Source organism: Cornus florida, unplaced genomic scaffold, assembly GCF_030987335.1.
Source record: "Cornus florida cultivar Cherokee Brave unplaced genomic scaffold, ASM3098733v1 CherokeeBrave_3.0.0_Hap2_Chr02, whole genome shotgun sequence".
Classification (NCBI taxonomy): Eukaryota; Viridiplantae; Streptophyta; class Magnoliopsida; order Cornales; family Cornaceae; genus Cornus; species Cornus florida.
This window is the reverse complement of record NW_026775572.1, coordinates 7,937,772-8,000,049: the sequence shown is the minus strand read 5'-3', so window position 1 is coordinate 8,000,049 and position 62,278 is coordinate 7,937,772. Positions and strand designations below refer to the sequence as shown.

The 62,278-nt window shown below is 33.1% G+C and overlaps 8 protein-coding genes and 1 long non-coding RNA gene across 11 annotated transcripts; 3 read left to right on the top strand and 6 right to left on the bottom strand.

Annotated features, from left to right (window-relative positions):
- The first annotated feature begins 2,117 nt into the window (after nucleotides 1-2,117).
- Nucleotides 2,118-3,730, top strand: LOC132293439 (uncharacterized). The gene has a single exon (XM_059790924.1). The coding sequence runs from the start codon at nucleotides 2,406-2,408 to the stop codon at nucleotides 3,390-3,392; it is 987 nt and encodes a 328-aa protein (XP_059646907.1). The 5' UTR covers nucleotides 2,118-2,405; the 3' UTR covers nucleotides 3,393-3,730.
- A 1,571-nt stretch (nucleotides 3,731-5,301) lies between these two features.
- LOC132293438 (uncharacterized) lies at nucleotides 5,302-12,581 on the bottom strand. The gene is made up of 3 exons (XR_009477832.1): nucleotides 12,455-12,581; nucleotides 5,669-5,880; nucleotides 5,302-5,555 (listed from the first exon to the last, which is right to left on the bottom strand). It is a non-coding gene; the product is annotated as an uncharacterized LOC132293438 (long non-coding RNA).
- Nucleotides 12,582-22,555: 9,974 nt separating this feature from the next.
- On the top strand, nucleotides 22,556-23,652 carry LOC132285252 (uncharacterized). 3 transcript variants are annotated; one of them, XM_059787432.1, is made up of 3 exons: nucleotides 22,556-22,832; nucleotides 23,045-23,172; nucleotides 23,332-23,652. In XM_059787432.1, exons 1-3 carry the CDS (start codon nucleotides 22,739-22,741, stop codon nucleotides 23,350-23,352), a joined length of 243 nt encoding a protein of 80 aa, XP_059643415.1. In that variant the 5' UTR covers nucleotides 22,556-22,738; the 3' UTR covers nucleotides 23,353-23,652. The 3 variants fall into 3 exon arrangements, with proteins under 3 accessions (XP_059643415.1, XP_059643414.1, XP_059643407.1); XM_059787431.1 differs by having other exon boundaries at nucleotides 22,557-22,832; nucleotides 23,030-23,172; XM_059787424.1 differs by having other exon boundaries at nucleotides 22,561-22,832; nucleotides 23,000-23,172.
- A 2,510-nt stretch (nucleotides 23,653-26,162) lies between these two features.
- Nucleotides 26,163-29,376, top strand: LOC132293436 (cell number regulator 8-like). Its single transcript, XM_059790921.1, has 3 exons — nucleotides 26,163-26,681; nucleotides 27,479-27,681; nucleotides 28,930-29,376. Exons 1-3 carry the CDS (start codon nucleotides 26,393-26,395, stop codon nucleotides 29,170-29,172), a joined length of 735 nt encoding a protein of 244 aa, XP_059646904.1. The 5' UTR covers nucleotides 26,163-26,392; the 3' UTR covers nucleotides 29,173-29,376.
- A 358-nt stretch (nucleotides 29,377-29,734) lies between these two features.
- On the bottom strand, nucleotides 29,735-30,882 carry LOC132293437 (DNA-binding protein S1FA-like). The gene is made up of 2 exons (XM_059790922.1): nucleotides 30,734-30,882; nucleotides 29,735-30,141 (listed from the first exon to the last, which is right to left on the bottom strand). The coding sequence occupies exons 1-2, from the start codon at nucleotides 30,785-30,787 to the stop codon at nucleotides 29,944-29,946; spliced, it is 252 nt and encodes an 83-aa protein (XP_059646905.1). The 5' UTR covers nucleotides 30,788-30,882; the 3' UTR covers nucleotides 29,735-29,943.
- Nucleotides 30,883-33,929: 3,047 nt separating this feature from the next.
- On the bottom strand, nucleotides 33,930-36,499 carry LOC132293434 (L-type lectin-domain containing receptor kinase VIII.1). The gene has a single exon (XM_059790919.1). It carries the CDS (start codon nucleotides 36,371-36,373, stop codon nucleotides 34,325-34,327), a length of 2,049 nt encoding a protein of 682 aa, XP_059646902.1. The 5' UTR covers nucleotides 36,374-36,499; the 3' UTR covers nucleotides 33,930-34,324.
- A 919-nt stretch (nucleotides 36,500-37,418) lies between these two features.
- LOC132293435 (peroxidase 21) lies at nucleotides 37,419-39,385 on the bottom strand. Its single transcript, XM_059790920.1, has 5 exons — nucleotides 39,245-39,385; nucleotides 38,762-38,910; nucleotides 38,436-38,624; nucleotides 38,178-38,343; nucleotides 37,419-38,022 (listed from the first exon to the last, which is right to left on the bottom strand). The coding sequence occupies exons 1-5, from the start codon at nucleotides 39,318-39,320 to the stop codon at nucleotides 37,616-37,618; spliced, it is 987 nt and encodes a 328-aa protein (XP_059646903.1). The 5' UTR covers nucleotides 39,321-39,385; the 3' UTR covers nucleotides 37,419-37,615.
- Nucleotides 39,386-43,473: 4,088 nt separating this feature from the next.
- Nucleotides 43,474-44,558, bottom strand: LOC132293433 (uncharacterized). Its single transcript, XM_059790918.1, has 2 exons — nucleotides 44,287-44,558; nucleotides 43,474-44,171 (listed from the first exon to the last, which is right to left on the bottom strand). Exons 1-2 carry the CDS (start codon nucleotides 44,488-44,490, stop codon nucleotides 43,656-43,658), a joined length of 720 nt encoding a protein of 239 aa, XP_059646901.1. The 5' UTR covers nucleotides 44,491-44,558; the 3' UTR covers nucleotides 43,474-43,655.
- Nucleotides 44,559-45,099: 541 nt separating this feature from the next.
- LOC132293432 (MLO-like protein 3) lies at nucleotides 45,100-49,564 on the bottom strand. Its single transcript, XM_059790917.1, has 15 exons — nucleotides 49,293-49,564; nucleotides 49,138-49,195; nucleotides 48,708-49,015; nucleotides 48,445-48,561; nucleotides 48,220-48,280; nucleotides 47,379-47,467; nucleotides 47,184-47,258; nucleotides 46,952-47,043; nucleotides 46,579-46,628; nucleotides 46,455-46,495; nucleotides 46,167-46,340; nucleotides 46,028-46,063; nucleotides 45,880-45,947; nucleotides 45,721-45,781; nucleotides 45,100-45,631 (listed from the first exon to the last, which is right to left on the bottom strand). The coding sequence occupies exons 1-15, from the start codon at nucleotides 49,416-49,418 to the stop codon at nucleotides 45,308-45,310; spliced, it is 1,680 nt and encodes a 559-aa protein (XP_059646900.1). The 5' UTR covers nucleotides 49,419-49,564; the 3' UTR covers nucleotides 45,100-45,307.
- Between the last annotated feature and the right edge of the window lie 12,714 nt (nucleotides 49,565-62,278).

Genomic DNA, 62,278 nt, shown 5'->3' with positions numbered 1-62,278 from the left:
GCCAGCTAATAATGTCCATAACAAGGATTGGGGCCCACAAATTATGAAGTGGGTCACTGGATTGGATTCCTTTGTGGGCCAATATTGGGGACCATTATCACCTTAAAAATAAGAATACTTTCTTACTAGTATTTCAAGACAACCAACTGAACCAAGAAAGAAACTAAATCTATTTGGCGATGTTATATTTTGTGTTTAATTCTTGAAGCAAGTTTTATTTTCATGGACATTTTGCAATGAAGGTGTTGTTGATATATAGTTGAATTTTGAAGTATAAAACACGAATGTGAATTGTAAGGAAAGAAACTCAAGAAAAATGAGTTTCAATTTGAAGATCGATATAATTTTCAAATACAGTTTTGGATTTGAATTTAACTTTAAATCTCATGGTACCAAATAAAAACAGATTTGGGTCTAACAATTTTTACTTCATTTAAATCATCAATGCAACACTTATGCAATAATATTAAATGAGAATGCAATATTTATGTAGAGTAATTACATTATCAATTTAATAGTGTTATAGTGTAACTTGACATAAATATGTTGCATGAATGTTACATCTTGTTATATTAATATCGCATACTTGATATAGTATTGCAATATCGATCTAAAATATTCTGAATAATACTAGATTCTAAAGTGTACCAGAGGGGAAATTATTTGTTTCCCTGTTGAATTTAAAAAAGAAAAAAAAAACAAATTGAAGTGTCAATTGATGATGATTGGGGCTCAAAAACAATGATTTTGGACTGTGTAATAATTTATTATATAAGAAGGGTCAAGGTTATACCGATATTTTATTGTTGGTAAATTGCATTTAACCCTTCTTAACTTTAATTGTTTTGCATTAAACCACCCTTTACTATTATTATTATTTTTGTTTTGTCAAAAAACACTCCCTCAACTAACTTATATGTAGTGATATGATTTATTAAAATAAAATATTATTATTATTATTATTTTTTTGGTTCGTTGAAAATATAAAATATTATTTTTATTTATGCATGATATGAATTGGTTAATTGCACGAAGGGTGGTTTTTCTCCAATATTACATCATAAGACATATTAAGTGTCTTACTCAACAAGACACCCAGAGCTAAGTTAAGGGTAGTCATAGGCCTGGAAAAGGGCTAGTTATAGGCCTATATATATATATATATATATATATAGTACAGACTGAGCCATACAGGGGATCATCAAATGTCATTTTAATAGTACTACTATATCACTCAATCGGTTTGCTTGGAAGGTAGTAGTAATAGTTACACTGGTCTACCTCCATCAGAGAAAGTGGAGCACTTGAATGGTATCATAAATTGATGGAGTAATTATACATCAAAAGGATCAGTTTGGTTTGGTCTGATGTTTCACTTGAAAAACATAAAACTTCTCACGTTTCTCGTCATTTTTAGTTGACTGGACAAATTAACCCTTCCCCTGTACAAGTTACAACTCCATCCCTCCACTTCTAGTCCCTGTCTATACAACAAAAATGCAATATAACTAGGACCAAAATAATTGTCTCAAAAAAGAAAAACAATAGTTGACTGGATCCACTACAGATGTGAGTGATCCGATATGGGTAACATGTGTGAATGATTCGAACTCTTTGTCATATTATAATATTCATCAAATCATTTACGATGTACTTATATTTCATATTTTTAAAGTGGAATTGAAGATGAAAATTTTTGACGATATATTATTTCTGACGATCTTCATCACTTACATATATGCACGATCTATTGCATCTGATGACCGCCATCGCTTACGCGCATGTGTAGTGAGGACCACTAAATATACTATACCTCTTTGTTTTATTGCATCTCATCCAAACTAAAAATGATATATACATGCACATGTACATGTGTGGTGTGTGTTACTAGCATAACTTATAACTCCCATGTGTAGGACTGGAGGCTCTCTCTGCATTCCAATTGTGAAATTCACACGTGTAAAAAGAGCTGTTGATGCTTTCACATGGTAGTTGACACCAAAATAGGAATTTTTATTGATTTATTTTTTTGACAGGTACCTGTAATGAGTGTTGTGTATATATATATATATATATATATTATACACACACATAGGAAAGTGGGATAGCATACAAGAAAGTCTATAAAATATGTAAGGCCAACAAGAACCCGACAGCTTGGAAATTAATAAAAATATAAAACAGTCTGATTCACCATCCGTGCAAAGATAAAATAACAGCAAAACCAAAAACACAAAAAACAAAAACACATAAGTGAGAAAGCAATCTCTCCTCAGCCTCACTGCTCTCACACCAAGTGCAACACGAAACCAAAAGACACAAACATAGACGAGAGAAAATTGGAGAGAGATATAGCAAATATATATATACAGAGAGAGAGAGAAGGGGGAAGTGGAGAGAGAGAGATGAAGGTTTCTGCAAAACCCATTTCGAGTCCGAGAAGGGCAGAGAAGTTTCCACCGCCATTGATGAGGTTTCTGAGGAGCAATGTGGGAAGCAGAAGCAGAGGAAGGTCGCGTACGAGCCCAATGTTCGTGCGAAAGAAGAACAACAACGCAGTGATTGAAACCCAAGAACCATCTTCCCCAAAAGTCACTTGCATAGGCCAAGTCCGTGTCAGACGCTCCTCCAAACAAAAATCCGGTTCAAAGTCCGGCCGGACCAGAACTCCTCCGGCCAAACGCCGCCGTTGTTGGTGCGTTCGAAAGACCTCGTTTTGCCATTATTTCGTCCGAAAAATCAAACCCAGATCTTTTCGTCCCGATTGGAGCAAATGGGTCTTCATTTTCCGATTTGGGTATTGTAGAAAAACCAAAACTAAAGAAGATTTCTCTACAGTTAAATCAAACCAAGAAAGTAGATACAGAGGTAACACAGCTACTGATACAAGATACGAAGAAGACGAAGACGAAGACGGAGACGGAGACGGAGACGGAGAAGCACCAGATATTTTCGTTACTCATACACCGCCCAAGAACGCTTTGTTATTGACTAGATGTAGATCTGCTCCATACAGATCTTCATCGCTTGCGAGTCAATTTTGGGGCTCACCATTGTTGACGTCAGAAACAGTGGGTGATGAAGAAAAGAAGGCACCGGAACAGCAAGAAGACAGGGAGCAAGAGAGACCCACATCGGAAGATGAACCCGATTGCAGAGATTCGACAGCAGAATCGAGAACAGATCGAGAAAATGATGGAAATTTGGGAATTCTCGAAGAATTTGAAGGTTCAACAGAGGAAGAAACCAAAGAAAGTATTGATGTTCAAAGAAGTTCAACTTCAATTGGGCCTATGATGCTCACAAGGTGTAAATCAGAACCAGCCAGAACAGGGGAGAGGCTCAATCCAGAGCCCAATTCTTGGACACACACAAGGTCCAAATGTTTGTGATTGATTAATTGATTGAATTGATTATAATCTCTTCTCTTTAATTTTGTTTATATATATATATATATATATATATATATATATATAATTACTACTGCTTTTCTTCTTGTTTTAGATTTTAGGTTACTGAAGTGGAAATAGTTTCTGAAAGAGTTTTTAATGCTCAGTGTACTTTTCCACATCTGGGGATATGCGAGAGCATCTTCTCTTAGGCCAATATATATATATGTGTGTGTGTGTGTGTCTAAGATGGGTCGTACACTGGAAGATAGAAAATGAAAATGAAATTGTAATTGTATTTTCATGTGTTTTTGGTCTTAATTTAGTATTACTTTATTAAATGGATCTGTTATCGATGTTTTGTTTTTACTTTTTACTTTGTGGGATGTTTAGACCTTTTTATATTAGGGTTTTGATTAATTTAATCCCCTGTAGATACTCTGACCATCTTCAAGAGGTGACCCACTCGCTTCCTTTTTGTATATTGTTGAATCTCTTTGATGACTTGGATGGTAACATCTCTTTTATTGGCTATGTTGAATGGTTAGTTTCTTTTGTAAAGATATAAATAAAGTCTAATAGATGTCTTTTATAGTGACAATATCCTCCAAGTTAAATTTGTTTACATTACGGTAGGTTTAACTGTTAAAATTTTGAGGTATGGGCATTTTTTAAAGTTAAATTTGTTTACATTATGGTAGGTTTAACTGTTAAAATTTTGAGGTATGGGCATTTTTTAAAGTTAAATTTGTTTCCATTTTGGTATGTTTAACTGTTAAAAATTTGAGACAGTACTCCTAATTTGAATAATGAGTGTTGTGTGGTCGATATATGTGCTCTAAGAAAAAGAAAAGAAAAAAAATCAAATGAGAGTCGATTTGCAGCATCAAGGGCCATTCCTTTCGGCCCTTTTTCTTCTTTTTATTTATTTAAAAAAAGACAAAATTCATTTTGCTAATGTTTTAAGTCTAACTTTTAAGTTAGAGTAGCGTTGCTCAAATCTTAATTGACAGCTTAGTATTATTTCATTGAAGGCATTGCTACGAAGACAATTTCCTTCCTGTTATAATTTCATTCACATTAGGTAAGATGGGGTTAATGTCTCTTCAAAAGGTAAAAGATCGAGTTGGGAAAGTTAAAGATGACATTTCTAATACATGTAATACATAGAGGTTTTTAAGAGGATATATTTGAATGAAGTTCAGGTTCAAATTGGGTGTGGACTAATAACTGAATTTAGGAAGATATTCTACCATTTAACAAATATACTCTGCCTTTTGTATTTTTTAAGAAAATAATAAATAAACAAATATACTCTACCTTTTGTATTTTTTAAAGAAAATATCTCGCTCTGTTTGGTTGGAGGATAAAAAAATATATATAAGGTCCAGGTGATGGATGTATCCAATCCTTGGTTCTTAATTCAGCAAATGGCAGAATGATGAATGTGGTGACACTATTTTTCCTTTTGGTCGAATGGAAAAGAATGAGAATTTTTACATATTTTTTATCAATATACTTTTATTATACTTGTGAAATTCTAAATTTTAGAAGTGATTTTGTAAGTAATTAAATGCTAAAATTGATAATATAACTTTTTTTTCTTTCCCTTCTCTCTTCTGTCAGATTTTGTACAGAATAAAAACTTTCCAAAAACATGGATAAAGTGTATCATCCCTCCTAGCTTCTTTCATCTCTTCTCTTTCTTCCGATCAAACAAGAAAAAATTATTCTCTTCCATTTCTACGTTGGAACCGAACTTTGCCTCCCTTAAATTCCAATAGGCTTGTTACAGTATTTCTTTGTTTCAATGTACTGACTTTTTTATTTATTATTTATTTATTTACTATTATTATTATAACAATGAACATAAAAGGACCGTGTATGAGGAAATATAAGAAAGTATTCCATATTAATAAATGACGATATTCTAACGAACTTCTACGTCAGAAAGTTAACAATTCAAAATCAAATAAGTTCACATGGTTGGAATATACCCAAAATTCTGTTCTTATACTTCACCCCAGTAAATAATAGGAGTAACTTTTATTTAACCATACATTACTGATCATGAGCGCTTGCTTTTTACATCTCTACCGTTGCCTCTGGGGGCTATTTAAACCTCAAGGCAGCTATATTGCCTAATTTGTGGGATATCAGCTGTAACTGTTAAAAAAAAAAAAAAAGGACTTATCAGAAGAAAAAAAAAACTGTCAAAGAAAAAGATTATAGAGGATAAAATAAATAATAATAATAACATAGGATGAACTTGAACATACTTTTTGGTGATAGCACAGTTGGCTTTAGTGAATCTTCTTCGAGTTTCCTTTTTCACTTCGATTATTTCATCCTCTGATGAACTCTATAATTGTCAATTCCGAGAAAAGATAGAGAGAGACTAAGCAAATAGAAGTGACAAAAAAGGCCAGAAATGATTATTGTGCAACCAGCTTCAAGAAGTTTTGAGAATAGGCATTGCATGGATAAAACTCTGCAGTTAAAAATCAAATTTTAATAAGTATGTCATGGACAAAAACTACATGCCCTGTATTTGGACTTTTAAGGGTTTAAAATATGATAAAGTTCATTGAATTTCCTATGCATATGTGCCAATCAATTTGCAAGACAAGAGAGTGATGAATGTCAAAGTATTTGTCCATCATCAACCATTATACAACTACTATAAGGACCCTTAACAACTCATATCAAAATAAAGTTTGATTGACATCTCATCATGAAGCTATTTGGAACTTTATCTCCATTTATCAATAATGGCACAACGTTAAAAATAATTGGATAACTGATTAGAGATAACAACTGAGCATGAATCATGTCTGTTGTCCTGTCTCAAAATAAAAGCTCATATATTTCTCAATCAACTATGTTCCAACAATACAGTACAAGAACTTCACCAAATACAACTATAGTTTCATTAATATCTTGAAACTCTAGGAAATGTATGCGTAATGTTATTTCTTGCAATAAGGTGAAGTTGCAGAAAACTGACCTTGGTAAACAGATGCCATTTTCAGAGTAAATAGGCCAGGATGGAGCAGGAACCAAAACAATCCGGGGATAGACCACCAGATTATTTAGATTTACACAATGATCAGTGTGTCTCAGACCTTACTGGTTGCAAAGCTTTCATTGGATTAGAAAACTACACATGAATGGCATGAAATAAAAATTCACGACTAAGAAATATTGGAGTTCCATGGAACGGACTCTTATTGCAGCCATGATCCTGTCAAGCTGAACTTCACACAGGAAGATAGTGTTTTTGATGGTAAAACAAAGATTTATACTCAACCTATAAATCAGTACTGCGTTCTTCTTGACTAAGTGTTTAGCAGTATACTCAGCCATTAAAAAAACTTAAAGCTTTGTCATGCAGTTTGTCTCATTTAGGCAGAAATGCATTATAGAGATGTGCATTTGATACATCAACTTAACTCCAAAAGTATGAAAAGTTAATTAGAATTTTACGAACTTTTTGTCAAAAAAACAGCTTCTATGGGATTATCATGATGACGGACAAATGATATCATACATGACAAATCAAGTCAGTGGGCTGACATGAGGATAGTCACAGAACAGTTGAAACAACATACATGACCCACACCATGTTCCAAAACCTAATGTGCTAATCCTTTTCACTCATGGCATTAAGGTATGGAAATGAATCTAGAGTATTCAATCTAGCATCAACCCGCAACATTCAATATCTTACTCTTCGAGACTTTTCTGATATGATGTGAAATCTTCAATCACAAAGCACGTCTGACAATAAATCATAATGAATCCAAAAATCCAATCATATTAATAACATGATTTGCACACTTAAGGCCCCCCTTCTTCTTCTTCTTCTTCTTCTTTCTCTCTTTCTCTCTCGGTGGTGCTAAATCTAATCATAAATGTCATTGTCTTCTCTTTAAGTTCCTTTCAGCTCCATGTATTGCTGTTAAAATAATTTTCATCTCCCTTATTTAGCAAGCTCAGATACATTTTCTCCTCATCATTTGTACCTAATTAACAATAGCGATCATTGTCTGCAATGACGGACCCAGGAAATTATGTCAGGGGGGGGGTGGCCTTTTAGTAACAACTAGGATAACAAATTGCAAGTGGGTGCTATGTTTGTGGGTGTCGTGTATGTGAGAGAGAGACATGGATTGCCGGATGGAGGTAGGGGCTAGTCGATGATGGAAAGAACTGCCGAAGGCAGAAGGCCTAAAAGCTGAAGCTATATTGTCTGATATATCATATATACATTCGCACACGAGACAGAGATGAGAGAACCAAGTGTGAAAGAGATAAAATAATATTTTGGGAACAAATATAGTGGGGGGGGCATTTGTGAGATTTCAGGGGGGGCATGGTATAAAATTAAAAAAAAAAAATCAAGTATGTAATATGAAAAAAAAAAAAAAAAAATTTCCAGAGGGGGCATTCGCCCCTCGTGGGGACCCGTGGCTGATTGTCTGTTCTATGTTTAGCTTCCATCACAACTTTTAACTTTCTTATTGGCATCTTTGTATTTTTCAAAAGTTTTTCCATTTCTAGTTTTTATTTTATATTTTATTATTATTATTATTATTTTTTCACCAAAGTTTATAGCACTTCATATTTGTTTTTATGATGGTATGGACCTGTTCACTTCACCGTCAAGTATTCTCACATAATGACAAAGAAAAACAAGAGGGAAAGAGCAGGAAGAGAAGATAAAGGGGAGTATTCCAAGAATCAAAGGGAGATGAGAGAATAGTTGTGTGAGAGAGAGAGAGAGAGAGAAGAGTATTCCAAGGATGAGGACTCAATTAAATCATTCAATACCATCATATCATAAAAAGGCAAGTTAAACACCCGTAAATAATCTAGCTAAGAAGGTTAGTTGAGAGTAATTTACTGTTGAAAAATATATATGCTTCAAATGACATTTAAGATATAACAAATCTTATGCTAAGAAATGATTAATTAAATATGCAACTCGATATTTAATTAATATGCAACATAAAGTAATAAATTAATAAATAATAAATAAAGAACCTGGACCAAGGCTATTATTGAATACTATGTCCTTAAGACAATTTACGCCCCACATGGTGCTGATGGACTTTATGACACTTGTCTTCCAGGATACAACGATTTACATCCACCAGTAGCAACACTACAAACTCGTAAAAACATCGAACCTCCTCTATTTAAAAATGCATATATACTATATAAATGCATAATTGGGTGTAATCCAAACCAAATGGTTCGGACCAATTTTAATATGACTCGGTGAAATTGGATTAGGGTCTAAGTGGCTTGGACCACTTGACCTATGGTTTGAACCCACTTGGGTTGGGCTAAAGTCTAGAGAAGGAAAGAAGAAAAAAGAATTGAACTATTGAATTATGGCAGCCCAAAGGGGTACTAATAGATGTAAAAGTGCTTTTTCAGATTAGGTGCGTCTCTTCATCACTCGACACAACCATTTATATATGTCTGTTCATCACCAGACGCACCCACTCTAATAGGTTACAATGGTTCACATTGAATAGGTTATGTCTATTGGTTCTGAGTTACATTTTTTCATTCCACAATCAACCAGTGATCACACATGTTCAGTCCAACGCATCTGTTGATGACTGATCAAACAATTTTCATTCACAAATTCTAACAATCCCCCACATGAATGGAAATTGGTTGCTTAAATGCAAAAGATAATCATGCAGGCACTAGAGAAAGTATAGACGGAAAGTTACTGCACCAGGATAGGTAACTTTTGGCCTTGAACCTTCCTTAGTGTATTACTATTGGATTTATTGGCTAACTAGTGAACGTGATGTTTTGAACTGTTCAGCCGTTGATGTAAACTAGGACAATAGCAAACACACAGTTAGCCTTTATAGTTCCCATAGAAGCGGCCCCACTTGAAACTCATATAGGTGACTTCTTATTAAGAGTATCTTACCATACCCCACTTAAATTTTCAAAGTATAAGAGTCATTAAAAGTGTAGTTTATTCTAATCCCCAGTGTAGGTAGCATTGTCTCATCATATAAATGGGTAGAAGATTTATATCTTTCCAGTGTTTCTGGTGACTCATTTAGAGTTTCTGTTGTCCCTTTGAACTTAGATCTTGGGATCTCCAGTTAGCTAGGTTGGGTTTCCATTAAGATGACTCGTTAACTTTCGGCTTTTAACCACATTTCGCTCAATGATCTGTACAATTGCTCTCTAGTACAATCCTCTATTTTATATGTGGTCACAAGCTTGCGTTTAGAAATATTACACTCTGCAGAGATTTCTCCAGTTAAGAGCAACTGTATACTTTGTGCCATAAAATTGCTTATTGTTAACAATATCTTTTTCTTTAGTGACACATGTGTAGACTTATTTTGAAATGTCCTTTAATTTATGTCTATTGACTTTTCTGTTTGATTTATTCAAAGTTTCTAACTTTGATTCTTTAAAATAACATACGACTACACCTTTAATATTAAAGACATGTCTACTCTTGGATTTAAGTCTTTAATATCCCATATCCAGATTGCTTCACTGTTACACCTCCAATTTAATACCTCGATCTATGCAATATCTGACTTAGGGGGATTGAGACATAGGATTCAATACTAGCCTCGGTCCAGGTTCTTTATTTATTATTTATTACTTTATTTTGCATATTTAATTAAATATAGAGTTGCATATTTAATTAATCATTTTTTAGCATATTGTTAATTATTGCACGACATATTAGTATAAGATTTGTTATATCTTAAATGTCATTTGAAGTATATATATTTTCCAACATTTACTAGTTGGCAAGCGAAAGGAAGAAAATGACAAATAGGTTATGAGCGGCTTACAAGCATGTAGGTGATAAGTCAAGCGTCAAGCTGGCGCAAAAACTAAGCCCATTGAGATCATAAAAGTTTGAAACACTAATAAACACAAAGAGTCGAGCACCTAAATCAAAAGTCCAAAATAGAAGGGACTTCACAAAAGGTTCTAAGAGCTCAAAGCAAAGCCAAAAACAACCACATATGACACAACTCTAACAACCTGGTGCCAAAATTAAGCCCATGGGAAATCTGAGGAAGGGAGAGTCTCTCAGACTTTGTCAATTCCCCTTATCCCAATGATCAACATTACTATATTGAACAGTAAGAGTCTTATGACCCCCTAAAGCTGAAGTAAAACGCTAAATTAAGAAATAATTTAGTAAATAAGCAATCTGGAAGCTAAAGTGAGGCTTGTCAACAATGACAAAATTCATTATATCTGCAGGAGTTAGTTAGAATTTGACCAAAAAATTTCATTATACTCTTAGAAAAATTTGGAAACCTAAAGTTACCATCTTCTTCTTTAATCCATTGTTCAAATCATCCATCCATTGTTTCCTCATTAATGATTCCCCTTGGTTTATAATGGATCTAATTTGTCAATCCTACAAACTCGAGAACAGCGTTTAGAGGCTAGATCTTGTTCGCTTCCTTGGTAAAAAATTGTACCCATGAAAGAAAAGATTTAAGAAACTGCAGAATGCTTCCATGGTGTCCTTAATCAACAAAATGATAATGCATCAAGTTTATGTCCAATTCAATTATTGCTTAAAATGGTTCATCATTGAAAGAGGATGATCACTTGATATCTTTACAAAGTAAATGAAGGCTTCTATGTTTGCAGGAGACAATAAGGCCCCTGGATCTGATACATATAACTCCTCACTTCTTAGAATTCCTAGAATTGTTGCAGTAATAATATTACCAAGGCAGTTCTGGGAAATTGTTACCTTTGATCAATTATATGGCTTTGAAAAATGTTTCCAAAGGTCCTGATCTACTTACGTATCAGATTTCAAACTTCAGTCTTTCAAACCAGCTTGTTGTCACAATGCGGTATGTTAGTGCATCTCTATAGTTAATACTGGAAGGCTGGCAACCGGACAATGAGTGGCTTGACTGTAAGTATGAATTTATACAGAGCATAATTGCAAAACAAGATTTATCTAGCGGACCTCAAAACTTTTGGGACAACACTTCATTGAGTTGAGTTAAAGACTACTTACTTGTGGTCGTTAACGAGATGTATGAGGTTCAGGCAGCTTCAACAAGGGGAGGGAGTATCTTGTAATTAATTTCACAGGAGCCTACTTAGTGATAGTACACTTAGTGCCACTATGAAAATTACATAACCTTAGATGAGTGAGCTATGGAAGTTAATATCTGAATGACCTATGGCACAGAGAAATGAAACATCATTTATATTTTAAGCAAAGCTGAAGCATACAGATCTTCCTAGAAAGATTTTAGAGTGGATCATGAAGTGTTAACCTTGTCTAAATTCAATATCATCACTAATTGGAATGATATTTCCGTGCAGAGGGATAATTATTAAAGAAAGATGAACTCAATATAACAACTTTTTTGCATGTCTACAGTGACATTACATAATTACCATAACATACTGTCATTTCATAAGCAAATTGGCAACACCTCTTCAGTAAGATTTACCAAGTTGAAGCCACTAATTTTTTAGGAATAAATTTAGATAAAAATATTAACTATCAACCACCTTGAATTGGTCGCCGAACCAAAGTTCATGACTCAAGTTATAAGATTCAAGAAGAAACCAAATTTAAAAGCTCCAGCTTTCTTTCCAACATAACATATAGGGCCAACTCAATGCAATTCAAAAGCCAAAGATGAAAACTCAAAGCATGGCCAATTGATATAAAATACATTAATAATTTCTACTTAAAAATCATTATTCTTTACAATATTGCTAATTAAAATTTTTTTTGCATTCAACTTTTTCTTATATATCATTTTCAATAGATAATATAGCCAACTTATTTAATAATTATTGTAATAAAACGAAACAGAAATGTTATGAAACAATTGAATGAATGGAACCCACATCTTCAACATGTAGTTGTAGATCATGAAATACAATAAATTTCCCAAAAAAAAGAACACAGCATTGATGGGTGATAATATAATGTGATTGATTTAAAAAGGATAAAGAAAAATAATTGCAAATATCAAAAGGAAAAGGAAATGAAGGTAATACGATACCTTCATTGTCGATTTTCTTCACCTTTCTCGACCATGCCAGCGAAGAAGCCAAAGGGGGCGTTTTGACGTGTTGATTGGGTAGAAACGCTGTCGTATTAATGAAAAATGAAAACTGTGTTAGGAGAAATTTTACTCTTGCCAGGTTCAGAAAAAATAAAAATGTAGTGAGAAATAGAAGAAACAATTGATAGCCGTGTCATGAGGGTGGGGTCCACCCCCGCAGAGCTCGCTGTCGGTTGTTCAACGATATATATATACATATTTATTTTTTTAAGACAAAAACCAAATATAAGGAGTGATGATGAGGCATTAGATTAATTTTATGTATGTAAGGATTCATCTTATCAACATATTATGAATATTAATGTTATTATAATAATATTATGTCAGCCTCATTCACATGAACTAATCAAATTTGTCCCGACATCCTGACTTTAAACCATTATCCTAAAAGAATTATTCTACATATACCTATTACTTCTTCTGAGAATCGGTTAGCAACTCTGCCTGCCATGATTAAATGAAGACTATCCCACCAAATACGGGGTGCTAATTTGATAAAGATGTGGTTCAGCCCGCTGACAAAGATGGAACACAAGTTTTAACCTAATTACTCAAAGTCGCCTGTGTAGGCTCCATTATATAAAGGTCCCTTGGAGTGGTCGGGAACAACTGATTTGCAGAAGAAATAAATTAAGTTTAAAATATAGTGCAATTACTATTATAAATAACATAGCATTTTCACTCACAACCACTCTTTATCCATGTATATGGGAGCAATGATGGTGTCTTATGGTCAAATTCTTATTTTAATTAATGAAACTGCATGTCTTATGTCAAATTCTTATTTTAATTAAGAGTAAAGTGCATAAAACTCTCTTGAATTGCGTTTGAATATGTAAATAACTCCATTGAACTATATTTTATACATAAAATTTCCTAAACTATCACATTTTGTTGTAACATACTCCAAAGATTATACCATATTTCATTAAATGATCATAATGCCCCTTCTTATTGAATTACATTTAATATATTTTTCTTATCTAAATAAAAAAAAAATCATACTAATTTGATGAGATATTATCCATTTAATTTGTATAAATTTACCTTTAATTTTTTAAATTAATTATTTAAATAAAATTTTTTGTAGAAAATTTTAAAATAAATTAATTAATTTTTAATGAATATATTACATGAAAAAAGGTATTTTTTTTTTTTTTTTCAAAATTATGTATGAAAAAGATGATTTTTTTTTTTACGATAAAAATGTTTGAATTGGTTATAATACATTTTATTATAAATAATAAAGTTTTAATAATAAGTTAATCAATTTAGAAAATAGTAGTTACAAATCTATTTATCTATATATATATATATATATATATATATATATATATATTTCATTTTTATGATAAATTGATATTAATAATAAAATTAAAGTAAATAGTATAATTAATATTTACATACGAGAAAAGATAATAAAAATAATTTAATAAGAAATGAAAATTTTAATGATAAAGGATAAAATAGTCTTTTGTGATGGATTTGTCTAACAAATCAATAGTTCATGGGAGCAGTTTTTAGTTCAGGGGAGTTATTTACAAAAGGGTAATAATTTAGGACGATTTTTTACACTTAACCATTTAATTAATAAAACTCTGTTGTGTTTGAAAGTACCAAATTATTGCATTGAATTTAAAATTAGAACAAATTCAATTTTAAATTTTAACTAAATTTTCTTTAATATTCAAATCACTAATTCGATACTCTCAAATATAAAATCGTATTCTTTTCTCTTTAATTCAAATCAAAATAACTAGAAATATCCTATTAATTTAAAATTGGGATTAGAAGGTAAGAAGTGAGTTACGTTACATAGACTCTTCAAAAGTAGCGTCGAATACATATCTCTCGGACATGGATATGGAATATGTGTCTGACACCTTTGGTTGGACATGTATTTAAAAAATATATCCAATCATTCAATTACATTATATTATTAATAAAAAAATTATTTTACTTTATAAAATAAAATAAAATAATTAATAAAATGAATATTTAACTGTATCCGTGTGTCCTTCTATTTGGAGATTTGACACGTCCAATGCATGGATAAATACCTATATTGAATATTACATTACATAAAAATATTATTGGGATAATTACACTTATCTCCCTTGAAGTTAGGCGTAATTACAGGCGATATTCCTTACGTTTCAAAAATTATACTATCCTCCCTCAAGGTTTGCTCCGTTGTAACACTTAACTCTCTTCGGTGAAAGTCAATGCCGGTCAATGATTTTTTGATGACGTCAGTTATTTTTAACCCTGTAATACCACATTTGCCCTTACTTAAAATCTGCTTTATTGATTTTTCACTCTTGGTTTCACTTTCTCTTCAATTTACCTTTTGCTTTGTTGATTTTTGTAGTTGCGGAGAGTTGAGAGATGGCAGTTGAAGCATGCGAACCGCGAACCGCGAACCCAAACTGAAAGATATGGGTTTTGATTTTTTTAAACAATCTGAAATAATATGCCAATCATTCAGAACACAACTTAGCTTTGATAATTATCTTCCTGACTTGGGCTTCTCCGCTGCTTTTGCAATCTCATCAAAATATATACTTAAAATCTCACCCAGGCATTCATCTGCCTTCTCAATTCTTAATTTGTAGCTTCGCTTTTAATTATTTTTTCCTACCTTTCTTAGGTTGTTTTTCATTCACCCACAAATTCGCCCAAGATTCTTCAGAATCACAGATCTTGATTAGTTGATTTACAAAACTAAAAAATAAAAAAACCCATACATACAAGTTAGCAGTTGCAGAGAGAGGGGGGGCAAGCTTGACAATTGAGAGACAGTGGCTGAAACATGCGAACGGCGAACCCGAACTGGAACAGCGGCCGATGGAAACTGAATTTTGCAGTTGCAGAGAGTTGAGAGACAGCGGCTGAAGCATGCGAACGGCGAACCCGATGACGATTTCTTCTAGCCTCCGCCTTCAGATGACGATTTCTTCTCCTCCGCCTCTTTTGCCTCTTCATCCTCCTCCAATGACGTTCCTGCCGACAAGCCTTCGTCACCTTCGCCGCCACCTGCTCTTGATCAGACTCAGATCCCTATATTATGGCCTTCAGACGGCAATCTAACCCTAAATTGGGTATCGCAGCCTTTGATTTGTAGTGTAATATCTCAATAAATTGGGTATTGTTTTTTTTTTTTTTCTTTTTAACCCTGTATTTCGCAGTCTTTATGTGATTAATAAAATATTAGAGGGTTAACATGGTCAAAGGCAGAAATAAAATGCGGATTAGTTTGGAGGTAAGTCAGTATAATTTTTGAAACGTAAGAAATACGGCTATAATTATTCTTAACCTAAAGAAAAATAAGTGTAATTATTTCAAATATTATTTTACTTTAAAAAATAAAATAAAATAAATACTTAATTATATTTGTATGTTCTTCTATTTGAAAATTTGATGCATTTAATGTCTAAATAGATACTCGTGTCTGACATTCATAACCTAGTCCATTAACATGCCAACTAGCAGTGCTACAAGAATATTGTAATAGTTGTGAGTGCACAAAGACAGGTAATAGCTGGCCATACAATTTAGGAAGACCCATATGACCATCCAACCATGGCATTACTGTTGATGTCGGACCCAACTACAAGACATAGGACAGCCCCATTTATGGTTCCCATATGGGTATGTGGTCTTCCTTTAAACTCCGATAAGGACGATTGAGAGGCATAAGATGTCACATTAATAACTTAGGTGTGTGTATATATATATATATATATATATATATATCTCAATTAACATGCCAACTAGCAGTGCTTCAAGACAACAGGTTGAAATTTCAAAGTATTATGTATGTTGTTATTTGCAACAACTAAAAAAATGCAATAAAAAAATTCAAAAACATAAAATATGAACATTAAAATCATAAAATTATAGTAATAAATTTAAAGAAGAAGAGAGAAAAATGTTATAAACGAGTGCAAGAAGATTAAATTTTAAGAAGAGGAAAAAAAAAAATGGAAGAAAACAAAATGGAAATGAGATAACTTTGGTGGGAAAAAAATAAGTGTGTGTCTGGAGAAAAAGAAAGAAAAATATTTTGAAAAAAATAAAAGAAATTAAAAGAAAAAGAAGAAGAATAAAAGATGAATGAAAGATTTTTAGAATTGATAATTTTAGGGGGGTCAATTTTAAAATAACGTATGCATAAAAGTAGGGCAAAGGAAAAATAGAAAGAAAAAAAATACTTATATAAGCTAAGGAGCCAGCTTGGGGGCACGTGCCTCTAAGTCTTAGCTAAAATACTTATATAAGCTAAGAAGCCAGCTTGGGGGCACGTGCCTCTAAGTCTTAGCTAGTTCCGCCTTAGTGTATATACACATGTAAATGTTTAAGGGAGCTGATATTAGCGCTCCATTAATATATTAAGATGCTTTATTTTCAATTTTTTAAAAATGAAATTACAATAAATTAGAATATAATCTTAATAATATTGATTAGTCTAAGGATGAAGAGGAATAATATATACATACAAGGTAAATATATGTACATTATATTATATAATTTTTTTACATGCTTATTATTATTATTTTTTTGACAATCGTGAGTGTTCGGGTCAGTTTGCGTGCATTTTTATTAATTCTACGAGATCTTGAAGTTAATGACCGGGCAAGCCTCCAGTGGCCTAAGGAGACTCGAATGGGTAACCATTGGAGAGCAAACTCAAGGCCTGACCAGCTGAGCTACCATGCGGGGTTTTTTTTACATGCTTAATGAACGAAGTAATTTCAATTTATGTAAATTAGGTTTCTCTTTATTTTCAATTCAATTAAAGATATCTTTTTAAAAAAGGAAAAAAATCAATTAAAGATTAGGTATCTATTGATTTGCGTTCATGTTATTTCTATTTAACTAAAATTAGGCTATTTTATATTTTGAATTATTAAATATACATGTCAAGGAAAGAGAGAGAGAGGAAGAAAAAGATCAATTAAAAATTACTGTAGAGATTTGTTTGGTTTCAAATTTCAATTTAATGTGTTTATGTAATGCACTAGGTTAAATTCATTGAGATAAAATGTGCTTCTAATTCAAATACTTTTTTTCTAATCACGTAAAAATAGTAAAGGTAAACTCCCTATATTTTATTTTGATTCTTTGAAAAAAAAAAAAAAATACCTATATTATGTGACTACTTTTTATGGTAAATGTTCAAGAGAAGGACAATTGTGACATTAAAAATATAACTCTTTTGTTAATTCATTTTAAACAAAAAATAAAAGAAAAGAAAAAAAAGATGAATATATTGATGGAGTGGTAATATCAATTGTCATATTTAATTCCAACGAGTTAATTAAATGACAAGTCTTGATTTTGAATGGAATAAACCACATTGGAAAACGCCCTTACCTTTATTTATTTATTATTATTTTTTCTTTGCCCAGTTGTCAGCTGCATGTACAAGCTAAATATATAAATTCACTTCAATGCAGTATCAATTGTTAATTGGGTTCTACAGTATTTCCTTCCTCCGATGCTTACTTTCCATCAGATAAGGAGACAGAACTTAGTGGTGGGCCGACCGACTGCATTATTCCAGCACACGATCCCATGTATTACATTTTATTTTTATTATGATGTTAGAATATACTACCATCACTTTAAATATTTTCCAAATTGTTCGGCCAATTATCATCTCAACGTGCAATGCGATTAATTGAGTCCTGGGTAAATGTTGAACATGTGGCTCAATTTGAGGCTTGCATCATCCATGACATCATCTTCTTGGCCTTCAAGTATATGTGTTCATCAAGTTTTATTCTTGGCCTCCAAGATTGTGTGTCCAACAAGTCTTTTGAGTGGTCACCAAATAGCCTCATTTTGGTGTCCCATTTTGGCTATAAATAGCCTTGCCCTCCATGGTGTTGAAACATCCCAAATCAATTGAGTGAGTTTGTAATATCAATTAGTGGGTGAGAAAGTTTGGGTGTAATTGGGTTTTGGGTGTGAGCCACTTTGCCTTGTATCTTTTTATTTTTATAGTGAAATATTGTTATGTCTTCTACCCGTGGATGTAGGCATAGCCGAACCATGTAAATTCTTGTCTCGTTTGTGTGTGTGCCTATTTTTTTATTTTTATTTTTTCTTGTCATTATTTTTTTCTTATTCTCATAAACTCCTATTTGATCTTTTTTTCATAACAAACTGGTATTGAAGCTCGGGTTCGTGTATTGTGTACAGATACTGTTCACACATAATATTTGGGTACTGTTCACAAATACGGTACTATTCACCGAGTAATTTTTTGGGGAGTTTTTTTGAGATGTCGACCAGATACAAGATTGAGAAATTTGATGGCAAAATTAGCTTCAGTCTTTGGCGCATTAAGATGCAGGCCCTGCAGACTCAGCAAGGTCTAAAGAAGGTGTTGTTCGGAAAGGACAAGTTACCAACAACTATGTCCGATAAAGACAAGGATGAGGTTGATGAAAAGGCGTGTAGTACGATTATTCTGAATCTAGCTGATGAGGTGCTGCGTGAAGTTATTGATAAAGACATGGCGGCAAAGTTATGGCTGAAATTAGAAAGTCTGTATATGACGAAATCTCTCATCAACAGACTCTACCTAAAACAAAGACTCTACACCCTTCGTATGAAGGAAGGTATGCCTCTTAAGGAGCATATTGATAATTTCAATTCTATTATTATGGATTTGAAAAATACTGATATTAAAATTGATGATGAAGATCAGCTCTTATTTTGTTGTGTTCCTTGCCTCTTTCCTATGAGCATTTTGTTACCACATTGCTCTATGGAAAAGACACTATTAGTATAGAGGGTGTTAAATCCTCATTAAACTCTCAGGAGTTGAGAAAAAAGGTGTCTGAGAATATTGGAGATGAACAGGCCGAGGGTCTATTTGTAAGAGGCAAAGGTGGGACAAAGGGTTCTGCTAGTAGAGGCAAATCTAGATCTCATAAAAATGTGGAATGTTACTACTGTCACGAGATAGGGCACATCATCAAGCATTGTCCCAAACTAAAGGCAAAGAATGGGAATTGCAAAGAAAAGGTTCAAGAAACAGCTTCTGTGGCAACTGCTACAACGAGTGATTTGGAAAGTGATGAATATGTTCTCATGACAATCTCGTGTTCAGGTATGTCATTTAATGACAGTTGGATTCTTGATTCTGGTTGCTCTATTCATATGTGTCCCAGTAGGAATTCTTTCTCTTCCTATAAAAAGGTGAAAGGTGGTTCGATTTTGACGGCAGATAGGAAAGCTTTTAAAATTTTGGGAATTGGAACAATCAAGATCAAAACGCACAATGGGTTGGTGAGAACATTGTCAGATGTGCGATATGTATTGGATCTGAAGATGAATCTTATTTCAGTGGGTGTGCTATACTCCAAAGGTTACAAGGTTGTAACAGAGGGTAGAACAATGATGGTCGTGATGGATTCTCTTGTAGTGCTACAGGGCACCAAGGAGAGAAATTTGTATCTTCTCCAAGGGAATACAGTAACAGGTGGAGCTTCTATAGGGTCTTCTACAGTTAGCAGGAATCTGCGTTCGGGTCTTGGCAAAAGAAGTGTTTGAGAGAGGAGTTACGATCCTAGTTCTTAAAAGGGTTGTGAGGGGACTACATAACGTGGTGGGAGAATGAAATCCGTTTTCAGATGGCAACTGAAATTGCAGCAGTCCTTACAGGGAGGCAGACCCATTAGGACATGTGTGATATTGACTTGCAATAATCTTGGTGGCAATGAGATAGTCCATTCGAGTGCCATTAAGATGCATGGGAGGCAAGTAGTTGGTTACAACAGAGATGCGAGGAAAAATCAAGGACGTCCTGTTCTCCACAAGGGTGAGAAGATGACTTTTTATTACTAGCCGGTGGTTTGTGGGCGGTTGGAGAAGGTTGCTGAGGAGATGTCAAACTTGGAATTTCTGAGATTGCTTTTGGAAAACATTTAGAGTTTGACACAAATACTAGAGGTATGCTTGTGGCTGCGCAAGACATGCTTGGGTTGAAGAATGAGAGCCCGAGGGTTAAGTTTGAGGATGACTCAAACTTAACTAAAATTCTTAATTAATTTGTTTTGTGGAGAAGACAGTTTGTTTTGCAGAGATACAATGGCTCATTTGAATTTTCGCCAAGATGGAAATTTGTTGAACATGTGGCTCAATTTGAGGCTTGCATCACTCATGACATCATCTTCTTGGCCTCCAAGTATGTTCATCAAGCTTTATTCTTGGCCTCCAAGAATGTGTGCCCAGCAAGTCTTTTGAGTGGTCACCAAGTAGCTTCATTTTGGTGTCCTATTTTGGCTATAAATAGCCTTGCCTTCCATGGTGTTGAAGCATCCCAAATCAATTGAGTGAGTTTGTAATATCAGTTAGTAGGTGAGAGAGTTTGGGTATAATTGGGTTTTGGGTGTGAGTCACTTTGCCTTGTATTTCTTTATTTTCATAGTGAAATATTGTTTTGTCTTCTCCCCGTGGATGTAGGTATAGCCGAACCACGTAAATTCTTATCTCGTTTGTATGTGTGCCTATTTTTTTTTTATTGTCATTATTTTTTTCTTATTCTCATAAACTCCTATTCGATACTTTTTTTCATAACAGTAAAAATTTAACATAATATTGGATCAAGAATTGAGTTTAACTTTGACATCACTTATAATGACGGATTAATATATATATATATATATATATATATATATCCACCTTTATACGTCAAATTCATTTCCCATATAAATTCGGGCTAAGAGAAAAACCTAACACAATGCCTATTAAAAACCATGAATGATTATTTGAAATCACAAATGAGGCTCACAGAACAAAAGGGTACTACCTTTAAACTCGTAAATCAGTCGATTCTTCACACGGACTGATGATGTTGGACGGACGATACCGCAAGATGTCCATCTGCGAGTGCAACGTGCACCAAACCACCGCTGCTTGAATACACCACATATATCATTTGAGCCCCCTTCCTAATAATATGAACTTGAAAATGACGTAAGTTTTATCATGTCTTGTTCTCTAGGTGAATTTATTATTCTAGTAGAGTATAATTTTTCAAATCTTCTTTACTTTTTAACATATTATAAGATGAACATGAGGTGGACCATCACTATTTTCTCTTCTTTTCTTCTTCCCTCCCATCTTCTACTCAATTTCAATGTGAAATTTGCAATCACAAAATATCATATACATCAATTTCAATATTTGTTTCTTTCCTCATTTCATTAATTTTAAAATAAACTACAATTAAAGCACTTGCCCTAAAAAAAAAAAAAAATTTCTAAAATGACTACATATGCTAGAATACTAGGAATCATTGCATTATCAGATTTCATCTTAATGAAGAATAAATATGTAAAGCATATTGCCATCATCTGTGTGGATTCTTCTCATAGATAAGAAATCAACAGATTACCCAAAATTAATTAGTGAACTTGTTATCACTAGTGAAAATTCCTGTTAACTTAGCTCATTTTAGTGTGAAATTCCTAGGTACATGAACACGTCTCAAAATACATTAATTACTGGAATATTAGTCCAGAAAAGTCCCATGGGAGTCTATTGGGATGGTCAAACCAGTGACTTCCTCCTCTTCATGATGTGTGATCCGGCCTCCCGGACTTCTTTTGTAGCCAACGATCCAGCAGTACTCCATTTAATTTCAGATTCTGATATGTTACAACAGTCTATAAGGAAGTCTACGTGCCCGTTGTCCCCCAACAAAATAAGTAAAAAATAGTAAAAAAAATTCCATAACATGATAGACATAAGTCCTCCAAAAGATGTTCTGGCATGGTGTACTTGAGAAATTATGATTTTAAAGAGTTTGGTGATTGAAAGAAACAGAAGGAAAAGAGGGTAGCTGTGAGTGGTGTGAAGTCCAGGCAAGGTGCTAATGGGGATGTCTCTCTAGGACATTTTCAATAATACTCACATGGGACTGTCCAAATAATATTAAATAAATAAAATTTTAAAAAGGGAAAAATTAATTCCATATAGTTCATGTATGGTTACACTGCATAAATGTATGTTCCAAACCAACACATGATACACATCCCCATCCATAGCTTCCAACTAGTTGAAGTGTGGATGGTGATGGTTTCAATTTGAAAAGCTGAGCTTTATCTTCACTTATTTGTCATATATGCTTCTTCTCTAACTCTTCTTTACTCCATACACCATCAAAAGTAGTAGTAGTAGTATATAGCTTGTGCTCAGCTTTGAATGTCATATATGGAGCTCAAGCCTACCATCACACCTATAATTCTTCTCTTCTTCCTCCTCACAACCCCATGTTTTTCGAGAGGCTTATACCCTAGTAAGTTCTATCCTCCGTCTCTCAATTTCTTGACTTTATAACTTCATTTTTTTTTCCTCGGAAGGTTACAGAACTTAATTTTGTGACTAGAGTATATAACACGGTCAATGTGTGTGTGTGTTTTTTTTTTTATTTTTTTATTTTTATTTTTTTATTTATTTTAACAGGGGCACTGGATGTGTCTAATGTGGATTCAGGGATTTATGATATAGATTATAGAGGTCCAGAGACACATTCATCTATTCCACCACCAAATCGATCCGGTGGTAATATTCATGGAGAAAGTGTCAATGTGCAGCACAAAGCCAATGGTTCTGGAGCTGGTAATGCAGGAGGAAATGTAAGACCCTACCCGAAATTTGTTCTTCATTTTTTTTGTTCAGGTTACATTTTGATTTTTAGCAGAGAACAAATTATAATATGTCACAAATCACTGTTCAATTAGATCTTGGAATTTGGAAGTGAATATAATTAGTAGTTGTATTTATTTTTTTTGCAGATGAAGAAAATTCATGGATAAAGAAGTTTTGGAAATGGAGTGTTTTACTATTTTGGTTGAAGTTTTAGAAATGGAGTGTTTTTACTATTTTGGTTGAAGTTATATTACTAGAGGTTCATTCAAGTTCCTTTCTTTCTAATAGAAAAATGTTGTGTATTGATTGAAAAGAAATGCGATCAGTGAATAGTTTCAGTTGTTGAATTTTTATTTTTATTTTTTATTTTTATCATCTATCAACTTGTATAAACGAGGATTGTTGGAACGTGTTTGCATTTTAAAGGTTGTAACTGTGAAATATATTATTATACATTTGTTGGACAATGTCTTAGCTTTGATTACCATTTTCATTACCAAAACTCCTCTGCATAACACAGGTCACATGAATCAGCATATTTGGGGGTGTAAATTGGAATTTGAACTGAATCAGACGGATCTTAATATAAAGATATTTATTTATTTTTCATATTTAGCTAGAAGTTAAGAATTAACACTTTTTTCTCACTCCAATGTCTCGACATGCTTGCTTTTCTTGTTTTTCTGAATTTTATTCCAACAGGAATCGTTGAATTAAAAAAAAAAAAACTCAAAACTTTTTTTTTGGTTCATTGTTCATCAGAACCAACTCGATCTCTATTTTTTTCCACTTCAGTGTGAAGAAACTAATTTCTATATTTTTTTTCCTCCCTGAAATGGAATCGAATTGGATGATTAGAGAGGCAGTTCAGTCATGATATTGTGCATGTGCACCAAATGTGCACTTGCATCATGACAGAAACATATAACTAAAAAATCACATACAACCATTGCATTTGTGTTGGTGAAGTTACCAATTTCACCACTGATTTTATGTATAAAGTTACCAGTTTACTATTTATTTATTTTATTTTATATTTTTGTCATGATCGCGATGGTGGCAAATTGTAACCCTCGCACTTCTTAAATCCCCAATCTACAATTTTAAAAGGCAGAGGAGATACATGGGTGATCGGTTTTACTCCATTTGTATGTTTAAAATGTATATTAAGGATTCTTTAGATGTAAATGTAAATGTGAATTAATAATCAATCCAGTACATATTTATTTTTACATAATTATTTTGATTTAATACTTAATAGATATCTTAAAATCGGAAGACTTAGTTCTTACACGTATTAAAATTGTTTCTTAAACACATTGAGAATTCGACTCTTAAAATGACAATAGCATATAAACTAACATGAGATTATCGTACAATTAAAAACAAAAATAAAGAACTCCATTGACATCTCCTCCATCTTCAACTTTTAAAAGAGGATATTATTATATTTTAAGTCTCAATTGCCACAAAACAAGTATGTAAAGTTTCTCTTGCATTTGAAAAGAAGGAATATATATATATATATATATATATATATATAGCTGGGGTTTTGTGGAAATAGCACAATTTCCATGTGCCTGGTGTGAAAATCCAATAATTCTACGTCATTTTGTTGATATATAGTATTCAAACCATAACTTTTGTGGACCGGGATTGTTGAAATTGTTATGATTTTAATTAAATCTATCAATTTCAGCATTAATAGAAACGGTCTCCACCATTTGCCAATGTTTTCTTGCACCTTGATTTCCTTAACTTCCGGCTATAAAATTGTCTACATGTAGGAAACCTGTTACAACCTTACGTGGACCAAGTATGCACTGAAATATATATATATATATATATATATATATATATATATATATATATATATATGGACTGAAAAAAAGGCTAAAGATTTGTTTGGATTTGCTAAATAGAGTACATGGACGAATGAATTCACAAAGCTCTCCTTATTTATTCACTAATGCTATGTTTGGTGTGCAGGAATAGAATGTTCATTCCAATTATTCATTTATTTGATGTGCATAAATGGAATGAAATGACCATTCCATTGGAAAGAAAATTCATTACAGGGAATGAAATTTCATTCCATTACTAAATCTATGGAATGACCATTCTATTCCATAATAAGGTTAAATATTTTTATAATATTCCCAATAAGTCATTCATCACATTCCAATAAGACAAAAATATTATGTATAGACAAAAAAAAATATTTCACATTCCATTTTTTAACTTCTTTATTAGACATAGTAAAGATTTTTCACCTTTCCTCCCTTCTGAATATACTTAAGGTTGTCATTGACAAAAAGTTACAGGATCTTTAACCAAATTGCAAACATTTATATATGGAACAATGATAATATAAAATAAAAATTAACAATCATCTTATTTTAAGGTTTTTTTTTTTATTTTTTTCAATGGCAGTATTGGGCATCTTATAACATTCCATAATTATCGTCAAAATATTAATTAAATTGATTTTATTAAAAAGTAATGTAAGATAATGAAAAGGATATTTTTGAGAAAAATTATTATAATGATGGTCAACCAAACAATAAAATGGTAATAATCATTTCATTCTATAATAATTCACCGTGTCACATCAAACAATGGAATAATATTCTCATTCCATTTCATTTCATTCCATTCTCATTCTCATTCTATTCCGAGCTACATTCCATTCCATTCCAAGCTGCATTTCATTCCATTCTTACACAACAAACGTAGCCTAATATAATTTTTTTTAAAAGAGTAAATCACACCAATCTCTCATTACTTTAACTTTTTATAAACTCATTTGTTAGATAAAAGTGAATAATAAAAATATCATTTTATAAATTTGACTAACAAATTTTTTTAAAAAAAATAAATAAATAAAATGTTGCTGAACATACACCCCAAATTACGAGGAGGTCAAATTAATAGACGATTTGATGTTATAACACAAATAGCAAATAAATCGAGTGGCCTTGTTATTGACAATCCACAGAATTAGCAGCGCATCAAAAAATAGGTGTTCCCTCCCCCAAAATACACAGGTACGCCAAAGCATTCGACACGGTTTTGTTGGGTACAATTGACCTCTTCTCCCTCTATCCACAGACTCCATTTCACATCTGTCTACTTTCGCAACCTCATTTTCTAGAATTCCCACATTCACCTTCTCTCTCTGGGGGTTTTGGTTCATTCTTCGTTTTCATGGCGAATCCCGAGGAATCGAATCCCCTTCTGCCCAACCAACCGCAGGTGGACGATCAAAAGAAACCCACCACCGTTCCCACCACCACTCCTCACCAAGATGAGCTGGTGAAATCTTCTCCTTTGCCGCATGGACCTGCCGGAGTTCCCTTTGGCTGGACCGCGGACGGATTGCCCTTGGGCCACGGTGGCCTGGGCGGTGAGCCGTTGCGTCGGGATCAGTGGGACTCCAGTCTCTTTGCTTGTCTCGGCCGCAACGATGAGTTCTGTAGCAGCGATGTTGAAGTTTGTGAGTCTTTCTTTCTTCCTTTTTTTCTTTTTATTTATTTTTTTTCCATTTGCTTTCGTTAATGTCTTGAGTTTGATCCATTGCATGTTTCTTCATTGATGGGATTTGTATTATTTTAAGATTTTATTGATCATTGTTGATTTTTGTGTTGTAAAACATACATATATTGATCGAATAATTGATATGAAATTCGTTGATCATCTTCTATTTGATTGAATTCTCAAAGATGTTTTTGAATGTGATAAGACCCTAATGATATATCTAGATTGGATTGATTCTTTGTTCTGAGGTTATTACTATTTACGATGCATTTGATCAATAGGATAAAAAATATTATAGTGCGGTGATCAATGTATGGAAGAGCAGTTGATTCCATGCATTTCCAAGGAACCATTTTCTGGGTTATATGGAACTAGGAAGCAATTGAGAAGCCCAAATTCTTGGGTCTTTGTTTATTTTGATCTCTTATTGCCGGTCTACCAAGTTACTGTTTTGGATATGATTGGGTTCAAACTTGAAGAACTCAAATTGATCAATGTTTATTTTTCCATGTGGTGGACCCCCTTTTAGTTTGCAGACTTGTTCCACATTTTTGGTTCTGTAGTAGCTTTTGTAGGGAGCTTGTAACTGCAGTGTGAATTTCCTAAGGTCGATTCAATTGATACAATTTTAAATAGTTAGATGGGTTGTTATTTCCCAGCCTCTCACTACATTACTTCTGGGTGCCATCATTTTGATTACTCTTCTGCATATACTTCTCATCTTATTTTCCTCTTGACAACCTTGATATTTGGTAGGTCTCGTTGGAAGTGTTGCTCCATGTGTGCTTTATGGAAGCAATGTTGAGAGACTCGGATCTGGGCCGGGTACTTTTGCAAATCACTGCTTGCCTTATTCTGGTATGTATCTGATTGGGAATTCCCTTTTTGGCTGCAACTGCCTGGCACCCTGGTTCTCCTTTCCTAGCCGTACAGCCATTCGCCGAAAGTTCAACCTAGAGGCAAGTTATTTTGATCCATTTCCAAGCTCTGATCTCTTCCCCACCTCATGTGATCTGACATCCCTTTTGTGTTTTTAATGTTAAGCGTTTTCTTACCTGACCTGACTTGTTCTTCATGTTACACTGCTTAATTGTCCAACTTTCTTTTGCCCTTGTTCTCTTCCATATTCCCTTATGTTGCATAGGTTTTTTCTCCTCATCATGAAATGCTTCTGTGCTCTATCTGATGTTATTACACTTTATATTATGTTAATCATTTGTGTAGTAGATCATGTTTTCTTATTTTCTGAGTGCTTCCTTTGTGGTTTAGTTTCAAAAACAGTGATGTATTGTTAAGTTAGAATACTGAGTCCATAGTTTAAAACTTTGTTTCTTATAGCATAGCCTACATCCACAGCTGGCGGAGTCCCTTGATTTTTCTGCTGTGCATTTGCTCCATGTTTGTTGTTTATGACAGTAATGAAACTATATCAGTCTGAAACAACATAATCCCAATGGTTGTTTGTTAATTTGCCACTTATACGAAATTTGAATTGCTAATTATTCCAAAGGTTATTATTTTGAGGTCATCATTTGCTATTTCTTTCATTCTTCTTCTTTTTCTCATGACGTCAAGCTCAATTTTGAATGGATGCATTCATAGATGAGAAACTTTAATTCCAAAAACTCTAGGGCCATTGGTCATTTATGTTCAGTTTTCAGTGCTATTGGTCATAAACCCTTGATAGTTAACTGGAGAGGATGACACATCCTTATTGAAACCTATTTGTGTGAGTTGAACTGTACCCTGAAAAAAAAGTATACTTAATCAACTTATGGAAGTGAGCATAATATGTACTACTATCATATGGTAACATTAGTATTAATGAGTATGCAATCCTCTATATCAGATATCCCACATTATCACATTTTTAGTTGAAGCATGGGTCTTAGACCATGTTCTTACCATAGTTTGTGTTTCTCTGATCTGTGTTACAGCCTGGAACGAACTTAATTACCATCTTTCACCTTTTTGGGCCTTCCGTTCACGTCCTATAGGTCGCCCAACTGAGATTTGATCTTCTATTATTTTATTTGGATGCTTTTTGGCATCTTTTACGTTATGAAGGGCACTGCGGTGGGCTTCACTTGGTTACCACATTAGCTACTCAGCTTTTTTCCTTTCTACTAGATCAATGAAGCGTGTCTTAATCTTAGAGTTCTTTCTATTTTTGGACTTATTTTAATGTTTTACTTGAAACAAAACAGGGTAGCTGTGAGGAACTTGCCAAAACTTGTGGGTGCTGTGGAAGCTTTGTGGAGGATGAGGCGCAACGTGAGCAATGTGAGTCGCTTTGCGACTTTGCAACTCATATTTTCTGCCATCCATGTGCCCTTTGCCAGGAAGGTCGCGAGCTCCGTCGTAGGCTTCCTCATCCTGGATTTAACGCTCAACCAGTCTTGGTTATGATCCCTCCTGGAGAGCAGTCCATGGGTCGTGGGGGAGCCTGAGAATATTCTCCATTAGCATGCAGATCGTAACCTACCTATACTTGTGTGATGTATATGATATAATATTCTAAACTATGTTTAACTGTACTACTTTCTGAACTGTTCTTGAAGACCTGTCACTCGGTTCTGAATCATGTATAAATAAGTTGCTATGGAAATGAAGACAGTCTATGAAAAGAAGTTCTTTTCGTTTTTAGAAAGAAACTCCGAAAGCAAAATAAAGCTATTTATTGAATCATGTTATTCTTGCATTGGCAATGCCTGTTTGGGCATGTCGTCCTCATGTAACTGGTTCTTCAGTACTGAATGTTTGGTAGATCTTGGAAATGGCAAGTTTAACTAATTAGTGCTAGCAGGCAACAAATCTAGATTACTAAGGCTCGATATATTTCGATGTAAAATATTTTATAGAAATTAAGTTGTGATTGGTAGGGACCAAGTAAAAATTTCTCCATAATGTGCCATTTAGTGCTCATAATTTCTAACTTGACTAAGAATGTGTGAGAAGCAAAATGATGTATTATTTGTGTTTCTAATATGCTAATTCAAAAGAGGCAATCAGTAGGTGGTGATACAAGGTAAGAAGAGTTAACCCAGCAAAAGGAAAATGAAGAGACCAACAAGCGTTCTTTCCGGTCAACTAGCAGAACAGAACATGAAGGTAATTTCTAACTCTGAAACTAAAACTTCTGGCCAAAATACAACAGGAAGACAATGTCTTTAACACAACAGCTGAATACGAAAGGGATAAGTATGTAGCGTACAAAATGTCTATTCTCCTGGTGCTGAAACCCCTTGCTTCAGTTTCTCCTTCTTCAGTTTCTTTTTGGAGATTGGCTTCTTTTTCCTGGGAGGAAGGGTTTTCTGTGCATACATGTAGAGGAAATAATTGCCAACCAGGAATGTCAACAGCAATCCGCCAACAACAAGCAAGACAATCAATCCTGGGTTCAACCCTTTCACATTTTCCTGTTATATGTACATTTTAACAATTCATAAAGTGGCAAATAACAAATTCAAAAAGAATACACTAAAAAGTAACAACCAGATGGAGTCACTAGACTCTTATAAATTTCTATTAAATATACTCCGTAGATAAAGTTTACATGAGATCCCCAGTTGAGTTTATAAATATAATTCAACAATGTGGTCAAAGTAAACCATTTCATTAAGAGATAAAAAGTAGAGATCTATCCAACTGATCCCATTTGATTCACGATCTTATTCAACCAATTGCAATCAAATTAAGTAGATCGAGAGAGAGAGAGAGAAAAGAAAACAATTCCAATTTTTGTGTTCTATATAACAAAAAAAAAAAAAAAAATTCCTTCTTTTCAATTTATTTTGAAATAAATGTTTACTCTGTAGATTCTGTTTCAAGCTATTCAAGCTCAGACAATTGAATTCATGATGAAATTCGAATTGACTGAAACCAGAACATAAACTATATGAATATGTAGATCACAGTATTTGAGATCTAAAAAGTATATGAATCCAAACAGATCTTGAAATTAAAAGATTAAATTGGGAGATTGGATTTTAAGATTATGAGGAAGCGTACCACTTGATCGAAGGACGGAGTGGAGTGGTGGGCCAAGTCGTCTTCGTACTCCATGGGTTTTAGATTAAAGAAGAGAGATCGAGCGACGACGGAGGAGAAATCGATCCAAGTCTATGCGCTCGCATTGCTCTTAACAACCAAATGGGTCAGCTTATAATCATGACAACACTTAATATTCATTTGTGACCTCTAAGTTTCCAGTATTCATGAAATTACCTCTAATATTTTGTTTATACTCATTTATGACACGACTACAGCGTGTATATATATTCCTCTCGCTAAATAAGTAATTAAAGTATCGGATGGTTTTGACGGATCATAGGTTGCCGCACAGTTAAAAATTGGATTAATTTTATAGACATTTCTTCAAATTTAACAAAATATGATATTGAAATATCTTTCAAAAATTAGTAAATCTTTAGCTCATTTTTACACTTATTCTAAAAGTTTCCGAAAGTTACTTTTCAGGTATGATTTAGTGGCAATGTAAAAAGACAATATTACCCATTTGACTTGGTATTATTTCATTAAATGCTTTTTTAGTATTTCAAATAACATTTCTAACCCCTCTCACTACCTCTATTATTACATCAAATAATGGCAAAATCAATTAACTAATTGTGTAAGTTGTGTAACCAAATCAATTGACTAACATTATTATATATATATATATATATATATTTCTCATGGTGTCCGTACCGGCCACCACCATCATCTCTTTCAGAACCACATCTCTACCACGACAATTGAAAGAATAATTGAAATGGATAAAAATAAAAAAAAATCACAAATATATTCCTAATCTTAATTTCACACTTTGCAAAAGAATACACCTAAATCATCTCAAAATTTAAACTTTTTTTTCTTTCAATCACCGAACGATTTTATTTTTTATAAATGAATTTTACTAAAAAGCAAAATGAATGTGATGATTGAAAAATTGGAGCAATATGTGATGAATCTGATGATTGAGAAATTGGAGCGATTTTTGCTTGTGTGTGTATATATTTATATAAAGGGTATTTTTCTTTTGTTTATTTGTGTGACTCTTTTTCAATCATAACTCTCATTTGAAATATATAATTGATAATGTCTTCAAATGGCAATGGTATTGGTGAGGTGGTGGGAGACTGGGAGGTGGTTCGCGTTGAAGATAGAGAGAGGGTGAGGGGTGTTGGTGGATAACTAATGGGGGCAATTTTGTCCTTTTACAATTATAATATTTTAGATTAAAAGACATTAAAAAATTAGGGTAGAAATGTTATTTCACACCTATTTTAACGATGTCAATAACGAAAAATTAATTTGGAGTGTTAGTGATAGTAATTTTCGAAATATGTTTTAATGTGATATTTGGCTAAATGATTTGGGGTGTTAGTGATAGTAATTTTTGAAAAAAATTTAATATGATATTTGGCTAAACTTAAAAGGATGTCGGTGAAATTAAACCTTAAACATTTTACAATTTTAACTGTGTAGGAATTTGTGATGATTGGCTATACTAAGTCATGTAATGATAATCCCACTCTTTAACATAATTTGAATTCATATCATAAGTCATGTAATGGTAATCCCACACTTTTACATAATTTGAATTTCCATCCCACATAATTTGAATTAAGTGGAATTGGGTCCTTAATTCATATTTTAAGACGGAGTAATTATCATCATCTTCACCGTTATTGTTGCCTATGATGATTCAATTATGAGTACTAGTTGCGCCAATAAATAAAGTCTGACTCTCACCCATTTTTACTAAATTCTAAAGTCAAGTTTGTTATGCAGACCACAATTATATCATTTTCATATCCAATAAATAAAATTTAATAAGAATTCTTGTGCTTTCTAAAAGAATGTAAACAATTTTTATAAATTGGTATAATAATAATTATTGACCACATCAAGTAAATTATGTATTCGGATAAAATATTAGTCAAATATATACTTTCCTTTGTGAAGGGAATTTGAGAACCTTTATTTATTTATTTTCTTTGAGCTAATTGTAATGGATTATGTGTGACTTGGATTGCCAGACTTGTAAACAACGTTCCAAAAGTGAATATAACTTTCTTATTACCTTCCGAAACAAATAATATTACTTTTTTTATTTATGAAAAATACATATACATCTTAACAATCAATGATCTAATTTTATTTTATTTTTTATTTTTTTTTATAAATAAAACTTACTGTATATAACATTTGACATTATCGGCGAATATTATAATAGTTAAAAAAAGTGAAAATTATATTTTGGTGACCAAAATTAAACACAATTGCTCTATAATGACCTTAAAGTTAATTGAAACTTAATTGATATTAAGTAACCATTTAAGAATAATTTGGTCAAAAACACTTAAAGGTTTGATAAACATTTTAAAAATAAATTTTAGATGACAAAATTGACTTATAATACAAATAATAAGTCATTGAATTCATCCTCCTACTCTCTCTCTAATCCAACTTTTTCTTTTTTCTTTTTTTGTTTACAATTTTTCAAGACTCTCCACTATGAACGCAAGACATAACATTTACAGTGGCACATCAAGAAAAGAAGTTTCATTCCAAAATGCTCTTTATAAAATATTTATAGAGGCTGGTCTCTTCTCACTTTGTTGCTTTAATATATCATCTTTTTTGAATGATTCTAAGGTCATGCATACGTACAGGATGTGGTTAGGACTTTAGAAAAGCTATTTAGTTCTCTTTTTATTTATAAAGGCGGGTCATTTCTCTCTAGGGGTGCACAAAAAAATAGTGGAACCATGAGGACCGAACCGGAACCGAAGCTATGTTCTAATAAATTCCAATCTAAAATTCTAAACCGAACCGGAACCAAAGCTCTCTCGAGTAAATTCCAATCTAAAATTCGTGGATAAAATAGGAAATGCTTTCACAGAAATACACACACATTCTCCACCGAGATTTGAATTTTATACCTCCCTTTGTAAAGTAAGAATATGATACTGTTCGGTCACTTACAGACGTTTTCTCTCATTTTCATATATGTAAGTAGCACAATAGATTATCTTTCTTTTTTTTTATATACGAACTAAAATTTTTTCAATGTACAGAGTCATTAAATTGATTGTGAAGATGATTTTCACCGTCTCCATTACACTGTACAACCAACTTTATTCCACCTCTTAAAAAGTAATTTGGTGACACCATATTGCGGGAAGTTGATAATCAATATTTCAATATCAATACTCTATTCCACCTCTTAAAAAGTAATTTAGTGACACCATATTGCGGAAAGTTGATAATCAATATTTCAATATCAATATGCATTGCTATTGTCATTTGTCACCGCACAAAACCTCCATTCTTTTGAGGCAAGTGTAAACACAACAACCCACACACAAAAATAAAAATAAAAATAAAAAATTCCGTCCAAAAGCAAGAAAACGACATCCACCATTTATGCTCGTCTATTGGCACTGATGATTGGACAACACGAAAATGAGCGCCTGATTCTCCAAACCTTGTGCATACATTTCATGTATTAATGTATTTATTATTTTTACAATTTCATACATAATTGAACAAATGAATAGACTATATATGAGTTTCTAATAAATACTGTTTAAATTAGACTAGTTCAACACCACCAGTGTGGCTATGTTCTGATGAGGACGACACACTATTCAAATCAGACACACTATCCTGCAAGCTCAATAGCAGATGAGAAGTGCTGAAACTCGTTGAAGGCTTAGCTCTTGGCACAATAGGGACTTGAGTCTCACCCACAAGCATTTGGACCACACCCCTCATTGTTGGTCTGGCCATTGGGTCAGGGTGAGAACAAGCCAACCCAACCAACAACACCCTCCTCATCTCTCCCTCATCAAACTCTCCTCCAAGCCTTGAATCAACAGCCACCAACAACTTCCCTTCTCTATGCAAACTCCAAACCCATTCCACCAAATTGGTACCAACCTCTTTCTCAATAGGCCTCCTTCCACTAGCCACTTCAAGAACCACAGTTCCATAGCTAAACACATCACTTTTCTCACTGGCCCTTCCTGTTAACAAGTATTCTGGAGCCAAGTACCCCATTGTTCCGGCTGCCACCGTCGCGTCCGGCGATTTATCGTGCTCGATTTGCCGGGCCAACCCGAAATCGCCTAATCTTGCATTGAATCCTTCATCCAACATTATGTTACTACTCTTCACATCCCTGTGAATTACCTGATTTTCGCATTCTTGATGCAGATATGTTAAAGCAGAAGCAACGCCCATCAAAATTTTATGCCTATGAGGCCAGGACAAGGTCATTCTTGATTCAAACAATGCCTTGTCAAGGCTCCCATTAGGCATCAAGTCATATACCAATAAAATTTCACCTTTCTCGTGACACCAACCTTGAAGCCTAACAAGATTTCTATGCCTAAGAGTCCCAATTATGGACAATTCAGATAAAAACTCAGCCTTCCCTTGACCACCACTATGACTACACCTCTTCACCGCCACAACCCCGCCGGTCACCGGTAATATACCCTTATATACAGTCCCAAACGCGCCGTGCCCGATAATTCGGGTTGAATTGAAGCATTTAGTGGCTGATTTAAGCTCCTTGTAACTAAATTCTTTGGGCATTTTGATGATTTCAGAAGCCAAAGATTCAGACTTTTTCACATGCTTGAACTTTTTAGAGTATACCCAGATGAGAACAACAGCAAACAAAGCTAAAAACACAGCCCCAGCTGTTACTACACCAGCCATAGCCCGTGGGTCTAGGGTTTGTGATGTGGGGTTACTATTAGAATCAGAAGGTGCCGAAGAATTAGCCGTTGGATTCACCAAACTAGCCGTTGGTGGTGGTGGGGCGGACGATTCAGATTTTGAATTTGCATCAGAAGATGAACTAAAACTCCACCACTCAATGCTGTGAATCTCAGTACTACCCTGAGTCGACCCAGAGAACCCAATAAACATAAAATCGTTCACGTACTGATTAAGATCGAGTTTGAACGATAAGAAGGGGACTTTGGGCTTAAGATTGGAGTAAGAGACAAATATGGTCAAGATCCTAGTCGACCCGGAGTAGTCGATCCACGAGTTGACCAAGTCACCACTTTTGAGATCAATACCAATACTCCCCAAATCACCAACCTGTGACGAGACCATCGAGTTCAGATCTAAACCCACATGGTTTCCGTTAATGTCCTTGAATTCTACGTCCATTTGAGTGTCGAATTCGACCGCAACGACACCGTTTGGAGCACCCTTCTCGTCAATGAGGCCTAGGTACCCGCCGGCGTCGCCGACGGTCTCGTCGTCAGGCGAAATGACAAAAGCGAGCCCGCCGCCGATCGAAGACGGGTTCAGATTCGTGACGGAAAAGGAGAAGAATGTTGAAAAGCTAGTCGGAGTAGAACTTCCCGATTGCCGGAATCTGACTGGCTTGGAGTATAAAACCCTGCCGGCACCGGAGTCAGGGACAGCAAGGTCACGAGTGAGCCTCACGCTCCCATTGCTCAAGTGAGCGTCGCCCAGGAGCTTCAAACTACCGAGAGTTAACGTTCCGAAATCGAATTCAGTGCTTTCGACGGTGACGGATACGCCGGAGAAACAGAGCAATAGGAAGAAGTACTTTACGCAGACAATGCCGGAAAAATCAGAGGAAAGTGACGACATTGCTAGTTTTCGGGACAACCCATTAGAAGAATCATGAAGAGTTAAAGTGGGTTTGTCTGAAATTCTGGTTTTTTCTAGATTCGGGGTGAATAGTCACGGAATTTTAGAGAGAGAGAGAGAGAGAGAGAGAGAGAGAGATGGGATTGCATATTCTTCACCGTAAGAACACAAATCCCAAGAAAACTACAAAGGAATACTAAAGGCAAAAAGCTTTGAGAGAGCCAGGTGGCTAAGTTGGGTGTACACGTGTTCATCTCAACGGTCAAATTTTCGGTGATCAATAGATTTTTAATAAGATTTCAATAGACATGGTTAAACAAAGATCCTTGCTTAAAATGTTTCAGCCAATACCTCACATCAACCGGCAATAAATTTATCTTTTTCCTATAAAGTATAACCACTGTCTCGTCATGTTTCAATTCTCCGAATGTGGTGACAAAAAAAAAAAAAAATTCTCCGAATGTTACGCTACTTCGTAGAAAATTAATTGAGTTGCTGAAATTTCACCACGCGGGCTAATGATTTTCAGTTTAGAAGTCTGTTTAGCTACAAAAAGCTAGGCCCTATATGTTTGTAGGAAAGGTCCAAATTTATATGTACTATATTTATTATATTATCATAAATATATTACAATATATTACAATTTTGAGGTAGTAATATTGTAATCCTTTGAATAGTGAGGCGTAATTACATCTTCAAAATAATTGGGTTGCAGTTGAATGTGCAGTTTATTACAATTCACACCTTTCCAGCGTTGGACAAAAGTGAGAAAAAAAAAAAAAAAAAACATAGTATGTAAACCTTTTTATTATAGTCTACTTCATAAATAGCGGAGTATTTTAACAAGATAACAGGGTAGATATGCCTATTTAGGAACAAAATGTATTATGGAAAATGTTTCAAATATTACATCAACACTCCACCAAATCACTCCACCAAATGAAGATTTTTTTACTTAAATTTCCACGTCATAATATTTTTATACCTATTCAGACCTTCCCAAATACAACAAGCCACTTGACCACAGAGTTTAGGGTGCAAACTATTTATAATTTTGTAGATCCTGTAAAACAACTAAATGATTGACAAAATGGAACAAATTATATAGTATGAAAATCTTCAAATTTGATTATGCCTCTAATACTACTACTATCACTGCAAACATAAATTAAACTGAAATGAGTTCTTCTTCATTTCTTTTATATATATATTTATATATGTGTGTGCAAGTGAGAACAAATTTTAGCCACTATTCACATAGCGGCAATCCTTTCTTATCTCTCCTTGATCTCCAGTGAGCGGATTATTCTCCGATAATAAAAGGAGAGCCCTGGAAAACTGGTCATGGAAGTAGCTATTATCAGCAGCCATTTTCTGGACAAAAGGAGATGTGTTTGGATCAGTAGTGAGTTGCTGATCAATTAGTAGTAGTCCCTTATTGTTCAGCAGGTTCTTGTAGTACATATTATCGAGCACCATAGGTGTTTCGCGATCATTCCTTGCATATTCCACCCCCTTCGGATCAGGCACCGGTGTTGGACACCGACGCTTGAGGTACTCAGCATACTCGGGATCCAAGGTAGGGTCAACTGTGGGGTAGAGTCTGTCAACAAGATTCAGGCAATGGACTCGTCCCACCGAGTGAGCTCCTGCGTATATGGAAGAGATAAAAAATTACAACTCCATGCTTTAGTATGGTTAAATGGTAGAGAGAGTACCGGCCTTCTTGGTTTAATTTTTTGAGATGGAGAACTGAAAATCAAAAAACTGAACAACTAGAAAAAGAAAAAGAGAAATGTATTACCTAGAAGAGCGACTGTTCCTTCGACATCGATGCCAATTGATTGAAAACTGGATAGAACCAGTGACATGGAATCATTGAAGTTAGGAATGAAGTCTTCCACTTGCATTGCATAGGTTTCCTTGGCATCCTTTCGTCCGGTTTTCATTTCAATGTGTGGACCTCCTAGCTACAACATGGATAAATAATGGAAATCAAAGCGTAATTCGCAGTGTACGTGTGTGTGTGTGTAAAGAGAAAAAGTTTTTTAAAAAAACATACCATGACAGCACCATCTCTTGCAGAAAGAGCAACAATATCAGCACAAGAAACAGTCATGGGGCATTCAGTCTCAAGGGCCTGTTTGATAGTGTTTATGTACTTGAGATTTCTCATCCCAAAACTCCTCTGAGATTTCAGCTCTGACTCTATTTCACGTGTTGTTGCCAACAACACTGATGCATCGCATGACTACATTAACAACCATACAATTAGCAAGAATTAATATTGATGTTCATGCAGAGTGCATAGAATGTGACTTACCAGAAAGAAAAAGAAAGAAAAGAAAAGAGTGCATATGTATTTAATTAAATTAGGCACATATATACCTTAACCATGCAATCATGAAATATAGTTCTGATCCATGAAACAGCTGTGTTTCCGTGCTTATTGTACAGGTCGGTGACTTGTTTTTTCACGATCTCTTCAGCCCTTGGGCAGCTCTCCGAGTAGTAATTCAATTGGAGTTCACTTTTACCTTCATAAGAGAAAAAAACATGCACACAGACATAAAGAGCATTACCATATTAAAATATTTTGAAGAGACAATACATTATTCCTCTTATTCTAAAGCAAGGTAGAGGGTAATTGGAAACCTTTTCACATTACAATATATATATTCGAGATAGTCTAATGGTATAACTTCTCCTTTCTCGAAGGGGAGGTTAGGGTTTGGATACCCTTAGTGGACAATTTATAAAATGAGTATGAGAATCTTATGATAAATGCGCATATCATTGTATGTTACAAAATAATGATACAGAAAGAACAAGTTACAATAGGTGAAAGAGTAAAATGTGAGGAAGTGGTACCAGAATAAAACTGTAGGAGTAACGGTAAAAACAGAAAGATGAAGGTTGAACAACTTGGATGTTTGTTGGTGAACATCTTCCTGGCTCCTTCTCAGTTTGGCTCTTTGTGTGATGTGTTAAGGAGAGTGAACCTGCTCAAAGCTTATATAGGAGTGGTAAGTGCAGGATGAAAATGTAAGCCTCTTCCTGATCTCCACTAGAGTCACTTTCTCTGACCTTTCGGCTATTTCTTCCCACGCGTAGTCCCACCCAAAACCAACTGCTCTCTTCGTCAAATTAAATAAATGGTAAAGAAAGCCATAGTAATAAATACGTAGTATGCGATATGGAAGTAATTAATCTTGTATTTACTTAGTTAATTGCCATCTACATGCATTGGAGTAAGCCAATAAATGCAATATTACATTCATGCATGTGTGTATCATATATATATATATACACACACCCACACACATATATATTCCGAGCAAACCCAGAACGAATTCAGGAATTTGTGGGGGAGGGAATGAGGGATAATTGTAATTTTTTTTTTTTGTAATTTCAACGGGGCCATATGAAAATTTCACAGATATCTAAATTTAAAAAAGGTAAAATTACTATAATTAATAAAAAGAAACATAAATTATGATTGAATAAATACTGATTGATCTCAATATTTGCATCCCAACAGGATACCACTAACAGGACCATCAAATATTTGGAGGAATCAAAAGTATTCCATCCAAATCGATCCGTAATAGATTATCAATTGATGGCACCGCAAAGTAGCCACCCCCACCATCACCACCGTCCAAGGTAGGTAGTAGTTAGTGGCAAGTTATAGTTAGCATACTAATACAATATATATATATATATATAGTATGTGAAGAGAAAAAAGCTACGTATAAGAGAAGAATAAATATAATGATTCAATGAAGTAATGATATTATAAGGTGTAATACGTTTTAGACATAAAAAAAAATAAGCACACAATTAAATCATTACGTAATTAATCATATTTTATCAACTGAAATTAAGAGAAAAATATATATAAAAATTTAATTAAAACTTTATAATTTGCCATAAATTTATTTTGACATCAATTAACAATACAATTATCCATCTTAGTTGATATAGACCTCATGGTTATGCAATGGTTTGATCACAATTTTAGTGGTTTGATCACAAGTTAAGTGTTGAGGAAGCATTAATTAACCATTGAATATGGATTGCCATGTCATCCCCAATTTAGTAAAGCTAAGCGTACAAATTACTTCATCTCACTACGACCACACAAAGCCAGTGGGAAACTGTTACGTGGTATCAAATTTAATGATTGGTGAATTTATCTTCACTCAATCCACTTCTTTGTGTTGGAATTTCATACCTTTCTTTATTTAACCAAAGTCAATTTTAGCCGTTTTTCTCACTCCACATCCTCTTATCTTAAAATTTCATAAAGACAGGACATCCTATAGTGGTTCTTCCTCAATGAAGAAAAATAGAAGTCGGTTCTTCCCCGGACCCACCACAACCAAATTACTTATGTAACAACTCTCCTAGTTGAGTAAGAGTGCGCGCGAAACGTGACGCAGGAGAACAACACATGTTGAAAAAGATTGTGTGACTTAGGTCTAGACACAATATTGTCCGTTTTTGGCTTACTCGGACCAGAGACTTCCCAAAGTCACCCATCATTGTACTACTTCAAATTAAGAAGGCTTAATTACTGAATTCTGGTGGATTCATAGCCATCACGACTTTAAAAAACGTTGTATCATAAGATGGTATTAAATCTACATAGAGCACTTGTCCCATCCACACTGGCGATGTGGGATTGTGCATCTGTAACTAGTCCAATATGAACAATACTTAGCTACTTACTCACCCCTTATGTGTTCCAATAACAAAATAGCACATTAGCTTTAATAATAAATTCAGCAAAATAATAATAAAAAAAATGATGTGTACAATTATTCAATGGTTGGTCTGAGAAAACAAAGGAAGGCATGGGTTATTTTGTTATTAAAACTGATATGTTGTTTTGTTATTGGAACACATAAGGGGTGAGTAGGGTAAAACTTCTCATCCGTGAGTAACTATTTTAGAGATGAGTGTTAGATAATATATTTCAATAAGTATAATATTTCAAATTCTTTACCATTTACTAATAATAAAAAATTTGAAAAAAAAAATGGAATTTTATCAAATTGGGAACAAATCCGGAAAAAGTGGTAAGATCGAAAGAAATTAAAGTACATATATAAAGATAGAAATCATATTGAGAAGAAGAGCAAGTTAAAAATCATAAATAATGTCGATGGATTATATTCAAATAATTCAGATACTACAAGACTTTCAACAATCAACAAATTATTGCTCTTAAAAATTACATATAGTACCTCAGTCATATCATATGCAATGATAAAGTGGGTTTTGTATTATTTGCCAAGACGGTTAAAGGTCAAAAAAAATATATATATTATCCATCTACGTACCTCGAGTTTTGCCCCCTCTCTACTGTAACTGGCTTGCTATGTATGAAGAAGAAATTAGGAAATTATATATATATATATATATATATATATATATATATATATATATAAAATTTATGATAAGCTTAAGCTAGAAGAAATTTGTAATTTATTACGTTACAAATGTCTCTGAAGTTGAAGTTGAGGAGAAGAGTTGGGAATTAACTTCCTTCTGGGTATGATCCTACAGAGCCTGAATGCTTGTCAAGTTACAACTGGCCTGAGGGCAGGCCTTGCACATTTTAGATCACCATGATTTGGTCGGGCTGTAAAGAGTTCGGCCCAAGCAATAAATTGTAGATGGGCCGATCACACCAACATAGTCCTTTCTGTCTCTGTTTAGTTGATTAACAAATAAAATAATTATTTAATTACTTTTGAAGAAAGAAGAGAGACGAGACTATTTTAAGGAATAAAAAAAATAAAATTATATTATTTTTCATAAATTTTATCTTTTATGAAAATGAAGACAAATTTGATGTTAATAAAATTTTATTAAAAATGATAGCATTTTCTTCCCCATCCTTCCACTTTTAAAATAGAACAAAACCAACTCATCAAGCTTTAATGCATCCCTCCAAATTCTTCCATTTAAAAATTAAAAAAAAATTATAATAATAACATAACTCTCCATTTAATTTCTTTTCCATTCATTTCTTTTCAACCAAATAGAGGCTAAATTATTGAGATAATTAGTATTATACATAATTGAATTATAAATTACTCCACGTCAAAATTGTTTGACTAGTAACCAAATAGAGGCTAAATTTGTGGCGACCTTGTGGGCGGGTGTGTGTGAGCGTATACAGGGAGCACCAGTAAGCTACCACACTGGGCGAGCTGTAGGTACACAATCCCATATCGTCTGGGTGTGGATGCGGCAAGTGCTATATGTAGATTCAACACCCTTCTATGACACAACGCGTTTTAAAGCCGTGATGGCCGTGAACCCATCAGAACTCTGTAGTTAAGCGTGCTTAACTTGGAGTAGTACCAGGATGGGTGACCCCCTGGGAAATCTCTGGTCTGGGTGAGCCAAAAGCAGACAATATTGTGTCTGGCCAGGGTGAGAGTCGTTAAAAATGGTATCAGAGACTGATCCAGCCGGAAGTGTGGCCAACGAGGACGTTGGGCCCCAAAAGGGGGGTGATTGTGGCGACCTTGTGGGCGGGTGTGTGTGAGCGTGTGCAGGGGGCACCAGTAGGCTACCACACTGGGCGAGCTGCAAGTGCACAATCCCATATCGTCTGGGTGTGGATGCGGCAAGTGCTATATGTAGATTCAACACCCTTCTATGACACAACGCGTTTTAAAGCCGTGATGGCCGTGAACCCATCAGAACTCTGTAGTTAAGCGTGCTTAACTTGAAGTAGTACCAGGATGGGTGACCCCCTGAGAAGTCTCTGGTCTGGGTGAACCAAAAGCGGACAATATTGTGTTTGGCCAGGGTTGAGATAATTAGTATTATACATAATTGAATTATAAATTACTCCCCGTCAAAATTGTTTGACTAGTTTCACACAAGTTCAAATTAAACATAACCGGGATTCACCTCCACATATTACTTAGACTAATCTCTTTCATTGCCTAGTGTGCTCTAAAAGCCTCTCTCAGGTCATTTTTATTCAATACACGTTTTTCATTTGGTTTGAATTCTATAACTTACTCTGATATTATGTTTACAAAACAATGTTTACAAGACGAAGAAAGCTGAAATTAAGACAGTAAACAAAAATCATTAATTTTACATTTGGATCATTCATTTCAATCACCACATTATATATTCAAATTCAACTAAGGCATATTAATTTTACAGTTGCAAGTTGTCGGCAGAATAGATTCTCTACTCCGAAAATGAGTGGATGCTGTGTTTCTCATCCTCCTTTGCACTAGCAGATTCAAGAAACATGGTGAATGACAGAAGCCACAGTTTTAGCCCAATTCCTAATATGTTTCTTCATATCAGCAGCGGCAGACACCCTCGGTATCCTCAGGTTTAGCAGCGTCGAATCCGGTCTCTTTATTAGCCACGCCTCTGATAAATATGGCCTCATCATTAAACCTCTCATCTCTTCTTCCTCTTCTTCTTCTTCTTCTTTTTCAGTTTCATCATCTTTAGGTGCAAAACCTCCAAGTCCAAGTCTTTGCAAGCCTGGTAATACACTCATCATTCGTGGGGTTAAATTTTCTTTTGTGAATATGAAACCCAAGTCCCTGAAACCCTTTACTTCCTCAAGTTCTAGCTCCCACAAGCTCTTGCAGCTCATCGTTTTCTGCAAGCTCGTGCTATAACCGGAGTAATTACTGAGACATTTCGAGCTCTTTTTGTTCAATGGTGATGATGAATGTGACCGCGATTTGCTTATCATTAAATTCAGCCTTTCAGTATCATCTTCATTGTTGGAGTCATCCTCCTTGTAATAACAGAAAAAAAAAAAAAAAAAAAAAAAAAAAAAACATAAGTTAACAAAATTGTATATATGTTTGTCAGTGTGTATTGAGATAGAGAGGAATGCGCGCTTTCATTACCTGTAGAGGAGTTGCTGAAGATGGAATTGGTGATAACATTTCATGATCCTCTGTAATAGATGGATGTGGAAGTGATTCTGAGGTTGGTTTTGATGTTTTAAGTGTTTTGGGGATAAGTACAGTTGGTTCAGGGAAAAGAATAATTTGGTGGAACCAAAGACGATTCATCACTTCAAAAAGACACACTTCATAGTCATTGGCCATGGAGAGAGATCAGAGAGAGAGAGAGATGTGGCACTTTGGGAAAAGAGACGTTATATATATCCACATGGTAGCGGTGGTGTTGTGGTGGTAGTGAAAGCAAAGAGAATAAATGAAGCAAATCAATACAACAAGTGGGGGTCCTAGACAATGGCAGATGTGGTTATGAGTCATGGTCCCATTGAACCACCTTACTCCACATCTTTCACATGCTAAAAGACTTACTTGCCCCCAGCTAAATTTTAGGTTAAATCCTGCCTAAATTTGCAAGTTTGTTGCTATATCCAACCATGTAACTGTTTATAAATATATGATACTCTCCTATTCCACTTCATCTTGTGTCGCGTCATGTGCCATTACATCACTTATGCAACAATTTTATATCGCATAAGCAATAACTACATTATACCGCTCATTCAACAACTACCTTTTTATGTATCGATAGACTATTGCACCAAAAGGATCCCCTCGAGGAGGGTATCCGGATTGTTTGCAGATTTGTGTGACCTACCCTGAATTCAGCCCAACATTATAAGCATTCAAGTCCCATGTATTATTATACCACAAATTCATGTGTTTGTTATGCATCACTTATCAGTTTGTTTTAGGCTAAGTCCACTCAGGGAACAACATTAAAATCTCATATGTAAGCATGATCCTTCTACAACCAATTTTGATTCAGCTGTGTTACAAATGTCAGCAAGTCATGCCATAATATGGACAGTTTTACATATACAAACATATGTGAAAGTGAACTACTGTGTGGAACTCAAAACTTCCTCAGAAAAATGAATAAAGCACCACTGAATATGCTTAATTTTTAGTTCCTCACTGTTGGCAATTCGAGCATGCCCGTCCGTGGTGGAACCCTAGATGAGTCCACCACTTGTTCTTCTTCAGTGATTTCTCCTCTGTTGGACAAGTGATTGCTTTCAGTTGGCATCCCATTATTCATGGGCCGGTGATGAGAAGAATAATCGATGGGACTATTTCTGAGGCTCCATTCTGCGGACAAAGAAGTCCGCGGAGTAGACTGGAAGGATTGTTCCTGTCTTCTCCTCTTGTCCCTCACTTCAGCATGCCATTGCTTTATAATTTTCGCGATTTGCTCCTCGAGTGCCTTGCTTTTGAACTGTGAACCCATCTGTGGACAACAATTTATTTATCATAATAAACCATGCCTGAATTGTAAAAATATGTCAAAATTGTGAATATGTTCATATTGTTAAATACCTGTGTCACAAGTGCATATAGGGGCAGAGTAATGTAGCTGCAAAGGACCTGAACTGTCACACTGTAACATATATGGGAAAATGATTTGTTAGTAAGTTTTTGTATCATAAAAGAAAATTGAATCAGAGATGACATGTAAATTGAATATTCGTCTCTTACGCTAACACCACTCGTGTGACAATGATCACTGTGTGCTCATGGTAACAAGATTTCACTCCAAATTGTATCTGAATTCAAAAAGAAGCATAAGAATGTTTTGGAAAGACATTGATCGAATGTGGAAAGATGAAACAAAACAAACACTTACCGTCACCCAAATGAAGAAGGCAAGCTCAAATGCATTCTAAAATGAACAAGAAAAGGTAGCATTTATTAGTTCAGTAATTTAAGATTAATGAAAAAGAGAATGATTTTAATTTTTCTTTAATCGAAGAAGAAGTAAATACCACAAAAAGGGTCAAATGTAGAAGAGTGAGAACGAAACTCGGTCGCCCAAACCAGAAGAGATCATCGTTGGGTTGAACTAGAGGGGTCCCTATGATTACATTGTTCTGATTATTAACTTGCAGAGCCATCCTTGCAACAATGACTTCAAGTTTGGTTCCAGTTAACAGCACTATCTGCAACATATAAATATTGTAGAATGGGCTCAAGTTTAGTTTTAGTAATCATATATTTAATAAGTTAATTTTAATTAAGTTGTTTATTTTTTTATTTGCCATATATATACTTACCAATAGTGGAACATAAGACACCCACAGATATACATTCCAACCTGATTGAGTTCAAAACACAAACTTATAAAATCCACAATAATCTTGAATAAAAAAAGATCTGGAAAATGTATTTCCTACTCACCATGAACATCCACAAGCATGAAGATAACAACTATAAACCACATAAGAGGGCTGTCAAGAGAAAGACAACTTATTAGGAGAGTTAGAAGTATGGAAATATATATATATATATATATTGGATTCTACGATGTTGTAGTTATTTTTTGTGTATATGCAAATTTTATATGATTATGCTGCTATAGAAGAGAATTCTCAAGAGTATGCTCCTGCTTAACGTTGGATCGAGGTCATATTAGTACATGAGATCTCCATCTAACGGCTGAGACGAAGTGTTCTCAAGATATATAGTTTTTTTCTTTCATTTAATTTTTTTAAAAATAGGGTTTATAAAGTGATCAAAGTCAATAAGAACAGTAAATTAGAAAATGTATCACCTGATGCTGACAACTTCTTTAAAGTCTTCCTCCAAGGATCGTTGTATGTACTTTTGAAAATTGAAGTCTTTGTTCCTAGCCGACAAATGAGCCTAACAGACATATTCACAACCGTAAGCAAAACAATTTTCTAATCTCTATATATTTCTCTCATATATATATATATATATATATATATGAATTCAAATTGGAAAATCAGGAAGAGTACTGAAATTGAATGATAATTAATTACCGCGATGAAACCATGCCTCAAGGTAAGGTAGTCAACCTTGGCTACTGAATTAGAGAATTGTCTGAAAAAACATTTCTGCACCATTTTCACAGTACTCAAATTGTTACAATGTGTCAACTAATTAAATCATTATTACAATTAATATAATAGATTAAAAAATAGTATGTAATAAAATATATAAATTTTATAACTCACAATCCACAAGAAAATTGATGTATCAGTGCACATGGTTGTGTGTCGTCTTCCGAATGTTGTTTGCCTTGTGAATCTAAATCGATTTGGGTCTGATGAACATAACGAAAATATTAAAAACAACAAAACTATGTATTCTAACAAGATTAATGGTTACACAAATATATTGAGCAGTGTTGTTGTTTATCGTTATAATTCATTACAATATTATAATATCCAGTTTTGAGAACCATTTGACTTTAATTAGTGCTAGGACTCGATCATACCTACAAATACAATTGTTTTGGGACAGTAACCCCTCAAAAGAAGGGTTAATATAATTTGTGAAACAAACAAATACTACTAATTAACAATGAGTTGTATATATAAAAATAAAAATTGATAATATTGCCCACCATCCCCCCGAAGTCAAGAAATTGTGGACCTACCATTTCTCATTTATTATGGGTATAAAATTGAAATATGATAATAGCACCCCATCTAAGACTTGGAAATTAATTTCTTAGACCCTGCTACTACCATTCCCATTGCCAATTCAGGAAATGATAGTCATTCCAGCACGTAATACACACACATTCCAACACAAAACACACACACATTCCAGCACGTAATACACATTAATTGGTCGCTCAAACACCCAAACTATACTTCTATAAAAAAAGTCCAAACCAACTGAATTAATTCTGGAAACTTGTTATAAGTCATCTCATTTTTTTGTTATTTTATTTTATTTTTTTGCCGTAGACAAATTGGCAAACACGCCGTTATAGGCTTTCTATTTGTTTGACTAGCCTGAAAAGAGAGCAATGATAAAATATATATATATATATAGATTTAGACATACCATTTGCAACTTGGTACTCGGTGGTTTGAGTCTCTTTTTCCCAAGCTTTCCAACGCCTCATCTATGCAAATTGGAATCCAATTAAACGCTAATTTTGATTGATTAAAACTGAAACCGATAAGGATTGCTAAATATTTCTATCACCGTGACACAAACACATCCATCTACGTTGTAGTAAAATTTGAAAAAACATCAACAAATTAATTGAGCTTGTAATTAAATTACCTTAGCCCTACCCAGACCCATGGTGACAAGGCTGTAAACAATTTGCATAACCGCTAGCACAAAAATGAATATTTGGAGCTGTTGAATCCCTTCTTGAGCCACCAAAGGTACCTTTCCCTGCACCATGGAATCAATCAATCCATAAAAATTCTTTCGATTACACCCGTCGATTTGTGAAATACGTCTAAACAACATTACTCATCCATAAAAGAGATACACGAGAGAGAACTATATATGATCGAATTTCTTAGAAATTAACATACTTCAGCGCAAGAATCAGTAGTTGCAGTCTCATTAACGGGCACCTTCTCTTCCTCATCCAATCCTCTATGTGGTGTCCACGAGTTGTTAGTATTATTATAGAAACCATTGACGTGTAACAAATGTCCTACAACTCCAAAAACAGTACTATAGACTTGATAATCCTCCACAACTGTTGTTGTAGAAGTAGTATTCTTAGGTTTGCTACATGGAAGCATGATATCTGCAAGCCTTGTGGATATGCAGATATTTGAAATTTGGACTTGTGTCACTGCTAATATAAGTGACATGAACCCTAGTAGCATCAGCTCTGCAACCAAATTTAACCAAATTATTAACAACAATCTCATTAATTTTATATATACATAATAAAACAAAATTATAATACCAAAAATAAATAAATAAATATGAAATTAAGATCATCTCGCCCACCAGATTTAATCCTGTCCACAGCATCGTTTAAGGCAACCTTCCGATGTTTTTTGAGCCACTGCACCATGTAATGTTCTAATTAAAATACATACATACATATATATATATATTGTGTGTAAATGTGTGTATTTGTGGTATTAATTATATTTACTTACGTTGGTGAGGAGATGGATGGAGTGCTCGAGAAGAATGGAAACGGAGACCATGAAGAGGCAGACGGTGGCTAGGGCCCAAGTGGGAGTGTATTCGAGGGAGCGGACGGAGTTGTCTCCGGCAGCCATGATGATGATGATCTGAACAGCTTCAGATTGTTATTGTTGTTGCAGTTGGTGCTTTATTTCTTTTCCTTCTTAGGCCAAGACAGAATCAATATTGGCGTACATTTTCATGATGATAAGAAAAGAGAAGCTAAGCCCAGTGACTTTTGCCATATAACTCTATCAACTTAGTTTCTTCTTCATTTCACACTTAACCCCGCCGTACAAGTTGGTTTTTTTTTATTTACTATATATTCATTATCAATCAACATTACCCCAATTATGACTATATCATTACTCATAAAAATATCAAAATGCATAAATTTCTAAATTTTAATTAAGATATTAGATATTGAATTAAAATCCTTACTTCTTACAATCATCATTCATTAATTACTGATAATTACTCTCAAACTACAAGTATTAATAAAATGAATTGGATTTTCCACGTGTCTAGGAATGGAATTAAATTTGTCCCTCTGTGGTGAACACTTTGTTACGTAGGCTATTAAATTACGTTGTAAAAGAAAATTTGTTGGGTTTTATTGGGCCCATTGAACTAGTTGAGTTGGGCCAACTAAATATCAGCTGCCAAGTGGTTATCAGGAAAGCCAAAACTTTGACCTTTTATTTATAATTTGATTTGAATAGTCAAAACGTGATTTACCTGTGTGGTTAATACAGTAGTTCTTAATACAGTAGCTCTTATCTAATCGGGGTGAATTTTAAATTTTCAGCTAAAAGTCGTTTGGTTTTTAAAATATAATATTTAGAATAATAAGGAATAACATTGCAGATTTTTTTATACCTCATTAGATTTAATGCAAAATGGTATACAAGGATTTTCAAAAACCCTCGATACTCAGTTACTTACACCGTTTTTTAAAGTTCAAACATACATATATACTTACAATAGTATATATCTCTAACATGACTCAAATGCTTAGGAAAAGAAACTTATATCTTCTTATCTAATGCACAATGTAATTGGAACATATAATCATTGAGAAATTCTATTGGGGATTCATTCTCATGCTTTATAAACTGCACTTTTTTAAATAAAAAAAAATAAAAATAAAAATAAAAATGAGAGTGTCGAATTGATAAATGCACATAAACAAATTGAGTACATTATCACTGAGGGTTCAATGTCGAGATCAAGTTTATTCTACTTTTCAAATGATAATAATAATTTGAGCACTTTTTTTTCGTTGTCATCTCTGCTAACGAAATTTTTTAAATAAAAATATACTAATAATGATTTCAAGTGTGACATATCAGAGTTATCAAAATCATTTCATTAAATTTAATTAATTGGTATATTAAAATTCAGGTAGATGAAATACTTTTATCTCCTAAACTTCAAAATGAGCTAGATTGCAAACTTTCATTAATAAATAAAACCTTTAAAAAAAAAAAAAAAACATAAGATATTATGTATAAGATGTAACAAAATATAATTTAAAAAACATCTAAATTTGCTATCAATCATCTTCTGCATTTACCTTCCGAAAAAAAATAAAAAATAAATAAAAAATAGATTTGTAAATAATGTTTGGAAATATATATGTAACGACCTTAAACCGAAACCAATTATAAAAAAAAAATCGGCAAGACCTCTGCTAAAAAGGGTCCTACACCAATCTGCTTAAATGTATAAAAATGCAATGACCTCTCTTGGACCTTCAAAATTTATCTAATCTGTTCCCAGCCCATAATACAAATAATATAAAACATTCCCAAAATAACAACATCAACAACCTCCTCAAAATAGCCCATCATCATCATCCCATTCATCCAGAATAAAGGAGTACTTGTCTTATACATAGTCTCATGCTCACATACTAAAATTTTACTCCAATTACATCTATTTACAGTTTATGAATATAATTACAGTAACAAGAGTCCATAAATTTCCGTACAGAATACAATATACTAAGTTTTACAAAACTAGTGAGACTTAGATACAAAAATAGCAAAATGATCTTCTAAACCAAATTAGGCATGAGGTGGAACGTCATCCGCCACTTCTTTCCCATATCCTGAAAAATGTTAAAATAATAGGGTGAGTATAAAGTTCAGTAGGTGGTGTCTAAGACACTTTTTGTGACCCCGTAAATCCAAATAATGAATAGGGCAATAGGAAACACAAAATCAATTTTCAAGTTCAAAACAAGCAAATGTGGTGCCATGGATACAATGCCACGTATGTCACTCCTATTTTTTAAATCATCATCACTTTTCAAATTATTAATATAACCCGTTCGTTAGTGATTCTGCATATGGATGGAGTGCTCGAGAAGAATGGAATCGGAGACCATGAAGAAGCAGACGGTGGGGAAGGCCCAAGTGGGAGTGTATTCGAGCGAGCGGACGGAGTTGTCTCCAGCAGCCACGATGATGATGATCTGATCTGCTTCAGATTGTTGTTGTTGTTGCAGCTTTATTTCTTTTCCTTCTAAAGACAGAATCAACATTGGCGTACATTTTCATGATGATGACGAAAAGAGAAGCAGCCCATGACTTTTGTCATGTAACTCTATCAACTTATTTTCTTCTTCATTTCACACTTAACCCCATACAAGTTGGTTTTTTTTTTTTTTTTTTTTTCTGATACTATATATTATATATCAATCAACATTACCCGAATTAGGACTATATCATTACTCATAAAAATATTAAAATGCATAATTTGCCAAATTTTTATTAAGATATTAGATGTTGAATTAAAATCCTTACTTCTTACAATCATCATTCATTAATTGCTGATACTCTAAAACTACAAGTATTAATAAAATGAATTGGATTTTCCCTGTGTCTAGGAATGGAAATAAATTTGTCCCTTGCTACATGTAATGAACACTTTGTTACGTAGGCTATTAAATTACGTTGTAAAAGAAATATTTTTTTACCCTTTGTTGGGCCCCATTGAACTAGTTGAGTTGGGCCAACTAAATGTCAGCTGACAAACTGGTTATTACGAAAGCCAAAACTTTGACCTTTTATTTATAATTCGATTTGAATTGTCAAAACGTGATTACCTTTGTGATTAGAAAAAAAAATACTCTCAAGTTAAAATACATTTTTATGTAAAATATACACAGTCATATATGATGCGTAGTTTTTTTTGTCTCCAACAATTCGTTAAAATATATTGTCAAGTCATTAATGTGTAAAATTGTTGTATATTTTACACTGCCATAACAACATATTTCCTTTCTCTTCCATTTTTCTCATTGCATTAACAAATCAACACTATATTAAGTAGGTTTGTGAAAGTTATGTGGGATCGTGGTTGGTTATTATTGAAGAACATTTCCTCTTCAGCATTATGTTAAAACACATTTTTGTATAAAATATACACTGCCATATGATGTGTAATTTTTTTATATCTAGCAGTCTTTTAAAATACATTGTCGAGTCCAATGTGTAAAATTGTTGTAGCATATTTCCTTTCTCTTCTCTCTTTCTTATTCCATTAATGAATCAACACTATATTAAGTAGGTTTGTGAAAGTTATGCGGGGTCGTGGTTGGTTGTTGTTAGAAAATATATTTTTACACAAAATATATAAAATAACTGTTGGAGCTAAAAATAAATAATTCAAAATTTTTGTGTAAATCTATCATGACATATTAGATTTACACAAATATATATATATATATATATTGGAGATGCTCTAACGTGGTGATTAACGACACTTCTCCAATATAGCTTTGTAATCACTAAGTCAACACTAAATCAATAAGGCAAGAAAGAAATTTACTTTTATTTTATCATACGTACAAATACCACTCTATACATTATATTCTATATAATATATTATACCGAGTACATTATTATACAATTTAACTTTATCTTTTGACTGAAATTAAAATAAAAAAAATAAATAAAAAAATAACCTTGCTTTAAAACAATTCAGCAAAAATTAAAATATGTATGCAGAACATGTTACTAAAATAAAATTAAAAAGAAGAACAAATCATATAATTATAGGTTATTAGGGTTAGTCAAATCACTTGATTATTAAAACTTCATGAAATTAAGTCGAATTGAATAACATTAATTCTTAAATTTTAAAGAGAATGATTGAACAAAAAAAAAGTGGCTAAGGGTTTTTTTTTTTTTTTTTTCTCCCATAATCATGTTCTTCCTTTTTCTTTTTCTTTTTTCGTTTTTCCTTTTTTTTTTTTCTTTTTCTTTCACTTCATGGTCACAGTTGATTATATATAATTTATGTTTGTGTGTGTCAAGGAAATCAAGGCAACGATGTTACTAAAGTTTGCCTAAAACGCTTGCCGAGGCAAGCAAAATTAGTAAATATAATATATATATATATATATATATATATATATATATATATAATTCTATATGTATTTGCATCGTATTCATGAAGTTCTTCTTCTGTTCTGGGTTTTTATTCTTTTTTAGGGTTTTCATTTGTTCTTTGGAATGTTCAAATTTTAATCAACTGTCACCACGAAGTGAAAGTCAATTAATTAAATAATAAGATATGTTGTATACGGAAGTTGTATGTATATTAGAAATTTAGTAAATATATATTTAACTCCGTAAGTCAGTTTTTTTACCCCTCACTAAACCAATCCAATAAATGAGTAACTTGAGAAGATTTTTTCCATCTGAATAATAGCTCTTATTAGAATGAGTTTAGCTCTTATCTAATTGGGGTGAATTTTATATTTTGAGCTAAAAGTAGTTTAGTTTTTAAAATATAAATATAATATTTAGTAGGGATGTCAATTTTTACCGCCCCGCCGGGACTCCGCCCCGTCCCGCCCCATTAATAACGGATATGGGAACACTTTTTATACCATTGGGGCGGGTATGAATACAAATTTTGTACCCGTTGCGGGTGACGGGGCGGGTAAGGGTTTAGTACACATATCTTAGGGGCCCTGCCCCGCCCCACCCTGCTAAGCATATAACTATATTTTATATATATATATATATATATATATATATATATATATATATATATATTAATAACTTATTTTAGCGGCTTACTGAGTTACCCATTTCTTACAATCCTAATTTGAGATGTAAACTTGGTATTAAATTTGTTTTTGTTTTGGTTATGGTGGAAGTTGAAGCTTACAACTTTTTGTAATTTGGTTGTATTAAATTTTTATTTTTGTTTATTATGTTCTCTGAATTATGTTATGTGCATGTTATTTTTTTTATTTTTGTTGGGAAATAGAAAACCCCCCCTCTGACGAACTATACAATAATTGGATTTATACCAACGAAGAAAAAAGTAAGAACTTAAGCAACGAATTTATAAACCGAATCGAGGCTCTAAACGGAGGATCCCTTTCTTTGAATCTACTTGAAAAAAAAACTAGATTGATTGTCCTTGATCTAGAATGGGTCACCCCCCCGTCCTTTCTTCCCAGTCCATTGCGTTTAGGAAAGAAAGAGACAATTTCATTTATGTTGTGCCATTCCCAGGCTTTCCACATTTAAATAGCACGAGCTTAAATTCCAAAACGTGGGAGAAAAAAATTTGTTAGCGGGGCGGGCACGGGGCACAGTATTTCCCAACGGGGCGGGGCTGGATATGAAAATCTAACCCGTCGCGGGTCTCGAGGCGGGTATGGACTTGACAAAAATTAAAAGGGGTGGGGCGGGATTTAGGGAAACCCGCTCCAAACCCGCCCCGTTGCCATCCCTAATATTTAGTGTAATAAGAGATAACATTGCAGATTTTTTTATACCTCATTAGATTTAATCCAAAATGGTATACTAGGATTTTCAAAAACCACAATACTTAGTTACTTACACCGTTTTTTAAAGTTCAAACATAAATATCTATACTTACAATATTATATATCTCTAACATGACTAAAATGCTTAGGAAAAGAAACTCATATCTTCTTATCTAATGCACAATGTAATTGGAACATATAATCATAGATCAATTCTATTGGGGATTCGTTCTCATGCTCTATAAAATGCACTTTTTTAAATAAAAATGATCGAGAATGTCAAAAAGATAAATGCACATAAACAAATTGAGTACATTATCATTGAGGGTTCAAATCCTATTAACATCGAGATTAAGTTTATTCTATTTTTCAAATAATAATAATTTGAGCACTATTTATGTTGTCATCTCTGCTAAGGAAAAAAATTCAAATAAAAATATATATACTAATTATCTCAAGTTTGACATATCAAAATCATGTCATTAAATTTAATTAATTAGTATATTTCGCTTTTCACTTTCAATCAAATTCAGGTAGATGAAATACTTTTATCTCCTAAACTTTAAAATGAGTTAGATTGCATACTTTCATAAGAAAAACATAAGATATTATGTATATGATGTAACAAAATATAATTTAAAATACATCTAAATTTGCTATCAATCATCTTGTGCATTTTGATGCGTAAATAATGTTTGGAAATATATATATATGCCAAAATAATTCATATGTCAAGTGGAAAACAATATCGCGTTCAAGAGGCTATTCCAAACAGTCCCTATTATTTGTATTTTATAATATTTGGTTTTCGGTAGGACTTATTTCTCATAGACGACAGTCCAGAAAGGTAATCGAAGCATCGCTGTATAATAATTATGAAATAAAAAGTAATCTAACCATATTAAACAAAAAAATTTGACCTTGAAATCTGAATCAAAGTCACTAGTGACATATATATCCTAGCCAAAACGTGACAGGGCTTGAAATTCACGAGTGAAATATGTCCCACACAAAACGTTGACACTCGCGATATTTGTCCCACCCAAAACGTTGACAATACGATACGTTTTTTTCTTTAACAAACGAGTCAAATTCATACTATTCCTGTTTCCACCTATACAAAAATATCTCAAATTCAAAACATAATAATAATATATATTATTATTATTAAATTTTTATATTCAAGTATTTGATTGAAAAAGTTATTAATAATTTATTTAATTTTTTTATAGATGTCCAAAAATTATCTAAATTTAGTAATTAAATATAAGAAATTTAGTAATTAAATACTCTCCTTGTCTAACAAAAAGTATCAATTTTTTTATTTTTGACTATCCAATTCAAAATCTAATTCACTATCTTTTAATATTTTTAATTTACCTTCTTTAACTTGAAGTTATAAAAGCCACCTCATGTGAACTTATCATAAAAATATATATTTGAAAATTTATTCTTTACCATTATAATAAAAAATATATATTAAAAACACACTCGTAAAAAGTTAATCACGCTTCCAAAAATAACATTTTTAATAAGACAAAGGAAGTATAAAAAAATCATTACGCTTGTCATGAAGGAAGTATACAAAATCATTACTCTTGTCATGATAGAGATTGATGATCGAGATTTTTTGATAGCATTACCACTCATTATTTTAAGGGAAAATTACATATAAATGGAGTTAAAGTTTCATATTTACTTAGAGACTGAGTCAAAGTTTCATATTTCTCTAAAATGGATTGCTGAGGTAGCACATGATTTTTTACTGTTTAAAAAATTGTAGTGCCTAAAATGCCCTTCCCTAACAAAAAAGTAGTACCTTCAGTTCAAAAAAGTAGTACCTTCAGTTCAAAAAAGTAGTACCTTCGAAGAAAAAGTAGTACCTTCGCGGGTGTTTAAAAAACATGGTACCTGGACACCAAAAAGTAGTACCTTCAGTTCAAAAAAGTAGTACCTTCGAAGAAAAAGTAGTACCTCCGCGGAAGGGTATTTTAGGCACCATAATTTCTAAACAGTAAAAAACCATGTGCCACCTCAGCAATCCATTTTAGAGAAATATGGAACTTTGACTCAGCCTCTAACTAAATATGGAACTTTGACTCCATTTATATGTAATTTTTCCTTATTTTAAACGATATCCTGTGGTACATTTTAATCAATTATGATTTATTCAATGTCAAAAAAGGAAGAAGAGTGGAGGAAATATAAGAACGAAGAAATAAATATTCTCCATTCCATAAAGTGAAGACAATGAATGAAATTATAATATAATGAATGGCTAAATGCTCCAAGACCCCTCAGTTAAATTTGTTATAACACCCTTTTTCAAGTTTGGTTTAATTTATTCTAACACCCCTCTTCTGAAAAAAAATTGATAAAATAAAATACTTAAATTACCCTCATACATTTTTACCTTAATTTGTTACACCTTTATACCTTTCACATGTTTTCACCATTTGCCCACGTGTCAGCAGCTATTTTTATTTATTTATTTATTTCAAGTCTCTTTACTGTTTCCCTCTGCTCCATGCAAACAACGGCAAGCATGGAGTACGCCGGCAAAAATGAATTTCTCTGTACCCATCCACCACTATCATCTCCACCCACTACCCCACCACCAAGCTCAACCCAGTTATCTTTTCTACAAATTTTTTTTCAACCAAACCTCCATCTATCTTCAAATTGATTCAATAATCTAGTTTGAATTTTTTTTTTTTTTTTTAAACCAAACCTCCATTTTAAGTTTTAATCTGTGTAACACTTTTTTCATTATTCATGTGTACAGATAAAAAACACCTTTTAAAAATTAAATTAAATTAAATTAAATGTTCTTAAAATCACCAATATCTTTAGGAATGATAAACTGGTAAGTGAAGCAGCTCGTGTTTGAGGTAATCTGATTCCTGCCCCTGCTCTTGATTACCTCCGTTTGTTTGTTTGTTTGTTTTTTTGCTTGCTCTTATAAGAGTTCTAGTATTATTAAACGAGCTTTTATTTTCAAAGTAAATTGACACAGTTAATTAGGTTCTTTTGGTCTGTTTTGCATATAAATTCTACTCTGTAATTATTACATGGGATTTGGAGAAAAGATTGCTGTGTAGTTAATAATGTTGGTATTATTAACTACGCAGCAATCTAAATTCTACTCTGTAGTTATTACATGGGATGATTTGGAGAAAAGATTGCAGTGTAGTTAATAATGTTGGTATTACTACTCTGACACAGTTAATTAGGTTCTTTTGGTCTGTTTTGCATCTAAATTCTACTCTGTAGTTATTACAAGGGATGATTTGGAGAAAAGATTGCTGTGTAGTTAATAATGTTGGTATTACTACTCTGACACAGTTAATAAGTCGTTGATGTGGTAACTTCTACAGATATCAGGTGAAACTCTTGAAGAATGAAAAATTGTTTCAGACATGCATGAGCGAACCCTGTTATCTTTTCTGCAATTTATTTTTCAACCAAACCTCCATCTATCTTCAAATTGATTCAATAATCTACATTAACACTGAATGAAATATGGGGGATTTGTTTCAAATCATCAAATAGACCCTGGGTCGTTGCCGTAAAAGCCTCTTCGAGTGTCGCCGTCGCTAGTTGAAGATTGGTGTTGTTGTTGTCGCCGATCAACAAGGTTCACTCCTCGGAGTAGAACAGGCGACGTCCAGAGCGCACAATGGGTCGGCGTTGTGGTCGACTCCCTCTCGCTTCTGTCTGGACCGTCTTCTTCGTCGCCGCAACGGGTAGACGAGCCTCTGGTCTGGTCGTCGGGGTGGGTCTCAATTCCGATCTGGGTATGTCATATTCCTATTCAACTGTTGGATTTGGATTTTCTTTTGGAAACCATGATGCAATTAATTTGAAACAACCATGATTAATTTTCAGTTGTGGTCCATTTCTTCTGGGTTTTTTTTTTTGGTGGGGTCTAGAATTACAGGAGAGAATAGGGGAAATCATCGATGGGAAAGGGGAGAAATCATCTCCTACTCGTGGGTGTTGCAATAAAATCAATTAAGGGGTAATATTGTTATTTCATATTTTATATGCACATGTCAGCAATGACATAAGCTTTAGAGTTAAATAAATCAAAGGGTATAGTAGTAAAATCACTTTTTGGGTGTGAGAGTAATTTTGATTGAAATTTAATATGAGAACAGTAAATCTAAACCTCAAGGGTCTTGGAGTATTTTAGCCCTAAAATGAATGAATCATTATTCCTCTTTCATTAATTTTCTTCTTTCCAAACATGGATGGAAGAGAAGAGTGAAAACAAATAGAACTATTATAAAAATTAAATTAAATTATAATACTATCTTTCATAAATTATAAATAATAATGACTGTAATAATAAAAGTAATTTAAAACTATTTTTTCCCTCCTTTCTTGACTAGCGACCACAATGTAATAATAGGTAATTGCATCTCTATTACTGAAAAGTACTTCTATTCCAAAAAATTGCGGTGCAGTGTGTTTGAAAAAAATTAATAATAATAAAATAAAATAAAATAAAAATTCTTACAGATGGTAGAGGTTAGATCTAAAAAGCGCGTCTAAGTGAAGTTAAGAATGATAACTTTTAAAATTGCGGTAGAGGTCCATGTTTTTAGGTAACTAAATTTTTTTTTAGACAATTTAATCCCTCTATAATTTTTATAAACAAATAACAAACAATATGGACTCTGTAACAAATTAAATCTAATATGGACTCTCCAACTTTCCAATCTCAGTGTATTTTTGGACTCTGAATTATATAAATGTAAATGTTTAGTTTTTAATAAATTATGATTTGTAATTTGTTTTTAAAATAACTATAATACATTTATACTATTATCTTAAATAACAAGTAATAAGATTATTAATTATGGTTAAAGTGTTTAGTTCTATTTTATGAAATGTTGTCTATATTGTAAAATATTATATTATTAAATTTCATTATTAGATAGTTTATGAATAAATTTGCTTATTTTATTACTGAATTAAAATATGTTTAACTTATTTATATTTTAGTGTTCAATACAAATTCGATATCATAAACAAAATATGATATTTTGTTTGTGATAAAAATAAATAAATAAAAAACCAATACAAGTTGATCATTATAAATTATTCTAACTCGATAAAATTTTATAATATTTAATATTAGGGAATTAGTATATGCTTAGTGTAAGGGTAATATAGTAAAATTAGTAATAAAAGTGTTTTAAGCAACATTATTACCAAACAAATTTAAAAGTACTTCAAGTATAAAAAGTATTTTATATAATATGTCTCCAAACGTTTAACTGCGTTTTATTGATATCACTTTTATAACAACTCTATTATTAAAAATGTTATTAATATTCAAATAATAATTTCAAAATGTAATTTCCAACGGACTCTTATACTTTTCTTCTCTGTAGAAGAAATTAACACAAAGTATTCTCTAAAATGTGTTACGCCATACAATTTTTTTCTAACATAGCATTAGTCAGAGTCAACATTTTTGTTAATTCACTACTTTGACTGTTAGCAAATGTGGTGTGCCTTTTGACTTCTTCTCTTTTATGATTTTACATACTCCTATATATATATATATATATATATATATATATATATATATATATATTGTAAGAAATAGAGATTTTCCAAATCATCGTGCCAAGGTTACACACAAATATTCAAGTCAGATGCGAAGGACTATATGAAGTCCAAACATGTACTTTTCCATAATAATTTGTCTTATATGACCGGCAATGAAGTCTTCGTCAATCAATTAATTAACGATGATCAAAGTTCGAAAACCATGATTAATTTATTTAATGAATTTAATTTCTGATCTTGTTAGTTTAACCATTAAGTAAAGAACTATGTAAGAGAGTCATGAAAACACAATCAATCTTATAATTTTGTAAGAAAATACATGGTATATAGTTATACAAGTGGTTGGTTATTTCGTTAGTACAGTTTTCTTTCTTGGGTAACTGAAGAGTATAAAGTAGTACAAAATTCCATTTGATTTACAAATTTCAGAAAATTGTGTTAAAAAAATTTCAGAGAATTGTTTGAAAACTGCTTTGTATTTTTAGAATAGTAAAAACTGAATCAAATAGATCAATAAGTTTCATTAATTAAATCTCTCTTCTTCTTCTTCTTTCAGGAGAAAAAAAAAAAATTCTCTTTTTTAGATATTTGAATGACTTAAATTGTGTAGACAATAATCTTAGCCATGCATAATAATGATGTAACTTAATATAATACTCTTGAATTTGCTCTAATATCACTGTCCCACTAATCATTTGTGCAGTTCTCCATACCTAAGTATTGATCTCAACAATATCAGGCAATAAAAACTTGATGTGAGAGACAGCACATCTAAATTTGTGATAATAAACTTATAATCTCATTTCATTATTTAAAGTTGAAATGGGAATTGAAAAAAAAAAAAAAGTTTTGTGTGTGCAATTATTATTTGATTCACATTTACACTAATATGTTTGATTAAATTTATCTTCTTCAATCAGTATAACATACGTTTAACTATGGATTAGTTGTCTAACTAAAATCTTTTCAACAAATGAAATGGCTTTTCTTTGGTAAGAAAGACACACTTGGACAAATTTTCAATTGCTCTGTGTTACTTTATATATTATTCAAATTGGCTATCTACTTTGTCATTTCATTTATATATATTTTAAATTGAAATGACAAAGTAGATAGCCAATTTGAATAATATATAAAGTAACACAGAGCAATTGAAAATTTGTCCAAGTGTCAACTTAAGATCTTGGTATTTTTTTTTATTAACTAGTAAATTTTTAACATTTAATTATCATGGAGTTATATATATATATATATATATATATATATAAATGAAATGACAAAGTAGATAGCTAATTTGAATAATATATAAAGTAACACAGGGCAATTGAAAATTTGTCTAAGTGTCAACTTAAGATCTTGGTATTTTTTTTTATTAACTAGTAAATTTTTAACATTTAATTATCATGGAGTTATAGTGTAATCATTCTCATGGTGTATATTAATTGTAAATCACAAATTATAAATAACAATGTTGGTATTCACCAAATTTTCAATATTACTCGTAAATTTATTTAGTATAGAAATGATTGAATTTTTCACTCATGTTACTAAATAGAGTTTTTTTAGATAATCGTT

What these genes read in the sequence shown, in the direction of transcription:
- LOC132293439 (XM_059790924.1), top strand. Translation starts at nt 2,406, where the DNA reads ATGAAGGTTTCTGCAAAACCCATTTCGAGTCCGAGAAGGGCAGAGAAG.
- LOC132285252 (XM_059787424.1), top strand. Translation starts at nt 22,739, where the DNA reads ATGTCATATATGGAGCTCAAGCCTACCATCACACCTATAATTCTTCTC. An exon ending in TTCGAGAGGCTTATACCCTA is followed by an intron (nt 22,833 to 22,999) that starts GTAAGTTCTATC and finishes TTATTTTAACAG; the next exon opens with GGGCACTGGATGTGTCTAAT. An exon ending in CTGGTAATGCAGGAGGAAAT is followed by an intron (nt 23,173 to 23,331) that starts GTAAGACCCTAC and finishes TTTTTTTTGCAG; the next exon opens with ATGAAGAAAATTCATGGATA.
- LOC132293436 (XM_059790921.1), top strand. Translation starts at nt 26,393, where the DNA reads ATGGCGAATCCCGAGGAATCGAATCCCCTTCTGCCCAACCAACCGCAG. An exon ending in TAGCAGCGATGTTGAAGTTT is followed by an intron (nt 26,682 to 27,478) that starts GTGAGTCTTTCT and finishes GATATTTGGTAG; the next exon opens with GTCTCGTTGGAAGTGTTGCT. An exon ending in GCCGAAAGTTCAACCTAGAG is followed by an intron (nt 27,682 to 28,929) that starts GCAAGTTATTTT and finishes GAAACAAAACAG; the next exon opens with GGTAGCTGTGAGGAACTTGC.
- LOC132293437 (XM_059790922.1), bottom strand. Translation starts at nt 30,787, where the DNA reads ATGGAGTACGAAGACGACTTGGCCCACCACTCCACTCCGTCCTTCGAT. An exon ending in CTCCGTCCTTCGATCAAGTG is followed by an intron (nt 30,142 to 30,733) that starts GTACGCTTCCTC and finishes TACATATAACAG; the next exon opens with GAAAATGTGAAAGGGTTGAA.
- LOC132293434 (XM_059790919.1), bottom strand. Translation starts at nt 36,373, where the DNA reads ATGTCGTCACTTTCCTCTGATTTTTCCGGCATTGTCTGCGTAAAGTAC.
- LOC132293435 (XM_059790920.1), bottom strand. Translation starts at nt 39,320, where the DNA reads ATGTTCACCAACAAACATCCAAGTTGTTCAACCTTCATCTTTCTGTTT. An exon ending in ACTCCTACAGTTTTATTCTG is followed by an intron (nt 38,911 to 39,244) that starts GTACCACTTCCT and finishes TCTCTTATGAAG; the next exon opens with GTAAAAGTGAACTCCAATTG. An exon ending in AGGAACAGTCGCTCTTCTAG is followed by an intron (nt 38,023 to 38,177) that starts GTAATACATTTC and finishes CCATATACGCAG; the next exon opens with GAGCTCACTCGGTGGGACGA.
- LOC132293433 (XM_059790918.1), bottom strand. Translation starts at nt 44,490, where the DNA reads ATGGCCAATGACTATGAAGTGTGTCTTTTTGAAGTGATGAATCGTCTT. An exon ending in CTTCAGCAACTCCTCTACAG is followed by an intron (nt 44,172 to 44,286) that starts GTAATGAAAGCG and finishes TGTTATTACAAG; the next exon opens with GAGGATGACTCCAACAATGA.
- LOC132293432 (XM_059790917.1), bottom strand. Translation starts at nt 49,418, where the DNA reads ATGGCTGCCGGAGACAACTCCGTCCGCTCCCTCGAATACACTCCCACT. An exon ending in CGAGTACCAAGTTGCAAATG is followed by an intron (nt 47,468 to 48,219) that starts GTATGTCTAAAT and finishes TATGTTCATCAG; the next exon opens with ACCCAAATCGATTTAGATTC. An exon ending in TGAGGCATGGTTTCATCGCG is followed by an intron (nt 47,044 to 47,183) that starts GTAATTAATTAT and finishes TATGTCTGTTAG; the next exon opens with GCTCATTTGTCGGCTAGGAA.